Source organism: Lactuca sativa, chromosome 9 (genome assembly GCF_002870075.4).
Source record: "Lactuca sativa cultivar Salinas chromosome 9, Lsat_Salinas_v11, whole genome shotgun sequence".
Classification (NCBI taxonomy): Eukaryota; Viridiplantae; Streptophyta; class Magnoliopsida; order Asterales; family Asteraceae; genus Lactuca; species Lactuca sativa.
The window spans coordinates 72,057,500-72,129,588 of NC_056631.2; positions in this window are offsets into that span (position 1 = coordinate 72,057,500).

The following is a 72,089-nucleotide window of genomic DNA, read 5'->3' on the forward strand; positions in this document are numbered from 1 at the left end:
AGGAAAATTCGACAAGGGGTAAATGAGTATCCCATGTCTTCCCAAAATCAATCACACAGGCTCGCAACATATCTTCCAATGTTTGGATGGTCCTCTCACTCTGTCCGTCGGTCTGTGGATGGTAGGCTGTGCTCATGTCCAGCCTTGTTCCTAGGGAATGTTGTAGGGATTGCCAAAATCTTGAGGTGAACCTACTATCTCTATCGGAGATAATGGAAATAGGTACACCATGCAACCGTATAATTTCCCTAATGTATGTTCTCGTAAGTTTCTCCATCTTGTCGGTTTCTTTGATAGGCAGGAAGTGTGCAGACTTGGTCAATCTATCAACGATGACCCATATGGTGTCAAGTCCACCCGTTGTCTTGGGCAACTTGGTTATGAAATCCATAGTGATCCGCTCCCACTTCCATTCTGGAATCTCTGGTTGTTGCAGTAAACCAGAGGGCTTCTGGTACTCGACCTTAACCTTCGCGCAAGTAAGGAATTTACTCACGAAGGTAGCAATCTCTGCTTTCATATTAGGCCACCAGTATAGCTTTTTAAGATCCAGATACATCTTATCTGATCCTGGGTGGACGGAATACCGAGTGTTGTGCGCCTCGGTCATGACCAAGTCTCGGAAACCACCGTGTTTCGGTGTCCAGATCCGGTTCATGAAAAATAAAGCTCCGTCACCCTTGGCTTCGAAGTTCTTGTTCATTCCCCTAAGGGATTCACTCGACACATTTTCAGGTTTCATGGCCTCAAGTTGAGCCGCCTGAATTTGCTTAGTTAGGTGTGAATGGATGGTTATTGATAATGACTTGACCTTGCGACCAGAATATTCTTTCCGACTTAGGGCGTCTACTACTACGTTGGCTTTACCCGGATGATAACGAATATCGCATTCGTAGTCACTGAGTAGCTCGACCCACCGTCGTTGTCTCATGTTGAGCTCCTTCTGATCGAAAATGTGTTGTAAACTCTTGTGGTCGGTAAAGATAGTGCTCTTCGTTCCATACAAGTAATGTCTCCAGATCTTCAGAGCAAACACTACTGCTCCTAGTTCAAGATCGTGGGTCGTGTAGTTAACCTCATGTGTCTTCAACTGTCTCGAGGCGTAGGCGATGACCTTACCTCGCTGCATCAGAACACATCCGAGTCCTTGATTGGATGCATCGCAATAGACTACGAAGTCTTCTATTCCTTCTGGAAGGGATAGTATTGGTGCGGTGCACAAGGCTCGTTTGAGTGTTTGGAACGCTCTTTCTTGTTTCTCTTCCCAGTCAAAGGCCACGCCTTTCTAGGTCAGGGTCGTTAGAGGCTTTGCTATTCGTGAGAAGTTCTGAATGAACCTGCGGTAGTAGCCAGCGAGACCTAGAAATTGACGAATTTCTGTAGGCGTCTTTGGTGCTGACCAGTTCTCAATGGCTTTTATTTTGGATGGGTCCACGTGGATTCCCTCTTCGCTTACCACGTGTCCTAAGAATTCAACTCTTCGGATCCAAAATTCACATTTTGAGAACTTCGCATAAAGTTTCTCCTTTCGTAATGTCTCTAGAACTTGTCGCAGATGATCACCATGCTCTTTCTTACTTTGGGAGTAGATCAGGATGTCGTCAATGAAAACGATGACGAACTGATCTAAGTAAGGTCGGCATACTCTATTCATTAGATCCATGAAGACTGCGGGCGCATTGGTCAATCCGAATGGCATCACCACGAACTCGTAGTGTCCGTAACGAGTGCGGAAGGCTGTTTTTGGCACATCCTCCTCGAGCACTCGTAACTGGTGATATCCGGATCTCAGATCAATCTTGGAAAAATAGTTCGCCCCTTGCAGTTGGTCGAATAGATCGTCTATGCGTGGCAGAGGGTAACGATTTTTGATCGTCAATTTGTTGAGTTCTCTGTAGTCAATACACATACGGAATGATCCGTCTTTCTTCTTAACGAACAAGACCGGTGCTCCCCAAGGTGAGAAACTTGGTCTTATAAAGCCCTTGCTGAGCAGTTCGTTAAGTTGACCAGAGAGTTCTTGCATCTCGGCTGGTGCTAAACGGTAGGGCGACTTGGCTACTGGGGTAGCTCCTGGGACTAAGTCGATTCTGAATTCGACTTGTCGTTGCGGAGGTAACCCGGGTAGTTCTTCTGGGAAAATGTCGGGGAAGTCGCTCACTACTGGGAGGTTCTTTAGTTCTTTCGTTTCTAGGTTCGTGTCGACGACGTGAGCAAGGAATGCGTGGTATTCTTTGCGCAGATATTTCTGTGCTTGAATACTAGATATAATGAGAAGACTCGCACCAGGTTTGTCGTCGTAGACTATAAGGGTTTCGTTAGACGGGAGGTTTAGACGGACTGCTTTCTCGTAGCACATGATGTCGGCGCGATGAAGACTTAACCAATCCATGCCGATAATAACGTCGAAACTTTTTATTGAGACCGGCATAAGGTCGATTGGGAATGAATGGTTATCTAAGGTTAGAAGACAACCTAAGTATATGCTATTAGTACTTTCAGTTTTCCCATTGGCCATTTCTACTATGAATTGTTCATTAAGTGCGTGTGGTTGTTGCTTAAGCATGCGAGCAAATTTGTGGTTTACGAAGCTTCGCTCCGCTCCACTATCGAACATAATGCATGCATAGGAGTTATCAAGGAGGAACGTACCAGTCACCACTGTCGGGTCAGCGACTGCTTCCCCGTGGCCTATTGCTAGTACCCTCCCTGCTCCTCCAGTATTCCTCGCCTTAGGGCAGTCCCTTTTAAAGTGGCCTGCTTCGCCACATCCATAGCAAGTTGGGCTCACGCCAGAGCCAGGAACTTGGGAGATCGGTTGCGCCGGGAACTTACAGAATCGGACGGTGTGTCCTTTTCTGTGGCAGTTAGTACACTGCATTTCACGGCAGGCGCCGTTGTGGTGGAAGTTGCATTTGTTGCACTTCGGCAAACTTCCAGAATACTGCTTCCCCGGAGCAGTAACAGCAGTAGGGGTTACCGCAGCATGTACTGCTACGATTTGTTGTTTCTTTGAAGCTCGCTGCTTCTTCTTCTCATCCCAGAACTTCCGCTTGTTGCTAGCGGGTTTGGAGGGTTCTGGGATGGCTTGGGTGGTTGTGGTTGCAGGGGTCTTGACTCCATGGTCAATGAGTCTTTGTGCCAATCGCTTGGCACTGTCGAAGGTAGCGGGGTTGGATGCTAAGACATTCCCCTGGTACGGAGGCATTAGCCCCCATACATACCGTTCAATCTTTTTCCCTTCAGTGGGAACCATATTGGGGCATAGGGCCACCAGTTCGCTAAAGCGGGCAGTGTAAGCGATCACATCGGTGCCCTTCATGGTCAGATTCCAGAGTTCATGCTCTAACTTCTGGACTTCGCCCCTCGGGCAGTATTCCTCAGTCATGAGGTCCTTCATCGTTGCCCAGCCCATGTCGTTAGCCACGGCGAGAGTTAGGGCTTTGACGTGGCCGTTCCACCACGTTAGGGCTTTACCCTCAAAGGTGCATGCGGCATATTTCACTTTGCACGCAGCAGGGCACGAACAGATTTCGAAGACTGATTCAGTCTTCTCGAACCATTGCGAGAGAGCAATGACTTCGCCGGTGCCATAGAAAGGCTTCGACTTGCAATTTGTGAAATCCTTGTAAGAGCACTCTCTCGAGCGCACAAGGATTTCAACTGGGATAGATTCAACAGGGGTTCCACCTCTGCTTGCATCGGATGAGTGATACTGAGCCATGGCAGTTGCCACTGCTGCAGCTACGGCAGCATTCAGAGCTGCAGTATCGATGACTGCAGGTGGTGGAGGCGGTGGAGGTGCAGGATTATTCCTAGTCCTGGGAGATTTGCGAGGAGGCATCCTTCAGCTATAAGTTTATAAAGACAAGAAGGATGATAAGAATCAATTTGTAAGCAACGTGAGAGTGACCCATGGACTAACTAACCATAGCCCAACAGTTTGAATGAGTGCTTGAAATCACAATAAGAAATATTAGTAGGAATACACAAGTGTACAAATTTTTCCCACAGATTAGATAGATTTCAATAGTACGGGTATTACTGATGTAATAAGTTCAAGGAAAATCGACCTAACAGTAGGTCTTACATCATACCATAAGGATAAGACTGACAGTCCTAGATTCCTAATTAGAGTATCGAAAGTTAGGAATATTTTACAGACAAGTGCTACTTAGAGCACATAAGTTCAAGGCTATCCCTAAATCAAAAGACAGAGATGTACTAGACATCATCTAATGGCGATGGGAGTTCCTCGGCCGAGCCCTGAGGTCGGACACTTGGCGAACCACCTCTTGAAGGTGTCGTTCCTGAGTTCTCTGACGAGCTTGAAGTTCTAAGACCTCAGCACGGGAGACAGCCAGTTGTTGCTGCAGAGTTTCGTTGGTTCTCCGGGTCCGTTCCATGTCTTCTTCAAGACGGCGGATGCGGACTGTATTGACACCTGAATTGGCATCAATCTCCATGACCCGGTCGATGGCTGTTCGACCTTGCTCGACATTACGAGCTATTCTGCGGATGATTACCGGCAGAACTCTGTCAGCAGAGCCACCATCGCTGATGTTGTAGAAGGTTCGGTCCCCAAAGTATGGTAAGGGCTGACCCTGCTCATCACTCCAGCAATTCAGGTTGTTTGCCCACATGGGTGTAGGACCTGGAAATGCTGGTCGAGGGTTGTTGTTCGGGGCTTGACCTACAAGCGGTAGGTTGTTGACTTCAGGCTCGGAGTCAGATCCATCTGAAAAGCCTTCTGCGAGGTGATCATCCAAAGGGATTGGATGATCATCTTCGGGCTCTTCATCGATCCACCCGGCATTGCCTTCATTGGGAAAGTACGGGTCGCCATGATGGAATCCAGCCATTTAGATCTACGTGAGAAGAGAGGTATAAGAATATAGTATACGTGTAACTAGTAACACAAAGTACACCTATAGTATTTTAAGTTTAAGTTCTACTGATCTTCTTGTGGTATTGTTGGTAAGTTTTTAGACTTGTTAACATATCACAACCATTCTAGGGCATATGCTAATCACTCCTAGGACCAGCATAGTTGATCAGGCTGTGCCATTCCCAGGACTGACCATACATCCCCGAGCTCACTTGTGATATTCAACAATCGTAATACTTTTGTTCTTGTCATCGTGACACTGATTTTAGTATGAATGCAGACTAGTATACTTAATTAAATATTTTATTATTTAAAGTATAGACTCTTGGTCAGAGTGTTTTAATCCCATTTGGGTTTATAGTTTAGTATATCTTTTATGGGTTGATATACTTGATTCACTATAAACAATGCTCTGATACCAATCTGTCACACCCCAAAACCAAGAACGGCGGAAACATTCTGGGGCGGAGGACGTCATGTATAGTATCACAACACAGTAAATGTAAATAAGTAAACAACATCATCCATTGCATTAAATATATAATTTTAATACAAGTGTGTTCTGTATAGTTATAGACACCAAAAATAATGTAACACAAAATAATATGTGATGAGTCTTGAATGCACTCCATCTTCTCAAAAGCTGGCCTCGGTACCTGTCTACTGATGACCTGAGAATACAAGTTATTTTGAAAGAGTTTATCAGCATTAAGCTGGTGAGTTCATAAGTATTTTAGTGTCAATGTTTCTTGTCAAAAGTGTTTGAACCTGTCTCAATGTATAAGTTTGTAAAAATGTAAGCAAATATTTGAAAGTGTTTGTAAAAGTTTGAATCTCTCAGAAAATCCTACATTTTCTATAAAAGTAACCTTCTACCAAGGCTAAACTGTTTTGTAAACTTGTCTGTTGTAAAAGTGTGTGATTTCCCAAGTATAACTATCATTTGTTAAAAATATAGTTTGTACATTAATGCTTAAGTGAGGTTATCACTAAAATATGTAATGGGTAAATCATTGTAGTACTGTAGCTTTGTATAATAAGACTACTGCTGTACTAAATACTACTACCTTAAACCGGATTTATATTAAGGTATAATGTGATAAATTGCACCATGCTATCGACTGGTAACAACGACATAATGAATGGTCGTAATAAAAGAAATGACGTTTGGCACCCGCAGACCTGCAGGTCCGGCTGTAGCTAGCAACAAGGTGTAGGATAGTCAATCCAGTATAGATCTATACGCAAACTCACGCTCTCCCTCCAAGAGAATCTGGCTACAACTCGGGCCATGACATTTAAGGCATGCTCCGACACAGTGGATCACAATTATTACGTATTTATGTATATGTAATGTTTCTCGTTCTAGTATGGCTGTATATGTACTTGTTTCTAGTATATCTGTATATGTACTTGTTTCTAGTATATCTGTATATGTACTTGTTTCTAGTATATCTGTATATGTATGATCCTGTGTTACCCCGATGGTAACTAACTAATGATGTACTGATGAGTATGAATATGGAAGTACTTTTATGTCTATACATGTATATATGATATATAAGTAATATGGAAACGACCTTCGGATGGTCACCCGAAATCCTACCAGACCACATCCAAATCGAGAAAAAGGAAATAGGGCGGATGGCCTTCCTAAGCCCTTTAAACATTATTTATATATCAATACATATATGGGCATGCAATTGAATATATAAAAGCATAAATAAGTTTTCATAAAACATTTGAAGCATAAATATAATTTCAAGAGAAGATCGACTTGATGTCGATCTATAAAACATTTTGAAGGCATAAGTTGATAAAACAATTTAAGTATAAGAAGCATTTGTTTGAATCACAGTCTATAAGTAAGTTTGGATAGTAAAACAGTTTGTAAAACATTTCAAAGTAAAGCAGTTTGATAAACAGTTTGAACAGTGGTAAAAATCGTTGTTTTCCTAGTTATTAATCACATGTGATTAAATGCAATCACATGTGATTGAAGCAATAACTTATAAGTATTTGACTTGTATTCCCCCCATAAAGTGTTTTAAAACATTTAAAAATCATTTCAAAGGTTGATTCAAGGGGTATGAACTCACTTGTGGTGAGTCGTTTGAATTGCAGTGTCGGCTACCGTGCTAGGTGGCAAACGGAGACTTGTTTACACGCACGAGCCTAGTTATCATATAATAAGCATATATATAACTAATTAGACAAATAATAACTTAAATAAATAAGTTAAGACACTTAGGAAACATGTAAACACTTTTATAAGTGTTTAAGGTCCAAATGGTTGCATCTAAGTTGCTACGGGACAAGGCAAAAGGGTTTGAAACATCAAATGGCCTTGCATAGGAGTTCACCACCCAACAAACCCCACACCTTGGAGTTTACGGCCGTATACTAATGGGTTTATGGCCGTGAACTCCTCAAAGGGTGGTCTTGGGTGTTTTATGGTGCTATCTTGATCCTAGAACACTCCTAGCTTTGTTGGAATAACACATGAAGTAGTTTAAGGCTCTACAATACTCCATAGGGGAGTTTACGGCCTAAAGTCCATTCACCCTAGAGTTTACGGCCGTAAACTCCTATGGGGTGATGGCTTTTAATTGTTTTGAGGCTCTTAAACATCAAGGATGGCTTCGATGAATTTATCTAAGGCTAATGGGGACAAGAGGCACACTTTTGTGCCTTCACTTGGAGTTTACGGCCCAAGATATGTTCCTTGGCCGTAAACTCCTTTCAAGGAGTGATTTTGATGTGCTTTACTCTCCATTCAAGTCCCAAGTGTTCAAGGTAAATTGTCTTAAGGCTTAAGGTGAGTTTGGAATGCATTTTACCCTAGAAAAAGGGGTTTACGGCCCAAGAGGGGTTCTTGGCCGTAAACTCCTACAAACTTATGATTTTGATGGGTTTAGATGTCTTAAATAATCACAAGCATTTGAGGATTAAAGTCTTTAAGCATAAGGGGAAGTTTAGGGCACTAATTGCCCTTTAAAAGGGGTTTACGGCCCAAGGAAGTTCCTTGGCCGTAAACTCCAATAACTTATGATCCTGGGATGATTTCTAGTCTATAAAGATCATACACAATGTCCTTGATAAGTTGTCTAACATGGGGATGGGTCTAGAAAGCATTAAAGTTCCATTTTGGAGTTTACTCCCCAAGAACGTCTTGGGCGGTAAACTCCCGGATCTTGTAATCTGAACATGTAATTTATGTTAATAAGCACCTAACAAGTATTGAATCACATATAGAAAAGTAAACTCACAATATGGGATGAAAACCCGAAGATCCGTCAGAGAGAATATGGCTTTTCTCTATTTGGAATTGTAAATAATGAATTTATTTAATTCAGAAAACTATTTATAGTCCTGGAATATTTTGGCAGAAAATATTTTTATTCCTGATATTGGACTGTAACATTATGAAACTTGAAATGCCCAAATTTCACAAAACCAGGAGCATCCACTCTCCTGATATCACCTAAAACATGAACCCTAATGTACACAAACTTGTTCGGAAAAGCTTGAAAATCACTGAAACTGAACTAGCTTCTATTGAATAGATGAGGTTCGTACAAATGGAAATTTCGGGTTGTCACATCGTCCCCCTGTTAGAGGGAATTTCGTCCCGAAATTAGAATTTAAGCAAATAAAAGTTACAAACAATTAAGCGAAAAGATGAGGGTATTTCAACTTCATCTGATCCTCGCGTTCCCAAGTGAATTCTGGTCCTTGCTTGGCATTCCAGCGAACCTTCACGATAGGGATACGGCTTTGTTTCGTCTGCTTGACCTCACGGTCCATGATCTCTACAGGTTCTTCCACGAAGTTGAGGCTCTCGTTGATCTCGATCTCGTCGAGTGGGATTACGAGAGTCTCGTCGGACAGACACTTTTTCAAGTTAGATACGTGGAATGTAGAATGTACGTTACGAAGTGTGTCGGGTAGATCAAGTTTGTAAGCTACGGGGCCGACTCTGGCAAGAATCTCGAAAGGCCCTATGTACCTCGGATTAAGCTTCCCACGCTTGCCGAAGCGTATCAAGCCTTTCCAGGGTGAGACTTTGAGAAGGACTCGGTCTCCCACCTGAAATTCCAAAGGTTTTCTTTGTTTATCGGCGTAGCTCTTCTGTCGGTCTCTAGAGGCTTTCAATCGTTCACGGATTTGAACGATTTTCTCTGTCGTTTCCCGAATGATTTCTGGACCAGTGAGAGTACTGTCAGAAGCTTGCCCTCTTGCTAATTGGGTATCACCAACCTCAACCCAGCACAGAGGGGATCTGCACTTGCGGCCGTAGAGAGCTTCGAATGGAGCAGCCTTGATGCTTGTGTGATAACTGTTATTATAGGAAAATTCGACAAGGGGTAAATGAGTATCCCATGTCTTCCCAAAATCAATCACACAGGCTCGCAACATATCTTCCAATGTTTGGATGGTCCTCTCACTCTGTCCGTCGGTCTGTGGATGGTAGGCTGTGCTCATGTCCAGCCTTGTTCCTAGGGAATGTTGTAGGGATTGCCAAAATCTTGAGGTGAACCTACTATCTCTATCGGAGATAATGGAAATAGGTACACCATGCAACCGTATAATTTCCCTAATGTATGTTCTCGTAAGTTTCTCCATCTTGTCGGTTTCTTTGATAGGCAGGAAGTGTGCAGACTTGGTCAATCTATCAACGATGACCCATATGGTGTCAAGTCCACCCGTTGTCTTGGGCAACTTGGTTATGAAATCCATAGTGATCCGCTCCCACTTCCATTCTGGAATCTCTGGTTGTTGCAGTAAACCAGAGGGCTTCTGGTACTCGACCTTAACCTTCGCGCAAGTAAGGAATTTACTCACGAAGGTAGCAATCTCTGCTTTCATATTAGGCCACCAGTATAGCTTTTTAAGATCCAGATACATCTTATCTGATCCTGGGTGGACGGAATACCGAGTGTTGTGCGCCTCGGTCATGACCAAGTCTCGGAAACCACCGTGTTTCGGTGTCCAGATCCGGTTCATGAAAAATAAAGCTCCGTCACCCTTGGCTTCGAAGTTCTTGTCCATTCCCCTAAGGGATTCACTCGACACATTTTCAGGTTTCATGGCCTCAAGTTGAGCCGCCTGAATTTGCTTAGTTAGGTGTGAATGGATGGTTATTGATAATGACTTGACCTTGCGACCAGAATATTCTTTCCGACTTAGGGTGTCTGCTACTACGTTGGCTTTACCCGGATGATAACGAATATCGCATTCGTAGTCACTGAGTAGCTCGACCCACCGTCGTTGTCTCATGTTGAGCTCCTTCTGATCGAAAATGTGTTGTAAACTCTTGTGGTCGGTAAAGATAGTGCTCTTCGTTCCATACAAGTAATGTCTCCAGATCTTCAGAGCAAACACTACTGCTCCTAGTTCAAGATCGTGGGTCGTGTAGTTAACCTCATGTGTCTTCAACTGTCTCGAGGCGTAGGCGATGACCTTACCTCGCTGCATCAGAACACATCCGAGTCCTTGATTGGATGCATCGCAATAGACTACGAAGTCTTCTATTCCTTCTGGAAGGGATAGTATTGGTGCGGTGCACAAGGCTCGTTTGAGTGTTTGGAACGCTCTTTCTTGTTTCTCTTCCCAGTCAAAGGCCACGCCTTTCTGGGTCAGGGTCGTTAGAGGCTTTGCTATTCGTGAGAAGTTCTGAATGAACCTGCGGTAGTAGCCAGCGAGACCTAGAAATTGACGAATTTCTGTAGGCGTCTTTGGTGCTGACCAGTTCTCAATGGCTTTTATTTTGGATGGGTCCACGTGGATTCCCTCTTCGCTTACCACGTGTCCTAAGAATTCAACTCTTCGGATCCAAAATTCACATTTTGAGAACTTCGCATAAAGTTTCTCCTTTCGTAATGTCTCTAGAACTTGTCGCAGATGATCACCATGCTTTTTCTTACTTCGGGAGTAGATCAGGATGTCGTCAATGAAAACGATGACGAACTGATCTAAGTAAGGTCGGCATACTCTATTCATTAGATCCATGAAGACTGCGGGCGCATTGGTCAATCTGAATGGCATCACCACGAACTCGTAGTGTCCGTAACGAGTGCGGAAGGCTGTCTTTGGCACATCCTCCTCGAGCACTCGTAACTGGTGATATCCGGATCTCAGATCAATCTTGAAAAAATAGTTCGCCCCTTGCAGTTGGTCGAATAGATCGTCTATGCGTGGCAGAGGGTAACGATTTTTGATCGTCAATTTGTTGAGTTCTCTGTAGTCAATACACATACGGAATGATCCGTCTTTCTTCTTAACGAACAAGACCGGTGCTCCCCAAGGTGAGAAACTTGGTCTTATAAAGCCCTTGCTGAGCAGTTCGTTAAGTTGACCAGAGAGTTCTTGCATCTCGGCTGGTGCTAAACGGTAGGGCGACTTGGCTACTGGGGTAGCTCCTGGGACTAAGTCGATTCTGAATTCGACTTGTCGTTGCGGAGGTAACCCGGGTAGTTCTTCTGGGAAAATGTCGGGGAAGTCGCTCACTACTGGGAGGTTCTTTAGTTCTTTCGTTTCTAGGTTCGTGTCGACGACGTGAGCAAGGAATGCGTGGTATTCTTTGCGCAGATATTTCTGTGCTTGAATACTAGATATAATGAGAAGACTCGCACCAGGTTTGTCGTCGTAGACTATAAGGGTTTCGTTAGACGGGAGGTTTAGACAGACTGCTTTCTCGTAGCACATGATGTCGGCGCGATGAAGACTTAACCAATCCATGCCGATAATAACGTCGAAACTTTTTATTGAGACCGGCATAAGGTCGATTGGGAATGAATGGTTATCTAAGGTTAGAAGACAACCTAAGTATATGCTATTAGTACTTTCAGTTTTCCCATTGGCCATTTCTACTGTGAATTGTTCATTAAGTGCGTGTGGTTGTTGCTTAAGCATGCGAGCAAATTTGTGGTTTACGAAGCTTCGCTCCGCTCCACTATCGAACATAATGCATGCATAGGAGTTATCAAGGAGGAACGTACCAGTCACCACTGTCGGGTCAGCGACTGCTTCCCCGTGGCCTATTGCTAGTACCCTCCCTGCTCCTCCAGTATTCCTCGCCTTAGGGCAGTCCCTTTTAAAGTGGCCTGCTTCGCCACATCCATAGCAAGTTGGGCTCACGCCAGAGCCAGGAACTTGGGAGATCGGTTGCGCCGGGAACTTACAGAATCGGACGGTGTGTCCTTTTCTGTGGCAGTTAGTACACTGCATTTCACGGCAGGCGCCGTTGTGGTGGAAGTTGCATTTGTTGCACTTCGGCAAACTTCCAGAATACTGCTTCCCCGGAGCAGTAACAGCAGTAGGGGTTACCGCAGCATGTACTGCTACGATTTGTTGTTTCTTTGAAGCTCGCTGCTTCTTCTTCTCATCCCAGAACTTCCGCTTGTTGCTAGCGGGTTTGGAGGGTTCTGGGATGGCTTGGGTGGTTGTGGTTGCAGGGGTCTTGACTCCATGGTCAATGAGTCTTTGTGCCAATCGCTTGGCACTGTCGAAGGTAGCAGGGTTGGATGCTAAGACATTCCCCTGGTACGGAGGCATTAGCCCCCATACATACCGTTCAATCTTTTTCCCTTCAGTGGGAACCATATTGGGGCATAGGGCCACCAGTTCGCTAAAGCGGGCAGTGTAAGCGATCACATCGGTGCCCTTCATGGTCAGATTCCAGAGTTCATGCTCTAACTTCTGGACTTCGCCCCTCGGGCAGTATTCCTCACTCATGAGGTCCTTCATCGTTGCCCAGCCCATGTCGTTAGCCACGACGAGAGTTAGGGCTTTGACGTGGCCGTTCCACCACGTTAGGGCTTTACCCTCAAAGGTGCATGCGGCATATTTCACTTTGCACGCAGCAGGGCACGAACAGATTTCGAAGACTGATTCAGTCTTCTCGAACCATTGCGAGAGAGCAATGACTTCGCCGGTGCCATAGAAAGGCTTCGACTTGCAATTTGTGAAATCCTTGTAAGAGCACTCTCTCGAGCGCACAGGGATTTCAACTGGGATAGATTCAACAGGGGTTCCACCTCTGCTTGCATCGGATGTGTGATACTGAGCCATGGCAGTTGCCACTGCTGCAGCTACGGCAGCATTCAGAGCTGCAGTATCGATGACTGCAGGTGGTGGAGGCGGTGGAGGTGCAGGATTATTCCTAGTCCTGGGAGATTTGCGAGGAGGCATCCTTCAGCTATAAGTTTATAAAGACAAGAAGGATGATAAGAATCAATTTGTAAGCAACGTGAGAGTGACCCATGGACTAACTAACCATAGCCCAACAGTTTGAATGAGTGCTTGAAATCACAATAAGAAATATTAGTAGGAATACACAAGTGTACAAATTTTTCCCACAGATTAGATAGATTTCAATAGTACGGGTATTACTGATGTAATAAGTTCAAGGAAAATCGACCTAACAGTAGGTCTTACATCATACCATAAGGATAAGACTGACAGTCCTAGATTCCTAATTAGAGTATCGAAAGTTAGGAATATTTTACAGACAAGTGCTACTTAGAGCACATAAGTTCAAGGCTATCCCTAAATCAAAAGACAGAGATGTACTAGACATCATCTAATGGCGATGGGAGTTCCTCGGCCGAGCCCTGAGGTCGGACACTTGGCGAACCACCTCTTGAAGGTGTCGGTCCTGAGTTCTCTGACGAGCTTGAAGTTCTAAGACCTCAGCACGGGAGACAGCCAGTTGTTGCTGCAGAGTTTCGTTGGTTCTCCGGGTCCGTTCCATGTCTTCTTCAAGACGGCGGATGCGGACTGTATTGACACCTGAATTGGCATCAATCTCCATGACCCGGTCGATGGCTGCTCGACCTTGCTCGACATTACGAGCTATTCTGCGGATGATTACCGGCAGAACTCTGTCAGCAGAGCCACCATCGCTGATGTTGTAGAAGGTTCGGTCCCCAAAGTATGGTAAGGGCTGACCCTGCTCATCACTCCAGCAATTCAGGTTGTTTGCCCACATGGGTGTAGGACCTGGAAATGCTGGTCGAGGGTTGTTGTTCGGGGCTTGACCTACAAGCGGTAGGTTGTTGACTTCAGGCTCGGAGTCAGATCCATCTGAAAAGCCTTCTGCGAGGTGATCATCCAAAGGGATTGGATGATCATCTTCGGACTCTTCATCGATCCACCCGGCATTGCCTTCATTGGGAAAGTACGGGTCGCCATGATGGAATCCAGCCATTTAGATCTACGTGAGAAGAGAGGTATAAGAATATAGTATACGTGTAACTAGTAACACAAAGTACACCTATAGTATTTTAAGTTTAAGTTCTACTGATCTTCTTGTGGTATTGTTGGTAAGTTTTTAGACTTGTTAAGATATCACAACCATTCTAGGGCATATGCTAATCACTCCTAGGACCAGCATAGTTGATCAGGCTATGCCATTCCCAGGACTGACCATACATCCCCGAGCTCACTTGTGATATTCAACAATCGTAATACTTTTGTTCTTGTCATCGTGACACTGATTTTAGTATGAATGCAGACTAGTATACTTAATTAAATATTTTATTATTTAAAGTATAGACTCTTGGTCAGAGTGTTTTAATCCCATTTGGGTTTATAGTTTAGTATATCTTTTATGGGTTGATATACTTGATTCACTATAAACAATGCTCTGATACCAATCTGTCACACCCCAAAACCAAGAACGGCGGAAACATTCTGGGGCGGAGGACGTCATGTATAGTATCACGACACAGTAAATGTAAATAAGTAAACAACATCATCCATTGCATTAAATATATAATTTTAATACAAGTGTGTTCTGTATAGTTATAGACACCAAAAATAATGTAACACAAAATAATATGTGATGAGTCTTGAATGCACTCCATCTTCTCAAAAGCTGGCCTCGGTACCTGTCTACTGATGACCTGAGAATACAAGTTATTTTGAAAGAGTTTATCAGCATTAAGCTGGTGAGTTCATAAGTATTTTAGTGTCAATGTTTCTTGTCAAAAGTGTTTGAACCTGTCTCAATGTATAAGTTTGTAAAAATGTAAGCAAATATTTGAAAGTGTTTGTAAAAGTTTGAATCTCTCAGAAAATCCTACATTTTCTATAAAAGTAACCTTCTACCAAGGCTAAACTGTTTTGTAAACTTGTCTGTTGTAAAAGTGTGTGATTTCCCAAGTATAACTATCATTTGTTAAAAATATAGTTTGTACATTAATGCTTAAGTGAGGTTATCACTAAAATATGTAATGGGTAAATCATTGTAGTACTGTAGCTTTGTATAATAAGACTACTGCTGTACTAAATACTACTACCTTAAACCGGATTTATATTAAGGTATAATGTGATAAATTGCACCATGCTATCGACTGGTAACAACGACATAATGAATGGTCGTAATAAAAGAAATGACGTTTGGCACCCGCAGACCTGCAGGTCCGGCTGTAGCTAGCAACAAGGTGTAGGATAGTCAATCCAGTATAGATCTATACGCAAACTCACGCTCTCCCTCCAAGAGAATCTGGCTACAACTCGGGCCATGACATTTAAGGCATGCTCCGACACAGTGGATCACAATTATTACGTATTTATGTATATGTAATGTTTCTCGTTCTAGTATGGCTGTATATGTACTTGTTTCTAGTATATCTGTATATGTACTTGTTTCTAGTATATCTGTATATGTATGATCCTGTGTTACCCCGATGGTAACTAACTAATGATGTACTGATGAGTATGAATATGGAAGTACTTTTATGTCTATACATGTATATATGATATATAAGTAATATGGAAACGACCTTCGGATGGTCACCCGAAATCCTACCAGACCACATCCAAATCGAGAAAAAGGAAATAGGGCGGATGGCCTTCCTAAGCCCTTTAAACATTATTTATATATCAATACATATATGGGCATGCAATTGAATATATAAAAGCATAAATAAGTTTTCATAAAACATTTGAAGCATAAATATAATTTCAAGAGAAGATCGACTTGATGTCGATCTATAAAACATTTTGAAGGCATAAGTTGATAAAACAATTTAAGTATAAGAAGCATTTGTTTGAATCACAGTCTATAAGTAAGTTTGGATAGTAAAACAGTTTGTAAAACATTTCAAAGTAAAGCAGTTTGATAAACAGTTTGAACAGTGGTAAAAATCGTTGTTTTCCTAGTTATTAATCACATGTGATTAAATGCAATCACATGTGATTGAAGCAATAACTTATAAGTATTTGACTTGTATTCCCCCCATAAAGTGTTTTAAAACATTTAAAAATCATTTCAAAGGTTGATTCAAGGGGTATGAACTCACTTGTGGTGAGTCGTTTGAATTGCAGTGTCGGCTACCGTGCTAGGTGGCAAACGGAGACTTGTTTACACGCACGAGCCTAGTTATCATATAATAAGCATATATATAACTAATTAGACAAATAATAACTTAAATAAATAAGTTAAGACACTTAGGAAACATGTAAACACTTTTATAAGTGTTTAAGGTCCAAATGGTTGCATCTAAGTTGCTACGGGACAAGGCAAAAGGGTTTGAAACATCAAATGGCCTTGCATAGGAGTTCACCACCCAACAAACCCCACACCTTGGAGTTTACGGCCGTATACTAATGGGTTTATGGCCGTGAACTCCTCAAAGGGTGGTCTTGGGTGTTTTATGGTGCTATCTTGATCCTAGAACACTCCTAGCTTTGTTGGAATAACACATGAAGTAGTTTAAGGCTCTACAATACTCCATAGGGGAGTTTACGGCCTAAAGTCCATTCACCCTAGAGTTTACGGCCGTAAACTCCTATGGGGTGATGGCTTTTAATTGTTTTGAGGCTCTTAAACATCAAGGATGGCTTCGATGAATTTATCTAAGGCTAATGGGGACAAGAGGCACACTTTTGTGCCTTCACTTGGAGTTTACGGCCCAAGATATGTTCCTTGGCCGTAAACTCCTTTCAAGGAGTGATTTTGATGTGCTTTACTCTCCATTCAAGTCCCAAGTGTTCAAGGTAAATTGTCTTAAGGCTTAAGGTGAGTTTGGAATGCATTTTACCCTAGAAAAAGGGGTTTACGGCCCAAGAGGGGTTCTTGGCCGTAAACTCCTACAAACTTATGATTTTGATGGGTTTAGATGTCTTAAATAATCACAAGCATTTGAGGATTAAAGTCTTTAAGCATAAGGGGAAGTTTAGGGCACTAATTGCCCTTTAAAAGGGGTTTACGGCCCAAGGAAGTTCCTTGGCCGTAAACTCCAATAACTTATGATCCTTGGATGATTTCTAGTCTATAAAGATCATACACAATGTCCTTGATAAGTTGTCTAACATGGGGATGGGTCTAGAAAGCATTAAAGTTCCATTTTGGAGTTTACTCCCCAAGAACGTTCTTGGGCGGTAAACTCCCGGATCTTGTAATCTGAACATGTAATTTATGTTAATAAGCACCTAACAAGTATTGAATCACATATAGAAAAGTAAACTCACAATATGGGATGAAAACCCGAAGATCCGTCAGAGAGAATATGGCTTTTCTCTATTTGGAATTGTAAATAATGAATTTATTTAATTTAGAAAACTATTTATAGTCCTGGAATATTTTGGCAGAAAATATTTTTATTCCTGATATTGGACTGTAACATTATGAAACTTGAAATGCCCAAATTTCACAAAACCAGGAGCATCCACTCTCCTGATATCACCTAAAACATGAACCCTAATGTACACAAACTTGTTCGGAAAAGCTTGAAAATCACTGAAACTGAACTAGCTTCTATTGAATAGATGAGGTTCGTACAAATGGAAATTTCGGGTTGTCACAGATCAGGAGGAGTTTGACCTCAGAATGGAAAAAGGCAATGAAGGACCCTACTATGGTATAGGTTCACTTCTAATCGTCTGTATTAAGTATGCTTTTAAACTATTTTAAAGCTAGCGCAACTCAAGTATTATCTTTTGCTAGATCCCGTCAGTAAAGGGACCCTCGTGCTGCGTATACTTGCCTTTTGTAGTATACCTTGTTCGCAGCAATAGTCTTGTAGTAAATTTCAAGCACTGTAACTCTGTTAAAAGTTGCACTGTTGTGTTTTGTCTGTAACGCCTTTATGTTTAAATCTAATGTCTTTACTTCCAAGTAAGTCCGATATTATCATACAACTTGAGTCAATTCGATCCGCACAATACCAGTTTCGTGCGCACACCTCTTTCTCCGAAATCGCTTTTCTAGCGAAGCTGTCATTTCAGAACTCCGAAGTACTCATGCGTAGAGTACCTCATGTTTCTTATCCTTTCCAAAGAAACCTCAGCAAACCTCCCAGGAGTACCACTCGTACAGTACGTCAAGTTCAAACCAAGGACCTTTACGGTGGATCTATCGCTGAAGAATGTATACACATGGGTGGTATATAATCAAGGTTCTACAGGTTTAGAATTGATGATTCCACTTTAACTTACTTTCCTCGTTGGGATGTGAGCTTAAAGAAGAATCATTTATTCGACTACCTTTTCAATCTTAATTATATACGACTCGTATACACGAGACGGTAATTGATGAACTATGTATGACTTCTAATATGAACTTCAGGACGGAGACTGTCCAAGACTACGAGTAATTGCATCGTCATGCAAACAAACTTAGAACCCGATATTGCTCCTGTAACCCGATCTCCCTATGGTCTAACGCCCACGGAGATACAAGAACCATCCAGACCACTTAGCGAACTATGCATCAATGGAATGGAAAGACCAAGCTTCTCACCCAAGAGAGCTGCGGTCTTGTTCTTCAAGAAGAAAGACAAATTGTTTTGTAGGTCCGTCGACTTCAGAGACTTCAACAAGATTTCCATTAGAAATCATTACCCTGTTCCTCGCATAGAAGAATTGGTTGACCAACCGCAAGGAACTATTTACCTTTCAGAAATAGACCTGAGATCCGAATATCACCAGTTACGAGTGTTAGTGAAGGATGTTCCAAGGACAATCTTCCAAACTCGATACGGACACTACGAGTCCATACTGATACCCCTCGGATAGGACCAATATTCCAGTAGTATTCATGAACTTAATGAATAGGGTACGCCAATCTTACTTGGATCAGTTCGTCATTGTCCTTGTAAATAACTTACTTACCTACTCATGTAGTAAGAAAGAGCAAAGAAGCATCCCCGACTTAACTTACCCCGCGAACTCAGTAACATACATTTTACCCTCCACGTCTCGAACTTGAAAAGGTACCTTTCCTTCAGGACTCTTGTAATCCCACTCGACGAGATCGAGATCGTCAAGAACCTCACCTTCGTGAAAGAACTGTAGTGACCATGGACCGAGAGGTTAGACGAACGAAGCAAAGCCACTTCCCATTAGTGAAGGTTCGCTGGAATGCCAATCGAGGACCTGAATTCACTTGGGAGCATGAGAATCAATCGAGTAGGAAGTATCCCCACCTTTTTGCTCGATTATTCATTCCTATTTCTTTACCTAAATTCAAATTTCGGGACAAAATACCCTCTAACGGGGGGATGATGTGACAACCCGAAATTTTCTATCTTGTACAGTCAAACACTTCATTGAAATTCAAATGCATTGCTCTTATTGTTTCGCACAATTAGGAGTTTATTTGAGCGTTCTGAGCCTTCTACACTTAAGGGATAAGTGCCAGGGTTTATCTGCTAAAGTTATAGCACAACGAACAAGTTTGAAACCCTTTGAAAAGGAGTTCACGTCCACCACAATGGAGTTTATGGCCGTAAACTCCATGTGGGCCGTAAACTCCCCCTTATATGATGATATGTTAGTCATTAGTTCATTCCTTTCCTTCCCTTAGTTGAAATCCTCTCAAGTATCATCCCGATCTTCGTCCCCGATCTTCAAATCTCGTAAGTTCCTTGTCCTAACAAGTTGATATCTTACATGAACTAGTGATCTTACATGATTTCATCCATGAAATCATTCCATTTGTGTAGATCTTCAAGTTTCACCAAGAACACACTAGTGTTCTTGGCCAAAAACGACCATTTAAGCTCCTAGATCGTAAGTACTCTTGTTCTAACTTGTTGTACACTAGTTTTAACATGTTTAGAGCCTAGAAATCATAAAGAAACACATGATCCAAGGACTTTACGGCCAAGACATATTCTTGGGCCGTAAACCCCTATAAGTTGTGCAAATGGCACCATAACACCTTACCAAGCCTTGGAACTTAGTATAGAACCATAAACTATTGAACTAGGGACTTCAAGAATCGAAATGGTACTTCATACCATGAGTTTACGGCTGTAAACTCATGGGGAAGTGGTCCCCAGGTTGTAAAAATATATAAGGGCCATTCTTGGACCTTAAACTCACCTAGCCTCTTGTTTAAGCCTTGGAACACTTAACCACATAAGACACCTTACCTTTAAGCCTCATTTGGTGACCCATTTGAGAGTTTACGGCCAGGAGTAAACTCCCCTGGGCCGTAAACTCCAACAAGTATGGTCTATGGACCATAAACTCACTTACAAAGCCTTATACTCCTTTGTTGCAACCCAATGGCCTCCTAATAATTTGACCAAAGTGTTTTCCACGCCTTAGAATGTTTACAATTGTCTAATTAGTGTTATAATAACTAATTGTATATATATATATATATATATATATATATATATATATATATGTATATATATACATATGTCTTTATATGTTATTAGGATCATTGTGCGTGTTTAATTCTTCACTTGAAACCAAGCACTTGTCCGACACTTCCATCCGATCCACTCACTGCAAGTGAGTTCATACCCCTTAATTAACCTTTTAAATGTTTATAAATGCTTTATGGGGGGAATACAAGTTGAATCATCCTAGTTATTATATCAATCAGATGTGATTAATAACTAGCATACAAATGGATTTACTATACTTTTAACTGTTTTACCAAACAGATTACTTCAAATGACTTTCTCAAACATTTTTACAAGTTAAAAATCTTTACCAAACTGCTTTACATACTGTATGTTTCCTTTCAAACTCTGTTACACTTGTGTTTCAAACAAAGGTTTTCCTTATACTTAAAATTGTCTTATCAAACAAAATACCTTTCAAATCGTTTTATAAACTGACATCAAGTCATCATTTCTTAGTATTAAACTTTTCGAAGGTTTTACAAAACTTCTTTTATACTTTTATATTGTCAAATGCATGCCTATATATGTATAGTTACATAAGTAATGTTTAAATGACTTGAGACAACTAGCTTGCTTTATTTCCTTTTCCTCGTTGGGATGTGACCTTAGAGCACCGATTATTCGTCCGAAGGTCGTCTAAATGTTAGTTATATATCATCTATACATATATAGACATAAAAGTTCCATCAGTCAGTTCAGTACCTTTGGGTAGCAAAGGCATACTTTCGGTTATACGCGTACATTAATAGTAACTATAATAGGTATAGTTAGGAAATACTACTTACTCTTCCAAGTACAAGGAATCACACAAGAGTCAGTTCATTCATGAGTCCATACTAATACATTACATACTATATGAAGAAATACACTTACATGAATACGTTTACATAGATACGTTTACATAAGTATGTTTACATAGATACGCTTACATGAATACGTTTATATAAGTACGTTTACATAGATACGCGCACATGAATACGTTTACATAGATACGCTTACATGAACACGTTTAATAGATACTGTTACATAGAATCTGTTACAAACGTTTCGGGACTTACCATTCCACCCCCAAGGTTGTTAGCTACTGTAGGGAAAATGATCATCGACAGGTGTCTACGGTTGTACTGTTCGGCGAGTTTCCACGCCGTGAATATCCTAGTACAAAAGGATACAATTTTTAGTTATTACATTATTTTCCTTCATTTACTTTGTGACACATTCACATAAACGACGAGGTAAGATATATTTGATATAGATAGACTATTTTCCTTATTACCTTTATATTGTGACTCATACGCATAAACGATGAGACATACTATAGTTTTATAATAATAGTTAAACAGGGAAAAATCGTCACATTTATAGTGATGCTTACTTACAAAACAGTCGGGTCTTGGTAGAAAACTACTTACAAAACAATCGGGTCTTGGTAAAAGACTACTTTTATACTAGTAGGAAATATGAGATTTTCTAGGGTTTTCAAATGTTTACAATTACTTTCAAACATTTTCATACTTATACAAACTTTTCTTCAACCATTTACAAGTATTTCTTTAAAGTTTTACAAATCAAAGGCACATTAATACTTATGAATTCACCAGCTTTATAGCTGATACTCGCATTCAAAATAGCTTGTATTCTCAGGTCACAAATAGATAGGTACGACGACCAGGTTTTGTGAAGACAGAGCAGTCAAGACTCGTCTTTTATTTTGATTATTCATTATGTTGTTTTATACTATGAAAGAACACACATGTATTTAAAATTATACTATTAATGCAATGGATGATGTTGTTGCTTGTTTACTACTTTGCATTGTTGTGATACATTACATGACGTCCTCTACCCTAGAACGTTTCCGCCATTCTCGGTTTTGGGGCGTGACAGATTTTGTTATGTAGATGTTCAATTGGGTATTTTAGTTATCAAGTGAGGAAACGACATCAAATATTGTGAGGGAACCTGAACCCTTTACTTGTGCCTATAAGTAAATGAGATGATCTTATCTTAGATCTTATTATCAGGTGTCTCAATATTAGATAAAAACCAAGATGTGTTATGAGTTATAGTTGACCAATTGATAAATTCAAGTGTCAATTGGACTATAGAATATTTTCATAGACTGATAAGTAACAATTTTTGGTTTCTAAGTGTCACATACATTGATAATTGGTCTATAGAGAACGTTTTTATAGACTCATATGTAACGATTTTTGGGTTAAGGTTATCCTCTAATTTTCTTGAGAATACTTATGTTAGTGAAAATGTGAAAATTATTGTAATCCGAAAAAGTCAAGACCCGAAAGGGATAAGAAACAATAGATATGTGAAATTTGTCATTTAATCCTTGGTGATAAGGGAGTGGTTGTGTGGGGAAATTCGGTGAAAAAGGGTCCTTTGGTTATAGAGAAATTTTAAATAAACAAAGTCGATGTTTTAATAATGAAACTAGGTCAACGGGCTAATAAGCTATCATAAAAGAACCTAGAATATTATGTTGAGTTTAATAGTATGTTGAGTATAAGACATTAGAGTGAGTTGATTTAGTAATATGGGGGCACAATAGAGACAATTCTTACTTGGGAAAAACTGAAAGCAATTAGCGGGGATCACACTTATTCGTTGAGTTTGTGATTTTGGGGATGAAGTCATCGTAATTAGGGGAGAATTGTAAAGCCTATAAATTAGAGCTAAACGTTTAAGTGATTTTAGTTATTATTATTAATTTTTATTGAACAATTAAAATCACCGAATAAGATAATTATGTGGACAAATATTATAAGTATATATAATATTTGTAGAAAATCTTGTTTTTATCTTATCGTCGAGTAATAAAATAATGTTTGTAAATAAAATATTACTTAGTATAAATAATCTTGACGAAATTTGTAATGGCCGTGATTACAAACCAATGAGTATAAAGGACGCCCAAATCTAACTTCATATGAAGAAGTTGTGATATTTAAAGTTTCGAGTTCAACCTGATACACTAATGCGTCTCATAAAAAATGAAACGAAGATCGGTTGCTTCTTAGCCAAAAAATCTAAATGAAAGTTGATGTCCTCGTAAATACGAATACTTCGATATAGAGAACGTCGAGAACGAAGCTTGTATTAAGGAGTTATGATTTTCAGAAAGCCTTTTTACAATGTATTCCTTATAGACTGTACAATGAAAAATAGAATGTGAATTAGTTGACGGAGTCTAAATGAAAGTTGTAGTACTTGCCAATACAAAATCGGGGATATAAAGAACGCTGAAAACGGAGCTCGTATGCGAATGATATGATTTTTCGAATATTCAAGAAATTTACCAAATAAAGTGATGCTGCTTCACTCAACGACTGCCACATGTTACGACCATGAGGCACCCTTGCTACCTACACAAGGGTCCAACGCGTCCCTGACAAATGGGTTGCGCGCCTCCCACTTGTATAGGCAATAAATAGATGCTAAATCGTGTTCATTTCTCACAATTCAACTCCTTTTCTCTCTAGACTCTTCTATTACCCCAAATCCCGATTTTTTGAGCTACTAGTCACTTTAGCGAAGCGCTCTAGCCTCAAAAATCACAACGAAAAGAATTATTCGGAGTCGAACTTTTTCCCGCGACTTTCTGAACTTTTGCCAGAAACTCTTGTAAGTTGAGCTACACTTACTACGTTTTAAGTGTAACTTATATTGATATTTATAGTCGTTATTATGAACCTATAAATAAGATTTATCTGTATAGGCTAGATGCATGAGATGTTTAAAGTGGATTTTCCAAACAGTATACTCTATATACCAAATGGATCCTACCACAAAAGTGATATTACCTGGTCATTCCTTATTTGATATAACTCGATATTCTTTGGGATTATTAAAGAATTTGGGAAATGATTAATATAACCTTATAAATACGAACGAATACTAAAGTAAAGTAATATTCGTATTTAGGTCATATAAAATGGAAAGGCTGAAGTGTTAGTCGATGGGCTAACTTTCCCGTGGATCTTCCACCTCAATCAATTGAGTGCATAGTTACTTTGAAGAGAATGATTTAATATAAATATCAAATACTTAAATGATTAAATGTATACTAAAATTTTGTTATTTGTATTCTATGTTGATAATATACTTTATATTGGAATGAAATACCTATTATCTGGAATATGTGTTAAATGTATTTTTGATAATACTACATAATACTCCAAGCGAGGCATATATGATTACAGAAGTGGTAAAAGTATTATACCACGTGACAATCTTAATACAAGTTTTATTACTTAAAAGGATTTAAGGTATAGGGTATGCTTACCAATTGAATTCTATGATGAATATATATACATGTAGGATGGAAAGTATTTCCTAAAACAGGAAGAAGATTTTGGAAGTTAATTACATGCATGATTGTCTTGTCTAGTGGTAAAGTAAGACTTATAAAGGATGCTTTGTAAGAAGTAGGTGGAATAAGTGTTTAGATATATCCTGTGTCACAATGATATCAAATTTACATGAAATTCATTTTGAGAGTTGGCTATTTATATTATACTCAAGGCGAACTATAAACTAAGACTTACAGGGGACGTTGGATTCAAAGTAAGTTGAATAAATGGGTAGTAATCACACAAGGGATGTATGTGAGATTGGATTAGATAGCAGAGCTTTGTTCTATAGCATTGCCACATGCCGGATTACAGGTTATGTACTAGAGTTATTTGATAAGTTGGATATTAGGTAGGTTTAATTATGGGGTGTGTGTGAGATTGGAACAAAAAGGGGAGTTATGTTTCCGTGCCACTATCGCGAGCCCTGGTGCGAGTTCCGTACAAGTCATCTGCTGGAGTACATTGATGACCACCGACCATTTTATACAATCTTCTGGGAACACAAGCAGACTGATTACATGTAGGTGTTAATGAATCATACTATCCAGGAGAAAGGATTGTGTGTTCATTTGATTACTCCATCCCCCTCATGGTTGCCTTTTATTATTTACACTTGCTAATGAATCCCTATTTGTATAGTCAAACCATTGTTTTAAACAATGCATCAAGTAATGTGATTTTTCCTGATAATCGTTGATTAGGATTCATGAGAATTGACTTGGCAGAGTATGGAAGGGTGTATATATATATATATATATATATATATATATATATATATATATATATATATATATATATATATATATATTGTTTGGTAACATTTGGTTTTATTGATTATGGATTATTATCATAATAACAATTTTAGATTGAAAACCATATGTATCTCACCACGTTTATCAACCTTACCCACTCAATTTATATGCATCACAAGTAGCAGTGTTAAGGCTATTCGAGCTTGAATATGATGCTAAGTGATTAAAGAAAAGACATGTAATAGTGTTCAGGACCGTTAGGTCTTTACGTTGTAACTTATGTTGTGTATTGATTATGACATTGTTAGAGTTTTATTATTTTGAAACAATCATTTGTACTAAAAATGCTTTAATATACCGAGATTTTCCACAAACAAAGATAACATGGTTTTTCAAAGCGTAAAGAATTTTTATTTATTTATTTATTTTTTGTTCTGGAATCTAGAACATAGAAAAGAAGGATGTCCATAACGTGTATGTGTCGGATGAACCAAATCCTCGTTAGAAAATAGAGGATGTCACATTAACCTCATTTAATTAATTAAAACTATTTTATTAAAACCAAAATAATTTCTGATTAATTTTTATTTCCTTATAAATTAAAATTTTATTTTATCTATTTTTTAATTGTTATTTGTGTCATGAGGTCATCCTAAAAAAAACTTGGTTATTATAAATATTACCGACCACTTAGGAAAAAAAGTAAAGGACCAAAACGGGACATGATCAACAGTTATGGGACAATTTCAATTTTTTCTAATAACATTTTTTAGTAGTTATTAAGAAAAGTGGGGCCAACATATTTCAACAATGGTAAGGCTTTGGTGTTATCTGTTAAAGCTCTTTATGTGTTGTTGAGTGTTATGAATACTGTTTTAAAAAAGTTAAAACGTAACAACATGATTAATGTTGAAGATGGTATATGTGAATACCGAAAGGTCCATATTTGGCATAAAGATATGACACTTAACAAATTAAACCAGACGATGTCTTAAATATGGCTTGATAGTTAAAGAAAAATGTATTTTGGATTTCAATTGTAACGTTTGGAATCATTGGACTGCACTTGCAAATTAAATAATACTACATCCACCAACTTTGTAGCTTATTCTATTTAAATATCTTTCACTCATTAGCATAATTGCATAGTACCTACCATATTTGGCTAAAATAGATCATACTAGCTTTTCTCTCATGCCATTTATGAAATGATCGCTTATAGCACAGTTCCATAGTACCTGTCATATTTGGCAAAAAAAGTTCATGATACTCGCTTCTCATGCCATTTATGAAGTGAATCACTTTTGGCATGAAGTTTGCAAAAGGTTTGGTGCACATAAAATATAATAAACGATAAAATGGAAAATTCATTTAGGATGCACATTCACTTTCATAAAGCAATTTCGTGTTTTGTAATGAAGTTTAAAAAAGGTTTGTTGTAATGAAGTTTGAAAAAGGATTGTGGTAGAAAGCATCTATAATTTAGTATAATATTCTAGTATTCGTAAAATTTAAATTGCAAAATAGATACATTTTTTTTATCATAAAAACAAAATATTTGATGAATGTGTTAAAAACATTGTCACTTTAATATTCTTGGAAATAATCCAATATTAAAACGATTTAATAATAACATCTTTCGATGATAACTTTTTTTTTTTTAATAGCAAATTGCTATTGATTTTTTTTTTTTAATTAAACATTCAATCCCATTGGACCACATATCTTTTTTGTTTTATTAACCACTAAATACAAATTGAATTATCAGTATACGTTTATTTATTATGTATGTATGTATTGTACATCTAATTCATTCTATTTTAATCATATTTTATTTTACCTTAGTTTTGATATATTTTTATTTTTTATGAGTTAACTGTTTCTATTAAATATTTAATAAAATTTTATTTAAACTCTATAATTTTTTTTAACATTTATATAATAACTTTTTTAACTATAACGTAATAATTTTTTAAAATTTATGTACATAAATAAAGACATGAAATGTTTTTTCTTTTATTTTGGTATTAAAATATGATTTATGCTTAAAATTGACTAATTAAATACTGACGTTTTTTAGAATATTTACGAGAATAAATTAGTTAAATTTGTAAAATAAAATTATTGAAAAAATACTAAGGTTGTGTTTGGCACGTCACAGTTAGCTGAAAAAGTAGCTTATTTTTCTAGTTTTTTTTAACTTGTCATGTTTGACAAACCAAAAAGTAGCTTATAAACTAGTTTTTTAAAAACCTACTTAGACTAGCTTTTTAAGAGTTTTTTTAAAATTTTCCAAGTATACCACTTAATTAATTATAAAAACCACATTTTTTTTAAATGTCTTTTTATGTTATTTCACATTTTTTAGCAAGCTTTTCAGTTAGTTTTATCAAACGCCATTTTTTATCAACTAGCTTTTCAGCTATCAGCTAACTTTTTATTTAACAGCTAACTTTTCAGCTATCAATTAGCTTTTTAGCTAACAACTAGCTTTTCAGCTAGTACACCAAACATAGTCTAATTATTGAAGATGTTTATTAATTAAAGATACAAATTAATTGAATAATAATATAACATTAATTTTTAGTCTTTTGTTAAGGGAAATTGAGTAAAGTGACGAAATGTTTATAGGGTAATTTGAAAAAAATACCATTTTTTTTTGCAAAATGACTACCTTCTTCCAAATGGGACGTTCTGGAGTATAGGACATCGGGTCCAACCCATTCCACATCATGTTTCAAAGGAGTGACAAATACTTAAGGTATTCTAGAATCTATACAAAAAGGTTGCATTTTGGATAAATTTTGCAAAGAAAAAATGGCATCCGAGTCCGATGAGTTGAATGTTTTACGTGTAAGTTCCTAGTTTATTTACTTGTATTTGGATATTTTTATTACTAAGTGAATGTCACTACTCCGAAATGCGAAGATCATGTCTGAAATGTATTGTTAGTTCATATCCAATACCTTAGATAACTACTCCCTCCGTCCCAAATTGATAGTCCACTTTTGACTTTTTAAGTCTTTTTTTTTTTAACTTTGACCTTAAATATTTTTATTTGTGTTATATATTACTTGATAAAATTTATAACAATGAAAAAACATTTAAAATACAATCCATTCATATATTTTGCATCAAGTATTATCTATCAAAAACAAAAATATTTAAGGTCAAAGTTGAAGAAAAAAGACTTCAAAATTCAAAAGTGGACTATCAATTTGGGACGGAGGTAGTAGTTATTTAGCTTTAGTAACACCCAATACATTAGACAACTAGTTAGGTTAATAATAACATTGTACATATAATTCTCATATGAATTATTTATTTTGGAATACCAAGAACAAGTATACAATTAGAAGATATGTCTGAAACATGGAGAGCAATCCAGTCTGGATTACCATACACAGTCTGGAATGATGTTCAATGTCATTTTGAAACTAGTTTTATTATTTTTTTAGCCAATGTCATTTTGAAACTAATTTCTTTTCGTTTTTTACCATGATCACATTTTCCATGAATTTATGCAAACTTGTCATTATTGCGAAATATTGTAGTAGATCGAAGAACCGACCCACATGTGCGGCTATATTTTGGAAAACATGCGTTGAAAAGTAGTTATATATTCTTACAGGGAAGAAGGGGGCCCTTTGCTCATGTATTATATTTTATGCAAGGAAGTTGTCACAACTCCTGAAAATAATGTAAAGAAAAATGTTTTTTGAGATCAGGGAGTTTGATTTGACCTTTAGGAGGAAGGAATTTTGCGTTCTTACTAGTTTCCATTTTGGTAATTTTTTTGAAGCCTCGAATTTCAGCCACAACTTCTCACTTATGTGTATTTCCTGCTGTTGTTTCAAGTGACTTGGTAAAACTAGAACATGTAAAATATGTTTTTGATAGATCTCTTAATGATATCCCAGACGCGGACACATTGCATGTGTGTCTGCTACATTTGTTAGAGAGGATGTTTAACGGCCGGTTGGGCCATCATCTTGTGAAAATGATTTTTTAGGTTTGGTATCCAAGTTTGAGGACTACAACAGACATCATGTCATTTACCATTTGTGTAACGCCTGTAGATCAGAGCTAGTTAATTTAGAGACGATAAGCATCAAAAATGACTTTTTAATAGAAGATTATTTAGAATGAATAATCTTAAATAAGTTATAGTATATGTTACAAGGATTTTGTACATATAAAGAATGCCGAAATCCGAGTTATAACGAAGAAGTTATGACCTGTTGAAGTTTCGCGACAGAACCTGCACGACGTTGAATGACGTAAAAAGTGAATTTACGTTAGAGCGATATTTAGCCTTAGTGATCTAAATGAATGTCGTAGAATACGTTAAACCAAGAGCGGGCATAAAAAGAATGTCCAAATCTGACTTCGTATAAGGAAGTTATGATTTTTCGAAGTTTCGGCTTAACAGTGTACAGCCCGAAATTCGAATATTAGATCGAACGGTTTTTAGCCGACACAACCTAAACGAGAATCAAAGATCTCATTAATAGTAGCGTAACGATAAAAAGACAGACGAAAACGGAGTTCAGATGAAGGAGTTATGAATTTCGAACGGAGTTTTCCTGTCCCAGCCTACTAAAAAAATATATTGATAATATATTAAAAATAAAGTCAGAATTAGACAATGGAGTCTAAACGAGAATTGTAGAGCATATTCTCACCTACACGTTGATATAAAGAACGTCGAAAACGGAGTTCGTATGCAAAAGTTATGAATTTCTGAAGTTTGGGGCGTGAAACCCCAAAACTGTCAGTGGCCACGACGTGGAAACAGTGCCCACGATGTGGCATGTTCTCTGATGCTTCCTGGAGTCTGCCAGATCCAACTTGCGATGATGCATGCAGTGAAGACCAAGCCCACGACATGGAAACAGTGCCTACGACGTGGAAAATGAAAATTTTGCCCTATAAATAGTTTTGAAGGGCCAGGCAGCAAAGGTTGCTAATTCACCATTCTCTCACCCATATTACCTCGATTTACGTGCAAAGAAGTGCCCCCAAAGCCCTGGTATCATCCTGAGACCCGAAGCAAGTCCCGAAGCCCGAAGATCCCAAGAAGAAAAGAGTTTCCGAGCCGAAGCTCTATCCGCGAGAAACCTGGTGTGTGAAGATATCCCGGTTTCACCGAAGAATTACTACTTGAATAGCCATAGTGTTGTCCGATAATCGTCTTATCATGTGAGTGTATATTCTCTTTCATAAACACGATTTTAATACAAGTATTGTTTGAATATATTATGTATATGTTTGGAGTGAGTGTATAGTTACTTTCTTCTAACACATAAATATTAAGTATTTGCTATGAAATATGTGTTATGTGTTGATAAGTTGTTTGTTTATCTGAAATGACTGTTAAATATGAAGTATTGACTATAAAATACGTGATATGTGTAAACAAGTTGTTTGTTTATTTGAGATTGGTGTTGAATGCAATGTTTGGTACATGTTTTAAATAAGTGAAACTGTATATGTGTTTTATATCTACTATTATGTTGGGGAAAACTGCTGGATTAATGTCTAAGTCCATAACTATAATTGGTAAGACTTGACCCGACCCGTCATGGTCCATTTGGGTTGCATGGCATCATGCATTTGGATAGACTATAATGAGAGAAATAACACTTAAGGTTTGTTAATATAGTATAAGTGCTAATATATTAATAAGATTATTTAATTAGTATTGACCAAGAATTAATCTATGATTAATTATGTGATCAAAAGAAGACTAATTAAATACATGGGTTGATTGTGTAAATCATCCATACTTGTATAGTGGGCTAATGCTACGTGGATTGTCAAGTTGGGCGAAAACCAATAAGATGCTCCATGGTATATTTGAACCCATGGATCCAAGGAAATGGAAAGCCATGACAATTAGGGTTTACCCTAATTGTCACTAACTATATAAGCATCTTATTGTTGACAAAATCGGCGACTAGATCATATGTAAAAGGGCTTGCCGATTTTTATGAAGTGTGGATTTCTCTCTAATCTATTCCAAGTGTATTTGGTGTTGTGTGAACCATTTGAGGTGTCACACTTGGGGCACTAGGCACTCAAGCTTCATGAAGACATTCTACATCAAAGAGGTATGTAATTCTAACTTGATATATTCATATGATTCTATGTTATTATGCTAGTTAGGATGAATACCTTGGAAAGTTCATATTTGCATGTATAATAGAGAAAACATAGATCCAAGGTATTTAGGATTGCATGTACACTTAGGAGTGTTAGAATGCTCAAAATCCAACAGTGGTATCAGAGCCTAGGCTTGTTTTCAATTATACTTGATGCAAATTGCTGAAAAAAACGATTTTCTGGCTTTCTGGGCACTGGACTCGCCGAGTCCAAGGCAAAACTCATCCTACTCGTTGAGTAGGTTGATACATTCGATGAGTAGGAGCCCCAGACAGCATATTTTCGAGTTTTTTTGGCTAGAAATGGACTATGGACATTACCCTAAGCTGTTTTTGGACTTATAAATTTGTTTTTGTATGTGGTAGTGTTCATGCTAATCCAATTTCAAAGATAATTGTCAATAGATTCATGTTTTTTGTTAGTTTAAAAGTTATGCTAATTACATGAAAAACATTGATGTGAATTATCTTTGTTCATATGAGTTGCTTAGATTAATAGATAAGTTAATTGATTATGTGTTTTCAATCCATTTTAATCTAAGAGATGATTCTAAAATGTGTTTGTGTAACTTGTCTTCAAGTTAAATGAAAGGTCACATTCAAGTTTCTTAAAACTTATAAAAGTTGGCAAAGGTTACAAAATGAAGAGTCTTGCTCTCATTAAATGGTTTTATGACTCCATAACTTGTCCTCTAGTTATGGAGGTTCAATAGTCACTTCATTAAGTAATAAAATGTGTAACCTTAATTAATTGCATAAGTTACAAAATAAAGCAAATGTACATTCTTTTTAATAGTTTAAAGTCTTCCATAACTTGTCCTCAAGTTATGGAACTTGAAGAGTCTTTTAATTAAAACTACTTTAAACACACAAGTTATGGAATTAATTAGTTTTGAATAGTTTCAAAACTTGCCCTCAAGTTTTGGAATCTGAAAAAGTTTTCACTTATGAATACTTTAATTCCAAGTTAGCCCTTAGAATTTTAAAAGTTAAAATTAAACCCTTATACTTTATAATGTTATAAGTTAATATATATATATATATATATATATATATATATATATATATATATATATATATATATATATATAAAAGAGTAAAGTCAGTCTTACCGTTAGTAAGCCTCATTCACGAAGCCGATCTATAAGTGGGGGGGGGGGGGTATAAGGTTACTGCCTATAAAATGGCAGTTTAATGGGTGTCCACTCTCACCCACCGCTTCCTTGACTGGTGGAGCGTTGTTAGCCAAACGGGTAGGACAAGGACTATAATTCTCCCTTCATTAAAAGTATTAATGATAAACACTAAGTAACTAAACCTTTTATAAATACCCAATCTTAGTTACTTAGGAAAATGTGAAGAAGGTGCTAATCCATGAAATTACACTTTGCACTTTGTTTAAGTCGGTTAGTGGAGCGTGTGTGGTTAATCGCCACACTAACTCATATTTAACAAGGTAGGCAAAGGGTAACTTAATGTTTATCATAGTATTGATGGAGCGTGTGTGGTTAATCGGCACATCGATTGAGGGGTAAACATTTAAGAGTACCAAGTAATTTGCATGGTTACTTCACACCTTGTTTTGTGATCCTCGGCATCCCAGTCACAAAACCTGAAGGGCAAACTCGAGATTGAAACATGTCATTGAAAAGTTCAATGAATCTCAAAAGAATCTAGGAGTTTCAAAACCAATTAAAACCTAATAATACATTTCGTTTATCTTGGTGGAAATTGGTGAATCGTCATTCACCTACCTTCAAATATTTTATAGCTTGGATTACGGCATCCCTCTTCCAAGTTATAAAAGTATTGTGTTGGGTCCTAGCCTTAATATTTCATATTGGGTGTTATATTAATGACTTTAAATCAACTATCTTGAATATCTCCCAAAAGATGTCTAGTTTTGACATTTATGATCTTCCCAGATCTCTTTAAACAAGCTTTCCTAAATGTAGATGATGTCCCATGGAAATCATACTTCTTTCACCTCCTCCAATTATTCTCCCTAACCCACAAATTCTTGAAAAGTTTAAGGTCACTCAATCCCTATTGGCAAGAAAAGGTCTATGTGTGATCACATCTTGGATATGAAGTCACATATTGACAATATGGGAGAGTTAGGTGTCAAAGTCCTAAGAAAGTTGGTGGTTCAATCACTTTCTAAGTCACATAGTGAGTTCCTTTGGGACTCTAATGAAACAGACTATGACAAGACCCTTAATGATCTTATCTATTTGCTTGGTACTGCTGAATCAACAATGATTTGGAAGGCTAGTAAAACAAATTTGATTAGAAGACTGATTTCCCAAAACTTTATGGATATTGACATTGATGACACTGGAAATCCAGAAAAAAAAACATTTTCTTCCCAATGGAAAGGGATCGGCCAAAGTCAACTTGGTTCACAAAGAGAAAGGTAAGTTTGTGATAGTCCAATACACCATTCCCAAAGATTCCATATGTTTCTCTTACCAAAGGAAGGGGTACTGGTTACGAAGCTGCCTATTTACCTGAAAGATCATAAGGTTGATCAAGTCAAGAAGTTTGACTCTTCTTCATGTAAAATTCCACTATCTAACTCTATTAAGTTTCTATTCTGAGAATCTTATTACATGATGTGACTAGGTCACATGTTGATGTTTTAAGCATCAAAGAAAAGTGAATAAACTTAAAGGAAGTATATGTTGATTCTGATCGCGAAGATGGATTTCGATCGCATGGTTCAGTGATCAGAAGTTTGCGTTGTTGCTTAGGAGTTATGATATATTGCATAGGAATAGATAACAACAAAGTTTTTCCATATGCTTTTGCACTGTAAGGATAAGTTTTTCAGTAAAGTTTTAAAATTAAAGGATTTTTGATTTTATTTATTCTAAATATCCTTACAATGGCATTTGTGGAAAATTATTGCTTATATGATTCCATTGATAGCAAGATTGAAAAAAAAATGGATTTGTTTCTTTCATTTATGGTAATGTCTAATTTACCAAATAAGGAAAGATTTTCATCATCCAAGGTTTCAGTTCGATAGAAACTTGGAATCATGCAAGTTGTATAGTATGATGAATGAGAACTTCCAAGCATTGGAAAATTAAGACTAACTACTTGCTCTCATGGATGTGTGAGTCAAGTAAAAGGACTAAGGGATCGAGTACACATTCTTGTGCACTGGTTAAGTCCACCACAAAAGATCGATAAGACTATTCGTCATAATTTACTATAGCTTAGTAAATATGGTTATACTTACAAGCTTAAGTGTAATTCTGAGACATTGGAAAAGGTTCCAATGTGTGACAGACCGGATAAGAAGAATCAACTTAGGCAGAAAGATAAAAGGTTCTCAAATCTGAAAACATGGGAGAGTACTTTAGTATCATGTTATATGATTATCTTAATGATTCAGAGACCTTATCACAATTCATCCTCTAAGTGCATTCTGATAGTTAAGAAGAGGAGTTATAAATTGTTGAAGTGGTTAAATCAAGAAGATGATTCATACTTCGTTCCAAAAACAATTCTTAGGGTTATACTCTAAAATTGTAACTTGAGTGACATGTCTTAAAGAAGGTTTAAAACACTTGTCAACTGTAAGAGTAAAAGTTTTCTACTCTTGTACATTTGAAATTAGTAAGTTGTGATGTTTTGGATAAAACAAAGATCAAGTAAGGCCAATTGTGTGAAGTGTTTGTCTTGATAAAGAATTCGCACTATCTCTTGAATATTTGGCAAGATAGTCTTATATGTCAAGATGACATTGGGAGTCTTAAAGATCGTAAAAGAAATTTCAAGATCAAATCAAGAATAAAAAAAACCTGTAGTTTAACACTAGCTCACGATGTGAGGTTTATAACTTATCGTGTTGACATATTTCTATTTCTGTGTCCATTCCAGTTAAAGTTGGCTTTGCATATGAGTTCTTAGAGTTCTCAATTGGTTACATAACAACTTGGAAGCAATGGTAGGCCCTTGAGCTGCTAGGTGGCAATGAATTTAGATTGAGTTCAGTCCATATGTTTGGATTTGTTATTATCTTTGTGTTGTGACTATGGTTTTGACAATTCACATGGATAAGAACACATACACCATAAAATCTAAAGGTCATAACGTTTCTCTCCGATTCATGAAAATGATGGTAAGGAAACACTTCCACCAAGTAGATTTGATGCAGATGGCAAAAGGTCTAAACAATTGAGACTATGATTACGACATCCCTTTTCATAGTTCTTAAAATTGTTTAGACACATCTGTGAGCTATCTAAGATAAGGTGTATGATATTGATAAAGTTTTATCAAAACAATCTAGTATCAGAAATCTGAACTTTGGTAGGAAAGTCAATAAAGTATTGATTTCTAGAAGTCCAGTTGATTTTTGAGTACATGTCAAAGCTAGTGGGAGCATAAGTGTTATGCTAATAATCATCATGCTAGTGGGAGCATGATAATTATGATAAAGGCTGCAACATAGCAATGTTAATTATAGAAAACAAAAGGTTTCAATTGGGAAAGAGTTGTTTTGCTATAATTATGGGAGAGGAAATTATACTTCATCTCAAATCTAAAAGATTAGATTGAGGTTTTAATCGTATTAAGTCAAGTGTGTGTGTGTGTGTATATATATATATATATATATATATATATATATATATATATATATATATATATATATATATATGAATGTTATATTGGAATGGCTCAACATAAGAAAATTCTATATATGGGTCCATTATTTGCGTTCTAAAATTCGATTATGATTACGGCATCCCTTATTCATAATCTGAATTATGTGAACTTGGCAAATTGAAATGGAAATATTGTAGCAAAAGACTGGTTTAGTCTTTATGTAAGACATCATGAATCGTGTCCCATCTTCGAATATAGGATTGATTACATGTGCTATATTCATCCTTTCTAAAATTTTCCAAATACCTGGGGCATTAAGAAGGGAAAAGGTCTAGAACTAGATATGACTAAAAGGATTAAACAATTGTTGAGGACACACTAAGGTTTACCAAAGATTGGTTGCTCAAGGATAGTTAGAAGTATAGTGTTAATTGTTGGAAGGACCATATTGACATATTCTGAAAAAAAGGCAACTCTTGTTCAGAAGTGATAGTTAAAAGAGGATCAATGCATATAAGTTTAGAATCTAACAAATTTCAGTAAATGACATGAATTTGGAATTCTTGCATCTGCAGTAAGGATTTGGGACTATGAAATGAGAATCATTGGAGTTATGTTCAATTGGTCTATTTCGCAAAGTAAAGATCATAGACAAACATAATATGCATACTTGGTGTGTGGCATGACTAGTGTTTAGAAAACATAGTGTACATGCTTGGAGCATGGGAAAACTATTGTTTTAATTCAAGAATAAAGTTGATAGCTGAAACAATATGCAATGAATAATGTGTAAACATATGGTGATAAATAAAAGGTGTTTTGTTTATATTCATAAGTTCTGAGACCATATTGGATTCAATTATTCTTGTGTTTCATTTTCCATGTTTTGACTTCCAGAATAACTAGGTCGTTCTTCCTTATTGACTAAGTTATTCAAACCATCCATAGTCGGTCATATGTTGGAAGCAGATATGAATCAAAACTGTCATGGGTTGGCTTGTAGAGGTCTATGTTGTTGGACAAAGTGGTGCTATAACACTCATGAGTGCTCATAAGTTCTGAGTATTGGATTCAACCCACGCTCATTGGAATCACTTCATGGATTTTATCACGAGTGATCATGAGATGATAATATCTTATTTCTTCAAACCTAGAGATATGAGTTGTTACTATGAGTTGGTTATACATTGATTGCACGAAAACGCATTGGTAACTCGATGTTATAAAACATGCCTTTGTGTATGATTCAACAAGTAGTAGAACAAGCCATATGAGTCGAAGTTTATCCATTCCTTTTACCTTTGGGATAAAAGCGATATTTGTGGGCCCCTCAATGATATGGTGATGACAAATGTAAGTGCTCAGCCGGGCCTGGACTGATTTGATTTGTTCAATTAGCCAGTCGTCATAAATCGGAAATCGGGAAACAAAAAATGGACAGAGAGAATGATTTATAATCCATGTCTCAGTCCATATGATATCTAGAATGGAGAAATATATGATCCTTTATCTAATGGACTAGTCATTGACAAAGGTCAGAGTTCATCGGCAAGGTCAGAGTTTGACAGAAGATTTTGAGAGCTACGATTGCCAGTCGGTTCTTGAAGTCATACTTGCAATAATAGTTTTAGACTTATCCAAGTGGGAGACTGTTGGATTAATGTCTAAGTCCATAACTATAATTGGTAAGACTTGACCCGACCCGGCATGGTCCATTTGGGTTGCATGGCATCATGCATTTGGATAGACTATAATGAGAGAAATAACACTTAAGGTTTGTTAATATATTATAAGTTCTAATATATTAATAAGATTATTTAACTAGTATTGATCAAGAATTAATCTAGGATTAATTATGTGATCAAAAGAAGACTAATTAAATATATGGGTTGATTGTGTAAATCATCCATACTTGTATAGTGGGCTAATGCTTCGTGGATTGTCAAGTTGGGCTAAAACCAATAAGATGCTCCATGGATGCTCCATGGTATATTTGAACCCATGGATCCAAGGAAATGGAAAGCCATGACAATTAGGGTTTACCCTAATTGTCACTAACTATATAAGCATCTTATTGTTGACAAAATCGGTGACTAGATCATATGTAAAAGGGCTAGCCGATTTTTATGAAGTGTGGATTTCTCTCTAATCTATTCCAAGTGTATTTGGTGTTGTGTGAACCATTTGAGGTGTCACACTTGGGGCACTAGGCACTCAAGCTTCATGAAGACATTCTACATCAAAGAGGTATGTAATTCTAACTTGATATATTCATATGAATCTATGTTATTATGCTAGTTAGGATGAATACCTTGGAAAGTTCATATATGTATGTATAATAGAGAAAACATAGATCCAAGGTATTTAGGGTTGCATGTACACTTAGGAGTGTTAGAATGCTCTAAACCCAACAAAAACATGGGTAGATAAGTGATGAGGTGCGAAAGATGATTAAGAATAATATTGGCAGATGCACCAGTAGTGAATGTAATAATACTAGCAGATGCAGTTAGGAATACTTTTGGCAGATGCACCAAATAGAGAATGTTATAATACTAGCAGATGCGCTTAAGGATAATATTGGCAGATGCGCCTAATAGTGAATGTCGTAATCTTGATAGATGCGCTTAAAGGATAATGTCGACAAATGTACCGAAAATAGAATGTCATAATGTCAGCAGATGCGCCTAATAGTGTATGTTGTAATTGTTGGATTAGTGTCTAAGTCCATAACTATTTTGGTATGTACTTGACCCGATGGTGCATGTCCTTTTGGGTTGCCTTCACCAAAGCAACTTGATTGGAGAAATAAATAGAGAGAGAGGTTATTATGATTTATTAATATTTTATAAGAATAATATATTAAAGGAGAAATCATATTTGTTTAATTAATATTGGTCAATAATTAATTAAGAATTAATTTTGTGATCAAGTGTAATTAATTAAACTAGAGGGGCTGAATTGTAATTTTGTGATAGTTACAAAATAAGGTAAGGATTATCTTAAATATAGGGTGAACGAATTTAAGGAGATAATGCCTTAGAATTCGACTAGGATAAGGGTTTCTAAGACTTATCTTATGGTTGCTTGGTGGGCAAGCAACTAGATAAGGATAAGGACTAAAACCCTAATCTTTACACCTATATAAACCCCCTAAAGCTCATGAATTCGTCTAAGCCTTCCCAAGAAGTCCTAAGGACGAATTACTACCTCTCTCCTCTCTCTTTATACCTTCTCCATTTGCTCTTGGTGTTTGTAAGCCATTAGAGGAGTGACACTTGTGACTCTAAGCCTTCCAAAGTCAATTCAAGGAGGAATTAGGATTGTTATTGCTACATAACAATCAAGGTAATATCTTAAACCTAATTATATGTCAATATCGATTTCCATATGCTAGAATTAGGGTTTATAGTCTTGGATTCAAAGCATGTACAATAGAGAAACCTAGATCCAAGCATTAGAGTTTGTATGAGCACATAGGATGTCTTATGACCAAAACCCATCAGTGGTATCAGAGACTAGCTTGGTTTCAATTGTATTGATGCATTGTATTACTGGAAAATTCGATTTTTTGGATTCTGGAAGTTGGACTCGCCGAGTCCTAGGTGACTCGACGAGTCCAGGCTTGACTCGACGAGTCAACTCGTCAGATAGAGCTTATCTCGGGATTTCTTGCTGTTTTTGCTTATGGATAATTACCTTATCATGTTAGATCAATATTAATCCGATTATATGATATATTTGACTATAATTTTGATCTAATTGAAGATATTTATCAATCAATAAGATAATTGTTTCCTTATGTGATAATTGATTAATTATTTTGAGTAAATTGATAAATTGTTTTGCAAGAAATCATTAAATAAATCAAATATAGATAATTATGTGATTATATGTTAATTTGAATTATTTGTTATTTGATCCTTGTTGTTATGAAAAGTTTCATATTTTGCCCTTTAGGTTTTATAGTTTAAATTTGAACCCAAAAGTTTTGTTGTTTTGAAATTTAAATAGTTGAATCCCTAATGTTTTGAAAAAGGTTGCAAAACTTGCCCTCAAGTTTTGGAATTTAAATTTTGATTAAATGGTTTAATTTTGATGTATATTTAAATTCTAAACCCTAATGTATTGAAATGTTTTAAAAGTTGCCCTCAAGTTTTGGAATTTAAAAGTTGATTAAAAGTTTAATTAGGAATGTTAAATTCTAAAACTCTAGTATAGTTTTGAAAAAGTTCAAATCACACCCTTATGGTTTTATTAATTAATTAAGGTATATAATTAAAGGAAGTTTAATAAATCCATAAAAGTTTAGGTTTACAATTTAATTGAATTAAAAGTATATTTGTTAAATTAGACAACCTAGTATTTTGAAAGTATAAAATACACCCTATACTATATATATAACACTAAAAGTCTAACATTATATATATATATGTATGAGTAAAAGTCAATCTTACCGTTAGTAGGCCTCATTCACGAAGCTAGTCTACAAGGGGTGTTTAAGGAAATTGCCTATAAAATGGCGATTGAATGGGTATCCACTCTTACCCACCGCACTTTTGACTAGTGGAGGGTCGTTAGCCGAACGGGTAGGATGGCACAAAACCTTCCATTATAAGTATAATGAAGTATAAAAGTAACTAAATGTTTTCATAAAATTCTCAATCTTAGTTACTTAGGAAAAAATGAATTGATGCAATTCCATGAAATTATACTTTGTGCCCTTGCGAAGACGTTAGTGGAGCGTGTGTGGTTTACCGCCGACACACTAAATGGTTCTAAGCAAAGGTAGCAAAGGGTGACTCAATGTTTGTCATAGTACGGTGGAGCGTGTGTGGTTTACCGGCACATCGAATAGGTGACTGTAACATTTGAGGGCACCATGTAAGTTTGCATGGTTATTCACACCCGCTTTGTGATCCTCGGCATCCTAGTCACAAACTAGAGGGGCATATCGAGATTTAAACATGCCATTGAAAGTTCAATGAATCTCAAAGGATCTAGGAGTTTTCATAGATTTAAAACTTAAATTTCTTTTTCGTTTTTCATGGTGGAAATTAGTGAATCGTCATTCACTTACCTTCAAATATTCTGCAATTTGGGTTACGACATCCCTCTCCCGAGTTGTAGAATATTGTGTTGGGTCCTAGCCTTAGTATTTCATTTGAGTGATTTACTAAGGACTCAATCTATCAACTAACTTGAATTCGTTTTTCTCCCGTTTTGTAGATGTCAAAGTTCGACAACTACGGTCTTCCCAAATCCCATGGAACAAGCATTCCACATGAAGATGATATTCCACGATTCGATCGAGGAACAAGAAATCATGCTTCACTTCCTCCTCCTCCTCCTATTATTCTCCTAACCCACAAGTTCGAAGGATTGAAAAGTTCAAGCTCACTCAAGCCCTTTTGGCAAGTAAACATAAATAAGGAAAGTCCGTGTGTGCACACGTCCTAGGGATGAAGTCACACATTGATAGGTTAAGAATGTTAGGATCCGTTGTCTGTGAGGAAATGGCTGTTTATTGGGTTCTTCAGTCACTTCCCAACTCATATAGTGAGTTCGTAAGAGAGTACTATATTATGAACTACGACGTGACCCTTATAGATCTCACCTATATGCTTATTGCTGCTGAATCAGTAATGCCTTGGCGCAATAGAAAAGCAAAGTTGATTGGTGAATCTGCCTTCAAGACCTCTATGGATATAGACAATGGCAATGAAAGACATGCAATGATCGAAAAGTTTGATCATAAGAGAAAGGCGATGTCTAAAGTAGTTCCATGTCCTGTTCCAAAAGAGTCGATTTGCTTTTATTGCCAAGAGAAGGGGCATTGGAGACGAAGCTGCCCTATATACCTAAGAGATCTAAGAGATGGGAGAGTCGAAACGTATGGCTCTAATATAGGTAAAATCCATTACCTAACTCTTTTAAGCTTCTATTCTAGATTCTTAATACATAATGTGATAAGATTACAATTGATGTTTTGTAGGATCGAAGAAAAGAAAGCTTAAGGGAAGAAGTGAGCAAAATCTAATCGTGAAAGAATGGATTTCGATCGCATTTCTCAAAGATTAGATTCTTGAGCTACTAGTTAGAGTTAGAATTAGATTGCTAAGAAAGATGTATCAGCATAGTTTTTCAATGAATTGCCTTGTAAGGACAAAAATTTTCCGCAATAAAATAAATTTTGATTTTTATTATTTATTTATCCTTGCAATGGCGTATTGATGTTTGAATGTTTCTATTAGCAATAATGGAGTTGATTCTTAATAATGTTGTTTATGGAAATGTCGAGAATTTACCAAATAGGGAGAGTTTCTCATCGCCCAAGTTTCAATTGGACAGAAACTTGGAATCATGCAACGTGGATGCATGATGAATGAGAAATTTCGTATTTGGAAATTAGACTAATTCATTGACAAAGTGTCAAGTGAAGGACTAGGAGATCGAGTACACAAAGTTGCGTATTGATCAAGTCCACCATAAGAGTAACAAAGATATTCGTCATGATTTACTAAAGGCTTAGTAAATATGATTATACTTATAAGATTAAGTGTAATTGATCAATAGTAGAATGAATAACAAGAATCAAGTAGGCAGAGAGATAAAAGTTTCTCCATTCTAAGAAGAAGGGAGAGTACCTTTTATGCTTTATGATAGGTCTTAATGATTAAGAACCATATCTCAATTGATCCTCTAAGTGAGTCTTGGTACAATTGTATGTCCAAGAAGAGGAATCAATGATTGAAGAAATGGTCAAATCAAGAAGTCGATCATACTTCGTTCCAAAACAAGTCTTAGAGTTAAGATTGTGACAATGAGTGACAAGTATTAAGAAGGTTTATAACATTCATCAAATGTAGAAAGTTGTGATGTCTTGGACAAGACAAAGACCAACTAGGACCAAAATTATGAAGTGTTTTGTTTTGATAAAAGCTACACTAACTCTTGAATATTTGTTTGTCAAGAAATGTTTTGACAAGAGAATCGTATATGTCAAGGAGTCAGTGGGAGTCTTAATAGTCTTGAAAAGTTTCAAGAACAAATCAAATAAACCTTATCAATCATCGCTAGCACACGAGTTGAGGTTTACAACCTATCGTGTTGACAAGATTTTGATTCTGTGCTGTTCCAATTGAGTTAATTATGCATGTGAGTCCTATGAGTTCTCATTTTGAATGCATAAAAGGCAAGGCACCTTGATCAATGAAAGGTACATTGATAAGGGAAGGTGAGCTGCTTAACTACTTGGAAGATGTGGTGGGCAGCTGTGCTACCATAAGGCAAGAAATCAAGATTAAGAAAGTTCGATCCATATGAGTTTGAATTTGTCGTAAAATTTGGTTTTAACAAATTCACATGGATAGGAACAAATACACCGCTTTAAATCTAAGTGTCATAAGATTTCCTCCTTCATGAAAATGATTGTGGGGAAATGTTTTCACTAAGAAAAATTTTAAGAAGATAGTGATTGTAAAATTGCATTCTCGAATTCAATTATGGTTACGGTATCCCTTTCCATGATTTGAATTGTAAGGTTTGGCAATTAGTCTTAATCTTTTAGACACACATATGAACTATCTAAGGCAAAGGTGTATAAGTTCAAAAAGCATTGATAAAAGATTATCAAAGCACTAAGTATTAGAAACATGAACTTAAGAAATTCAAGAAGTATTGTTTTTTTTTTCTAGAAGTTAAGATGTTTTGAATACAAGTCGAAGCTAGTGGGAGCATAAGTTTTATGTTTTATAGTAATCATAATGATAGTGGGAGCATAAAAGTTATGATTGTATGATTATTATGGAAAGTATTGCAAGTTGGCAATATTAATTATAGAAAACAAGAGTCATTCTTTGCAAAGTCATAAGGATGGAATAGTTGTTTTGCTATAATTAAGGGAGAGAATATTATGCTTCATTTCAAATCTAAAGGATTAGGTTGTGGAATGTTAATAAATTTAGTCAAAGGTACATAGTGTGTTCTTAAAAATTTCGATTATGATTACGGCATTCCTCTTCACAATTCGAATTTTGAGAACATAGCAAATAAAACATTATGCGTCGTGTCCCATACGCTTCGGGTATATGATCGATTGCAAATGATTTAATGTTTGACCATTCTAAAATTTTCCAAATGTCTAGCGCATTTAAAGGGAAAAAGGACTAGAATCGATTTTTACTAAAATAATTAAACAACTATCAAAGGACAATCCAAAGTTCGACGAGGATTGATCGCTTGTGAGTAGTTGGAAGCATGGTATTGGATGGACCATATCGACATTATTATGAATAGAAAAGATTCTATTAAGAATGAGTTTTCATATGGAAATTATGGAAATGTTTCCATACCGGATGGACCATATTGACATCATTACGAATAGATAAGATTCTATTAAGAATGAGTTGTCATATGGAAAATATGGAAGCGTGTCCATATTGGGAATTGAATATTGAAAATCTATGTCTAGATTAGAAACTTTTATGCAAAAAGGATGTTCAAAGGAATGTACTTTGAGTGAGAGACATCATATCTAAGGAATTGTCTTGTAACAATCTCCGATAGAGGACTTTGTAATATCATTGGCAATAGTCTTTGTGACTTTGGTGCAGTGACATTACGAAAGGATCGTTGCATAAAGTGTTGGAATCTAGCATATTCTCTAAGTAGCAAGAATTTGATATTCTTACACTTATGAAAAAGGATTTGGAGTTGTAAAATGAGAATGATTGGAAACGTGTTTAATTTGTCTATTTCACAAAAGTAAGAACCATAGGTAAACATTGTGTGCATGCTAGGAGCATGGGAAAAGTGTAAAAATTCAAGTAAGAAGTTGATTACCCGAAACGACAAATAATGAGTAATCAATATGGTGATAAATAAAAGGCGTTTTATTTATACTCAAAGGTTTGAGGCCATATGGGATTAGTATTATTCTTGTGTTTCACATCTGCATGTTTTGACTTCCAGAATAATTGAGTTTATTAAGAATAATCGAATTATTCGAACGGGCCACAGTCGTTCATATGTTGGAAGTAGATATGAATGAAGACTGTTATGAATTGGTGTGTGGATTGTCTATAAGGTATTAGACATAAGCAAATGTTTGCTGCAACGTTCATGAGTGCTTATGAATATGATTTGAGCATTGGATTAAACCCACGCTCACTTGGATCACTCCATGAATTGTATCACGAGTGATTGGTGAGACGATAACATCTTATATTCTTGAAACCGAGATGTGTAAGTTGTATCTTGCGAATCGGTTGCACATTGATAATATATAAACGCACTAGTAACTTGGTGTTATAAAACATATTGTTGTGTGTGATTCGGTGAGTGAGTTCAAGCGAACATTGTATCAAAGTTTATCCGTTCCTTTTATCCAAAGTAGGATAAAAGCGATATCTTTGGGCCCCTCGATGGTTTAGTGATGACAAACGTAAATGCTCGGCCGGGCTAGGGCTAATTTGATTTGTTCAATTAGTCAGTCGTCATAAATCAGAAATTGAGATATAGTACAAAGAGAATGATTTGAAATCATGTCTCATATGTTATCTAGAATGGAGGAATATATGATCCCTTATCTAAGGACACGCGTATCTGATATGATCAGAGTTGACAGCGGCTTTGGAAAGCTACGATTGCAGATCGGGATCCGAAGTCATACGCAGAATAGTTGTTAGACTTATCCAAGTGGGAGACTGTTGGATTAGTGTCTAAGTCCATAACTATTTTGGTATGTACTTGACCCGATGGTGCATGGTCCTTTTGGGTTGCCTTCACCAAAGCAACTTGATTGGAGAAATAAATAAAGAGAGATGTTATTATGATTTATTAATATGTTATAAGAATAATATATTAAAGGAGAAATCATATTTGTTTAATTAATATTGGTCAATAATTAATTAAGAATTAATTTTGTGATCAAGTGTAATTAATTAAACTAGAGGGGCTGAATTGTAATTATGTGATAGTTACAAAATAAGGTAAGGATTATCTTAAATATAGGGTGAATGAATTTAAGGAGATAATGCCTTAGAATTCGACTAGGATAAGGGTTTCTAAGACTTATCTTATGGTTTCTTGGTGGGCAAGCAACTAGATAAGGATAAGGACTAAAACCCTAATCTTTACACCTATATAAACCCCCTAAGGCTCATGAATTCGTCTAAGCCTTCCCAAGAAGTCCTAAGGACGAATTCCTACCTCTCTCCTCTCTCTTTACACCTTCTCCATTTGGTCTTGGTGTTTGTAAGCCATTAGAGGAGTGACACTTGTGACTCTAAGCCTTCCAAAGTCAATTCAAGGAGGAGTTAGGATTGTTATTGCTACATAACAGTCAAGGTAATATCTTAAACCTAATTATATGTCAATATCGATTTCCATATGCTAGAATTAGGGTTTATAGTCTTGGAGTCAAAGCATGTACAATAGAGAAACCTAGATCCAAGCATTAGGGTTTGTATGAGCACATAGGATGTCTTATGACCAAAACCCATCAGTAATCCGGGTAGAGGCTCTTAAAGGATAACCTTGTCAGATGCACTTTATGTAGCGATGGATTTTATGCCAATTCCTCAGGTCAATACTTAGGAATGAATGATTGAATGATAGTTGATTGTTAGGGTAAAGCATTAAGAATTTGTAAGTCCCTAAAATTGCTTGTGTATTAATCAGATCCAATTGATGGTGCGAAATCCCAATCAATTGGATGACGTCAGATCAAATAGAAGTGAAGGAGAAGAAGAATTAAGATGAATATAATGATGTATTGATGATATGAAGTATGCTCCTTACAATAGATTCTCTCACACACACTATTCTTCTCTCCAACTTTCTCTCTTCTCTAGCCGTACACTCCCACATGCACACCTCTATTTATAGCACTCCCAACATTACATGAGTGTACAGCTGCACATGTATGTACAGCCGTACACAAGGTGTGCGGCCGCACACATATGTGCAGCCGTACACAAGGTGTGCGGCCGCACACATATGTGCAGCCGTACACAGCCAGAAAATGACATATTACATTATAGAAAAATATATTTTCCTAGAAAAGCAAAGTATAAACCATATTTTTGACCCAACAATCTCCCACTTGGTTTATAGCTTTCTTTTCTAATTGGCCCAACAAACTCCTCCTAAAAAGTAGCTAGCTTTTCTTGTTAATCTTCATTGGGAGCTTGGCTTCAGCATTAATCTTCAAATTTCTTCACAGCATCAAGATGAACATATGAATTTTCAATAAATGACTTCATCTTGAGCAGTTGGGTATTTCTTCAAGATTTAACTATGAACGCATATTGGGTGAGGAGGCTTGATGTACTGATTCTTGAAAGATAGCGCTTTCAGCTTGAGAATCTTCAGAGAGAACAGAGAGAACGAAGCTTCTAGATCACTTCAGCAGGTTTATAGATAGTAGCAGAAAGATTGAGGAGGCTTCATTGTAATCTGTCACACAATCTTCAAGCGCAACTTGACCTTGCTTCTGGAGTAGAAGGATTGAATGTTTAAAGAATAATCTTCATTTCTTGCTCCTTCGAATAAGAATTCTTCGATGCTCACAGATGAAGCCTTGGCTCAGAAAATCTTCAATACAGTCTCCATGAGTCTCATCTACGCATGAAATCACTTTTCAAGACAAAGCAAAACTAAAAGAAAAATTAGCACACAAAAAATATTTTTGGATTTTTGATATTTTCTGAAAAAAATAAAATAGAAGTAACACTATTTTTTTTATTTTTAATTTTCTATTTTTTGTTAGATTTTTAAATTTTTCTGATTTTTGTTTGATTTTTGAATTTTTTTTAATTCTCCCCCTAAATTTGTGCATAGAGGAAAACTATGAACAAATTTAACTAAAACAAAAATATTTGGGATCAAAGTTGTTAGAAAGTCTTAATCCGTTTGTCAGTACCTTCCCCTTCATGAATAGATCTGGTCGATCGCCGGTATTGTGGTCCACTTAAGCACGAAAAATTGTGACAAATTTTAGGAATGCTATCAGTGACAGGACAAATTGAACCTAAGTTACTAGATAAAAATTCCTAAGGAACGTTTGTCTGACGATGACCAAGGATATTGTTGTCTACCTAAATTGAGCAGCGAGATCTACAAACAATCTAGAATTTTTCAATTTTAGATGTACTACTACATGTTTCTCGCTTCCTGATTGTCACACCCCAAACCAGAATGGCGGAAACATTCGGGGGTGGATTACTTCATGTAGTACCATAACAATTGAATATCGTAAAGAATGTAACACAACCATCATATATATAATAAAAACGTCCATTGTTGCATTATACATGTTTCCAAAAGAATATTACAATATGATGATTTAAAATGTTTGATAATAAACGCCTTAGTGTTCCTTCTTCAAAAGCTGGTAGTTACCTGTATTACTGATTCCCTGAGAAATACAAGTAGTTTCGAAAAAGTGTCAACAATAAAGTTAGTGAGTTCATAAGTGTTTTTGTACAAAAAAAGTACGTCTTTTTGGAAGAAAATAGATGAACGTAGTTTTTAGAAAATCCAATATTTTCCACATATAGTTTGAAAAGTTCCCAAAGTTGGAGGGCGTTAGTATCTTTTGTACTTAAATGATAAAGATGAATTTTGTACTCAAAATAATATAAATACTGAATGCATTTATGAGTCACGTAAATCAAGCTTGTTTTTATACTTTCGTGTGAGTCCTATAACCATACTATTGACACAAACTGCCTGTAACAATATTCTTCATGTGTTGTAGTGTTATGATATTTGTCACCCCAGACCTGCCGGTCTAACTATAGCTAACAGTTTAGGTGCGGGGTTGTCAATCCTGTATAGATCTATACAAAAATATCACAATCTCCCTCCAAGAGATTATGGTTTATAATACAGGACTTGAAATGCATACTTGAGAGTATGTTGAAGTTGGATATCTCACAATACTTAGTATAAATAGATTTACGATAAGAAAGTCTTTATTTCACTTCAGATAAAATAAATTCGTTTTTCAAGATGTTTACGTAAGAATGTATGAATAACTCGCAAAATATACCCTTTATAGTTTATCAGAAAAATATGTTCCATTTGGTGATAATAACTCGGTGAAATACTAACTTTTCATGCAAAGTAAAATGTTGATATCGAATAATGATAATATAGAGGTTGTATTTAAATCTATATAAAGCGATACGTTTTTCTTGTATTGTACTTGTATTCCCCCCCCCCCCCCCCCCTAAAACATGAAAGAATTGAAAACTAGGGGTATGAACTCACTTGTTCGGTTTGAAGAGAGTGAGACTAGAGTCGAGCAGAACTTCAACTGCGGAAAGTTGTGTCTTCGAGCTTCTCGGGGATCTCGGAAGCGTAGAACCTTCTTCGGGGGCTCGGGTGTGGAACCGAGGGTGTCGGGATGGCCTCTGGAGCTTACAAGTGTGTGAAAGTGAGTGAGAGTTTGAGAAAAGTGTGCCAAAACCCGGAGTTCATGCCCTTTATTTATAGGGTTGAAAGTGTGAGTACACTGGGCGTACGCGTTACGCTGGGCGTACTTCGGTTACGCTGGGCGTAAATTTGCATCATGGCTTACGACTCGAGTCTAGCTAAGCGTAGAGCCTGCAGCCGATGGGACTCGACCCTGCACCTGAGTACGCTTTGAATTACGCTGGGCATAATTTAGGCTTCAATCTTCTAAATTTCGTAACTTTCGCGTACAGGCTCCGTTTTTCGTGTTCTTTATCTCCACACGTAGGTGAGACTATGCTCTAACACTTTCATTTAGACTCCATTGGCTAGTTTTGACTTTATTTTTAATATTATGTTTTTAATAGGCCGGGACTGCTAAAGTCCGTTAAAAATTCATAACTTATTTATCCGACGTCTATTTTCGTTTGTCTTTTTATCATATTACTCCTGTTGTGGAGACCTTCAACTCTCGTTTAGGTTGCATTAGCTAAATATTGTTCAATCTTTAATTCGAGTTCTTATCTCTCTACTGCTGTTACGAAACTTAGAAAATTCGCAACTTCTTCATGCGAGGTCAAATTTGGGCGATCTTTTTATGTACGTTTACGGTTTAACGAACTCTACGACTTTTGTTTAGATACTTAAGGCTAAAATGCATTTTATTGGAATTCCACTTTTTACGTTTAATAATGTTTTACCGGGTGTGTCGTGAATATTTGAGTAGTCATAATTTCTTCATTATAACTTGGTTTCGAATGTTCTTTATGTTTTTGGAAACCTTGGCATGATATCTAACATTTGATGCATCCCAAATTTAGATTTTTGAACACTTTATTTTTGAGGTTAACTTCGTTGATTCCAAATAGTTTTGTTGTATTTGACTTTTGAGTGTTACATTGCTTTGGAAAAATATAGGGTTGTCACATCATCCTCCTGTTAGAGGGAATGTCGTCCCGAAAGTTGATCTAAGACAGAGTTTACGGGTTAGGAAAAATATGTGGGTACTTTTGTTTAATCTGATCCTCGCGTTCCCAGGTGTATTCAGGTCCTCGCTTGGCGTTCCAGTGGACCTTTACAATAGGTATGCGGCTTTGTTTGGTTCTTTTAATTTCCCGATCCATGATCTCTACTGGTTCTTCTACGAATTAGAGATTCTCATTTATTGCAATTTCGTCCAGAGGGACGACGAGGGTCTCATCGGACAAGCACTTCTTTAGGTTTGATACGTGGAAGGTAGGGTGTACGTTGTGGATTTCCTAAGGCAATGGAAGTTTGTAAGCCACCGGACCGATCCTGGCAAGGATCTTGAATGGTCCGATGTACCTTGGGTTTAGTTTCCCACGCATTCCAAAACGTATTAATCCTTTCTAGGGCGAGACTTTTAGTAGGACACGGTCTCCAACCTGGAATTCCAAGGGTTTCCGTCTTTTATCCGCATAACTCTTTTGTCTCTCCCTTGATGCCTTCAGTCACTCCCGGATCTGGACAATCTTTTCCGTAGTTTCTCTTATGATTTCTGGCCCAGTGAGATTGTTGTCCGTTGCTTGTCCTCTTGCTAGTTGTGTGTCACCCACTTCAGCCCAGCATAGAGGTGATCTGCACTTACGACCGTAGAGGGCTTCGAACGGGGCAACCTTGATGCTAGTGTGGTAGCTATTGTTGTACGAAAACTCGACCAATGGTAAATGGGTGTCCCATGCCTTGCCAAAATCGATTACGCAAGCTCTCAGCATATCTTCTAGGGTTTGTATGGTTCTCTCACTCTGGCCGTCGGTTTGTGGGTGATACGCAGTACTCATGTCTAGTCTCGTTCCTAGAGCTCTTTTCAGCGACTGCCAGAACCTTGAGGTGAGTCTACTGTCTAGGTCCGAGATAATGGATATTGGCACCCCATGCAACCGTACAATCTCCCTAAGGTATGTTCTAGTTAGCTTCTTCAATTTATCCGTTTCTTTGATTGGTAGGAAGTGCGCGGATTTAGTTAACCTGTCGACGATCACCCAGATGGTGTTGAGTCCGCTTTCCGTCTTGGGTAATTTGGTTATGAAATCCATATTATCCGCTCCCACTTCCATTCGGGTATTTCTGGTTGTTGTAACAATCACGAGGGATTTTGGTATTCCACCTTGACTTTGGCGCACGTCAGGCATTTGCTTACGTAGGTAGCAATTTCAGCTTTCATGTTCGGCCACCAGTACAGTTTCTTGAGGTCCAAATACATCTTATCAGAGCCAGGATGTAGCGAGTATCGTGTATTATGGGCTTCGTTCATGATGATTTCTCTGAATCCGCCAAACTTAGGTGTCCAGATTCGATCCATGAAGTAACGAACTCCATCACTCTTGACTTCAAGATTCTTATCCATTCCCCTTAAGGCTTCCCCTGTCACATTTTCGGATTTCAAGGCTTCTATTTGGGCTTCCTTGATTTGCATGGATAGGTGTGAATGGATTATCATAGTTAGAGACTTCACTCGGCGGCCCGAGTATTCCTTTCGGTTGAGTGCGTCAGCCACCACGTTAGCCTTTCCGGGATGATATCGAATTTCGCATTCGTAATCATTTAGTAGTTCTACCCACCATCTTTGTCTCATGTTGAGTTTTTCTGCTTGAGGATATGCTGGAGGCTTTTATGATCGGTGAAGATTGTACATTTTGTGCATAGAGATAGTGCCTCCATATCTTTAGAGAGAAAATGACTGCTCCTAGCTCGAGATCATGTGTTGTTTAGTTTACTTCGTGCGTCTTTAGTTGTCTTGAGGCGTAGGCGATGACTTTCCCTCGTTGCATCAGAACACACCCAAGTCCTTGGTTTGACGCATCACAATAGACCATGAAGTCCTCTATTCCTTCTGGTAAGGTTAGGATGGGCGTACTACATACGGCTCGCTTTAGTGTTTGAAACGCGATGTCTTGTTTTTCTCCCTAGTCGAAGGTCACACTCTTCTAAGTTAGGGTGGTAAGTGGCATAGAAATCTTCGAAAAGTTTTGTATGAACCTTCGGTAATACCCGGAGAGTCCCAAAAATTGTCGGATTTTGGTTGGGGTTCTTGGAGTCGTCCAATTCTCTATTGCTTTGATCTTGGAATGATCCACGTGTATCCCCTCTTTGCTTACTACGTGACCTAGGAAACCTACTTCCTGAATCCAAAACTCGCACATTGAAAATTTTGCATATAGCTTTTCTACCCTTAATGTTTCCAAGACTTGGCGAAGGTGTTGGTTGTGTTCTTCCTTGTTTCTTGAAAAGATGAGTATATCATCTATGAACACGATCACCAATTTATCCAGGAAGGGACGACATACTCGGTTCATCAAGTCCATGAACACCGCTGGTGCATTTGTCAATCCAAAGGGAATCACTACAAACTCATAGTGACCATAGCGTGTTCGGAATGCCGTTTTGGGGATGTCTCCTTCCAGCACCCGCAGTTGGTGATAACCAGATCTTAGATCGATCTTTGAGAAGTAGCTTGCTCCTTATAGTTGGTCGAACAAATCGTCTATGCGCGGCAGGGGATATCGGTTCTTGATCGTGAGTTTGTTCAGCCCCCGGTAATCGATGCACATGCGAAAGGATCTGTCCTTCTTCTTCACGAATAGGACCGGTGCTCCCCATGGTGAAAAAGCTTGGTTTGATGAAGCCTTTGCTCAGCCGCTCGTTTAATTGACTGGACAGTTCCTGCATCTCGGCCGGGGCTAGACGGTACGGCGATTTTGCTACTGGAGTAGCTCCGGGAATTAAGTCGATTCTGAACTCGACTTGGCGTTCTGGTGGGATCCCTAGAAGATCTGCTAGAAAGATGTCTGGGAAGTTGCAGACTTCCGGAATGTCTTTAATGTTCTTCTATTCTCGTTTCTTGTCTACTACGTGGGCTAGAAAGGCATGATATTCCTTGCGAAGATATTTTTGTGCTTTAACACAGGAGATGATTTGTAAATTTGTACTAGGTTTGTCACCATAAATGACAAGAGTTTCGCCGTTTGGCAGATTGAGGCGAACGACCCTTTCATGACAAAGTATATCGGCATGGTGAAGGCTTAACCAGTCCATACCGATGATGACATCAAAAATTCTTATTGAAATGGGCATAAGATCGATTTGAAACAAGTGCTCGTTCAAATTTAATGTGCACCCCATGTACATATCGCTTGCGCTTTTCGTTTTACCGTTTGCCATTTCTATAGTGAATATTTTTTTGAGTGGTTGGGGTTTTTGATTAAGTAGGTGTTTGAATTTATGACTCACAAAACTTCTCTCCGCACCGTAGTCAAAGAGTATGCATGCATAAATGTTTTCGAGGAGAAACGTACCCGTAACCACCGTGGGGTCTGCTATTGCTTCATTTTGTCCTATCGCCAGCACTCTTCCTACACCGCTGATATTCTTTTCCTTGGGTCAATCCCTCTTGAAGTGCCTAGTTTCTCCACACGCATAACATGTCTGGCTTACTCCAGTACCAGGAACTTGAGTTATTGGTCGCGCCGGTGCCTTACAGAAACGGGCAGTGTGCCCTTTCCTGTTGCAGTTTTTACAGTGCATTTCTCGGCAATTACCGTGGTCATGGTAATTGCATTTGTTGCACTTTGGCAAGTTCCCAACATATTGTTTCGTTGGCCCAGGGGTAGTAGGAGTTGTAGTGGGGGCAGTAGCGGCATGGACCGCCACCATTTGTTTCTTTGAAGGTTCTTGCGAAGTTTGCCCTTTTCTCTTGTTCCAGAACTTCTTCTTGCTGTTGTTGTTCGCATTGTTGTCATTGTTGTTGCTTCCTTTGGTTGGTTCGGCGACGACGGTCGTGACACTTTGACAGACACCATGATCAACGAGAGATTGCGCTAGTTCCTTGGCACTGTTGAACGTTGTGGGTTTGGAGGCTAACACACTCCCTCGAAGTTGGGGTGATAGTCCCCAGATATAGCTTTCTACCTTTTTGCTTTCCAGGATCATCATTCCTTGGCAAAGTATTATCAAGTCACTGAATCTGTTGGTATAGCCTGTGATGTCTGAGCCTACCATCGTAAGGCCCCACAGCTCCTGTTCGAGCTTCTGAATCTCGCCTCTTGGGCAGTACTCTCGTAGGAGCATTTGTTTCAGGTTTTCCCAACCCATGGAGTTCGCCACTACTAGGGTTAGTGTCTTGATGTGGCCGTTCCACCATGTTAGGGCTCGTCCGGAGAAAGTACAGGCGGCAAATTTTACTTTGCTTTCTTCGGGGCACGCGCATATTTCGAACACAGCTTCCATTTTATCTATCCATTGGGATAGAGCCATCATTCCCCCAGTCCCATTAAAGGGAATAGGTTTGCCGTTGGTGAAGTCTTTGTAAGTACATTCCCCGGAACGGCCTTGGCTTTGGCCATTTGTAAAGCTGTTTATTCCTCCTCCTGACCCATTGTTACTCATTTGTGCCATCGCTGCGGTTATAGCAACTGTTACAGCAGTTGTTACAGCAGCTTGGAACATAGCTGCATCCATAGTTGGAGGTGGTGGTGGAGGTGGTGTTGGAGCTGAGTTTCTGCATGATGATCTACGAGGAGGCATGTTCTGGTAGGGAAATAATAATGAAGACTATAAGTTTCTAATGATTTGACAATCGTGCACTAGAGGGTTAGTTATATCTTGTAATTTGTTTTGAATTTAGTTAATGGTTTCGAAGTAGATATAGCAATTTAGATAATCCGATGAGTTACGAGAGGTATGTAAAGAAATACTTCATATATATATATATATATATATATATATATATATATATATATATATATATATGTCACACATACGGTGCGTTACATTATGCTTCGTGGTTAGGAAAGTTTGACCTATCTAAAGGTCTCTGATTACAAGTTCAAAGAAAGTAAGAAAAACTTTATCCGAGGTCCTATTCTATGTCAAAATTGTTGGAGTTGGGCAAGTCCTACTTGCGGCGTGTTGTGCGTTTCAACCAAAGTAAAATGTTGATATCGAATAATGATAATATAGAGGTTGTATTTAAATCTATATAAAGCGATACGTTTTTCTTGTATTGTACTTGTATTCCCCCCCTAAAACATGAAAAGACTTGAAAAGTAGGGGTATGAACTCACTTGTTCGGTTTGAAGAGAGTGAGACTAGAGTCGAGCAGAACTTCAACTGGGGAAAGCTGCGTCTTCAAGCTTCTCGGGGATCTCGGTAGTGTAGAACCTTCGTCGGGGACCCGAGTGTAGAACCGAGGGTGTCGGGATGGCCACTGGAGCTTACAAGTGTGTGAAAGTGAGTGAGACTTTGAGAAAAGTGTGCCAAAACCCGGAGTTGATGCCCTTTATTTATAGGGTTGAAAGTGTGAGTACGCTGGGCGTACCACCGGAGTATGCTGGGCGTACTTCGGTTACACTGGGTGTAAATTTGCGTCATGGCTTACGACTCGAGTCTAGCTAAGTGTAGAGCCTGCAGCCGATGGGACTCGACCCTGCACCTGAGTACGCTTTGAATTACGCTGGGCGTAATTCAGGCTTCTATCTTCTAAATTCCGTAACTTTCGCGTATGGGCTCCATTGTTCGCGTTCTTTATATCCACGCATAGGTGAGACTATGCTCTAAACCTCTGATTTAGACTCCGTTGGCTAGTTTTGATTTATTTTTAATATTATGTTTTTAATAGGCCGGGACTGCTAAAGTCCGTTTAAAATTCATAACTTCTTTATCCGACGTCTGTTTTCGTTTGTCTTTTTATCATATTACTCCTGTTGTGGAGACCATCAACTCTGGTTTAGGTTGCGTTAGCTAAATATTGTTCGATCTTTAATTCGAGTTCTTAGCTCTCTACTGCTGTTATGAAACTTAGAAAATTCGTAACTTCTTCATACGAGGTCCAATTTGGGCGATCTTTTTATGGATATTTACGGTTTAACGAACTCTACGACTTTTGTTTAGATACTTAAGGCTAAAATGCATTTTATTGGAATTCCACTTTTTACGTATAATAATGTTTTATCGGGTGTGCCGTGAATATTTGAGTGGTCATAATTTCTTCATTATAACCCAGTTTCGAATGTTCTTTATGTTTTTGGAAACCTTGGCATGATATCTAATATTTGATGCATCCCAAATTTAGATTTTTGAACACTTTATTTTTGAGGTTAATTTTGTTGATTCCAAATAGTTTCGTTGTATTTGACTTTTGAGTGTTACATTGCTTTGGAAAAATATAGGGTTGTCACACTGATATACCCCAATAATCTAGAACTTCCGAGATACTCCTTACTTTAGGTGAGCAGACTATTATTCATAGAGAGGATAGATTTAGATTATGATTAATTATTGTTTTAGAGGGATTGAGAAGTAGAAGGTTGCATATGCTGTGTACCTGGTTGGATTGTTAATCACACAAAGGAGACAGCATATGGCTAACAGATAAGAAGAATTTCATAGATATAATATGTATAGAAATAGATTTGCATATGTTGCAGTCCAGGTCGGATCTCTTCCAATCACGTAAAGGAGGCAACATATGACTAGCAGTAAGAAAGAAAGAAAATAATTTTCTACAGACCTACTTTATTGGAATTCCCCAGTACCTCCATCAATACCAGAATTAAGGACAGAATCCGTACATCGAGGACAAGTTAAACCACAGTTCTAGATACAGGTTCTTTAGTGTGACTGGTGGATTCTCATGTATATCTCCCTGCTCAACCTATCCGAGCGTCGTATTGTCAGGCTAAACGGATCTATCTAGGTCAAGATTTGTCAAGTCATTTGATTTATTAGGTTCATCTTTGCCTAGTCAAGCCCATTAAATTCTTCATGTCCACCAGCGCATCGAACACAGAGCCTAGACAATTCAGCTTTGGTACTTTACACAAACTCAGATTACCCGTTATCACTTGTTGATATCACTTCCCAATAATAACTACTAATGAAAAACTATTAAGATAATGAAGAATTGTCATTAAAACGAATCAGATTAAGGTAAACTCAGGAGTATAGAGAAGAAAACTCAAACCGTAAGTCACTGATTGAATTTGCATCCAAAAAGTCTGAGAACAGCACAAATAAACTCAGAATAGATCCGAAAATTCTTCACATCGTTAACCACAATACCCATGAGTGACCCCCTCCTTTCTTCCTTTCCCACAAATGACACATATTCTCAAACAAAATTCCGAGTGTTGTATAATTGAGAGATACCTCCTATCATGTGTCTGTAACAACCACTATCAACAAACCGAAGTCTGATGATATGCTTCCATAGCTGCTCCGACATAGAGCAGGATCAGTTGGTCTTTGGAACCCAGTCCATTTTGAAACTGGGTCGACCTTTGTCATCTTTGCAAGGTACTCTCTCCCATGACATATCCTGCTTATCACAAACAGAAGATGTGGAAACGTTAGAGTCATTAGGTGATTTGGAAGATTGAACCTTTGAAACCCATTTGTAGTTAGGTTTAACCCATTTCTTTTTCGATCTGATGGGTGCCTTGACACTTGATTTTGAACTTGAAGCCGATCGTCGAGATGACTTTGACCTAACCGGTCATGGCTTCAATGGAGCATCTCTTGGATTGGGCTTCTTGGCCGGCATTCCCTTCTTGTCCTTGGGATTTGATTTCTTGGTCTTTGTGGCATTCCAGTCATTATTGTCTGAATGTGGCCTTGAAGGGCTTCTTTTGGGGTATCTCCCTCTTGGCGCATTCTGCCACCCGTGTGCATAGTAGTGAACGTATGCACGATTAGGACAATTTCTGGAAATGTGTCCAGGTGTTCCCCAGTGAAAGCATGTATTTTTCTTCACTGTGGAGTTGTTTCTTCCTGTCCCTGGTGGCGTATCCTTCCCTTGTCTCTGGTTATTCCCACATGCACACTTACAACAAGCCGTCGGCTTCGCTTGTTTTGGAGGCCTGTATTTACTAATAGCAGGTTGATCAGAAGCAAATGAGTTTGAAGCAACAAACTATGAGTTCAAGAAGACATTGGTTTATTCAATAGTGTTCTCCATGTTCTCATCTTCCGCTACTTTACCTGCACAGGAAGTAGAAACATCAGTATGCTTCACCTTAACACCCTCAGTTGCCCTGATTGATCAGTCTTAACTGAAGCTGGAGCAGTGGTTTGGCCATACTGAGCAGGCATTTCCTCATTGGTGTCAAGGGGTGGGTTATAGTTGTGATTAAAAGGAGGTGGCACACTGTGATACCCTAAACCCTTGGTTTGATTATCTTTAAAACTCAATTGTTTTTCAACTAAAGACTCGACTGTCTTACTTGACGTAGTATAATTTTTTAAACTAACATCTATTTTTCCACACTTAATTTTCAAAGCGTCAAGTTCTTCAGTTACAACAACAAGTTTTTTTCTTAATGTGATCGTAATTTTCACACTTGTTGCTGTAATCTTCTTGTAATTTCCTAAAGTCCTTAGTCTTGGCCTCTAATTGTGCTTTTAAGGGTTTTTGACCTTTCCTTAGAGTATAGCCTTCGTATTTTAGGTCCTCATTTTCCCTTTTTAATAAATCGATTTGATCTCGGAGAAATTTAATAGTAGCTTCACAAGATGGAGTACATGAAACTTTATTTACCGGAATTGATGTGAAACTCATTTTTCCTTTATTATTATTATTATTATTATTATTATTATTATTATTATTATTATTATTATTATTATTTTATATTGATTGCCCTTTGACTTAAAAACCGAGAAAGTCAACCTTAAAAGTCAAATTTAAAAAGTCAAACTAGAAAAGTCAAACTTAGAAGTCAAACCAAAAAGCTAAATTTGAAAATTTAAAAGTTAAACGAAAACGTCAAAGATTAAAGTCAAAGGTCAAACTTGAAAGTCAAAAGCAAAATATTAAGGTCAAAAGTTAAAAATAAAGTCTAAAATTTAAAACTAAATTTTTTTGGATGAAAATGGAATTTAAAAATAAAAGGAATTGATTTTTGGGCTGATTTTGTCAAAATTGCGAAACTTGCAAGCGAGAAAGACTGGTTATGTTTTAAAATTCGGAGGAATGACACAAGGAGCTTGCTAGCTCAGATGGTAAGGTGCTTTGTTTCTGAGCTGGAGGTCTCGAGATCGATCCCCGACACCCTCAATTCGTTCCCCTTTTTTTAATGCGAAGGTTTCTGTGCGAGGATGGCTGTTGTGTGAGGACAAAGCCGTGAAGCCGAGAACGATCTGGTAAGCCGTGAAACCAAGCCGCACACTCCAGGTCGCACACACCGAGCCGCACACTCCCTAGCTGCACACCTTTAACCATTTGCTCTAAAACTCGATCAAAAACTCGTTTTTATGAAAAATGCAAAGATGAAACGTCCCTTATTTTTTCAGAGATCTATCCAAAAACATAATTACCTTTTCAAAATAAGTTCAAATAAGCTCCAGATCTGACAAAATTGATTGATACAAGCTTGCTCTGATACCAATTGTATGTCCACAAATTGCTTGTGTATCAATCAGATCCAATTGATGGTGTGGAATCTCAATCAATTGGATGATGTCAGATCAAATAGAAGAGAATGAGAAGAAGAATTAAGATGAATCTAATGATTTATTGATGATATGAATTATACTCCATATAATAGATTCTCACACACACTATTCTTTTCTCTAACTTTCTCTCTCTTCTCTAGCTGTACACTCCCACATGCACTCCTCTATTTATAGCACTCCCAGCAGTACACGAGTGTACAGCTGCACACGCGTGTACAGCCGTACACAGGGTGTGCGGCCGCATACACATGTGCAGCCGTACACAGCCACAAAATTACATATTACATTATAGAAAAATATATTTTCCTAGAAAAGTAAAGTATAAACCATATTTTTGACCCAACAGAATTAAAGAAGATAATGGGGATGGGTAATTGGGTTGATTGTTTGTTAATTAAATATTATAATTATATTAGTATGGTTGAAAACCCTATATGCTCACCAGGCTCCCCAGCCTGACCCTCTCAGTTTTCTTTGTATCACCTGATCAATACGAAGACTTATTTCACTAAGAGATTAAAGGAAATGAAAATCATTAGTGTAATTAAATGAAAGTTCTATTTACGCTTATGTGTCTGTATCGGAACATGACATCCCGAATCTTTTTACTAACATACATTTTTACGGAAATGCTTTGATAAATCTTTATCATATTCTGGGAACAAATTCCAGAACACTTTTATGTAAAATGTTACTCTGATTTTCGAACAAGCATAAACAAATCGGTCTTTTCTGGCCGTAAATTTGGGGATGTCACAATTTGTAGTTAACTTTTCAATATCAATAGTAATGTTTATGTAGGTAATTGTTTTTTGGTGACACAAATATCCTTGGGTAGGATAATATGGGAACAATTATAGAGTCGATTGAAAACCATATTTGAAAAGCTTATGAACTTATTAATCCTGTCAAAGTTAAAAAAACCTAAAAAATTCACTTATAGCCTAAGTGTGTATCTATTTGCTTTTAAGGTAAAATACAATTTATAATTGTTGGGCTGAAGTTCTGTTTTGTATTGCGTCTTTTGGGCTCGTAGATTAGCCTTGTATTCTCCGGTTTGGGCCTGTCCAACCGAGAGCCTTTTATGTATTGTATATAAGTTATCGCTTGAATGCATATTAGGTTAAGATTCAAGATTTTTGTTTTAGCATTCCAGAGTTTACGATATTGCTCTCTTGTAATCTTCCAATCCTTTACAGTTGATGTTCTTAATCGAGCTCTTCTAAGGATTTTATTTAATCATTCAACACGTTTGATTCAAGCTGTTTGTTCTTATTATTGCGTTCTGCCTTGTTATTTATATTGTGTTCTTGCAGTTTCATATTTATATACTTGTTCACGATCTAATCGATCTTTATAGATTAAAAGTTATTGTTTTAATCTCATCAATTGGTATCAGAGCAGGAGGCTGTGTAATCGATACACTTCTTTTCTGTGAAAAAGATTTTCATTAGGGTTTTCCGCAATCATCGATATTTATTGAGCCGTCATCTTAATTGACGTATCTTAGTATTTATTGTTTTGCCCTAATCTGCTTTATTACAAGTCTGATCTTTGAACAGGTTATTACGATCATTATGGACGCAACGCAATCAAACCCTATTAATATTTCCAACAGCATTGGTTCGACGACAAAGATTCCAATCTTATACACCCATGACTATGAAGTATGGGCACATCATTTTGAAGATTACGTGATTGGATCGGAGGACAATGGTTTTCTCATATGGGAAGCCATTATCAATGGACCATTTTCTCATTCCGCGACATCCAGAGTTATTAAGACGCAAAAAGAATACAACGATTTGCTCAAGGACGTGACGAATATTGCGCAGGATGAGAAAGATAAATTCCAGTGCAATATTAAGGCACTAAGGTTGATCAGATTCGCCCTTCAGTCCGACACATTCAGACTAGTCAGCTCATGCACTACGGCGAAGGAAGTGTGGGATAGACTTCGCGAACTGTATTCAACAGACGAAGATCTTGAACACTCCATCCAAACCTTGCTTCTATCTGAGTTTGGAGAATTCAGGCAAGGGGCCGAAGAAACCGTAACCCAGACGTTTGATCGCTTCAATCATCTTCTCAGCAAGATGATCAAACACGACATTGAAAGGAAGCTCATCGAACAAAAGGTTACTTTCTTGAACGGACTGAGATCGGAATGGAGAGCAGTAGTTTCCACAGTCAAAGCCCATGAACAGTTTAAATCATACTCTTTGGCGAAACTGGTGGGTATTCTAAAGTCCCAAGAGAAGATTGTTGTTCAAGAGAAGAACGTTGTGTCTAGTCTTGGTTCGTTGGCCCTCCTATCTAAAAGTAAAGCCGTGATGGAGGATGAAGAGCTCAACTTGGAAGAATATGACCTCACAACTGAGGATTATGCCATGATGGTATCCAATCCTAAGAGGTTCATAAAGAAAAGATTCCCCAGCAACAAAAACCGAAACTGGCAGGGGAGTTATAGCTCTGAAAAGGCAAACAATGAACCGAAGGCTGAGGAGTCCAAGAAGGAACCGAAGGCAGATGGCGATTCCGGAGTAAGCTGTTTTTACTGTGGTGGCAAGAACCACTATGCTAAGGACTGTGTTCTTAAAAAGATGGCTGAAAAGGATGACGGAAAGGATGAGGAAGCCGTACTGCAGAAGAGGTTGGATGAGTTGAGGAAGAAAAAGTCTACCGCTAACCCTTCTATTAATGCTCTGATTGTGCAGGGTTCGGTTAATAACGATGAGTTCGGTAGCACCGAAGTTTGGTCTACTGACTCAGAAGACGAAGAAGTGAGGAAGCCTACTCATGGAAAGGCTTATATGGCTAAGGAGGAAAGCAGTGGTGGAAAATGCTTCATGGTGTCAAGCGCATCTCAAATGAGGGGATACAATACCGATGGAGGAAGCAATGGACCGAAAGTGCAAGAAGATATGTGCTTCACAGCCAAACCACTCAGCCAACAGTTCAATGAGCTTGATGAACTGATAAAAAAGGTACAATCTGTTTTTATTTCATCTAAAGTACGATCATCCTCATATGAGAAAGAACTAAAAAACGTTAACACAAGAATTTCTCATTTAGATAGTAGCTTAACTCAAACTAGAGTCACCAATTCTAACCTGACTGATCAATTAAGCAGGGTGGCGTCGAAGAGTGAGGAGCGGCGTATGTGGATTGAGTTAAAAGAGTCGGAATTAATTAAAGTCAAAGACGAAAACATTTATTTGCAGAGAGACAATTTGAAATTGTTAAAACAACGAAATGTTTTTTGTTTAATAGCTAAACGTTTATATTCCAATATTACTCAGCTGCACTTGGACTGTGAGATAGGCAAAAAGATCCACCGTATGATTTTACCATTCCTAGAATTTAAGGAGGATGAAATCGATGCCGAAGCTTACAATTGTGAGAGTGTGATTTCGTCTGATGATGTCAACCCAACTTATCAAATTGGACTGGACAAAATTGAGTCCTTCATTAAATCCAAAGACCATAAGGACATGCTCAAAAATCTGTTGGACGAAAATGATAGACTTAAACTGAGAACCGAAACCATACAAAAGTTTGACTCTCTAAATGCCAAAGTAAGCTCAGAAAATAAAATTGATGTTGAAAATGCATCTGAGCTTAACGAGGACGAAAACATGAGTGAAATTTCTGTAGAGGATACGGTTGACTGCTCAGAATTTGTGAAAAGCGAAACTGAAAACCACAAAAATCTTGTTTCTGAAAATTCTGTGGAATTCGCTAGATTGTCCCAACAAAAGTCCCCGAAATTAGTAGAAAAGGCTGTTGTCTATCAAAAGGTCAGAACCACTCCGAATCAGGTATACAAAGTCACTGGAGTAACCGAACATCAGACAGCTGAACTCACGGCTATTGTTAACGAAGACAATGCTGATGGCTGTGATGAGTTCTTCTGGGAAGCTCCTATTGACAATGGAAACGAAACCGTTGGCCTATCTGAAAGAACCTCTTGGATGAAGAAAGGAAGATATATACCTGAACCCTTGAACAAGCCTGATAATTTCAGTGAACCAAGCACAAGTGGTACAAAAGACACTCCTCAAGAGGTTGATCATTCAGTAAAAGAAGACATTCCTTCAACGCCAACAGCTCGAAGTGAAACTTCATCAGATACTCCTTCCACTTCCTCAGGGCAAACTGAATCTTCTTCAGATATTCCCTCTGCTCCCTCGTTTCAAAGAAAAACTCCTAAAGTTCAAAAGGAATCAGCAAAGGTTACATCAAAAGCGAAGGCGAACGTTCATCATCAACCTAAACAGATGAGGGATAAAAAGATAGAAAGGAACCTAAGATACAGGAAAAACCTTTCTGAAAGGAAACAATTCTGGCACTCCCAGAATGCATACTATTCACACAAGGACAAGAATCTGAAGTATGAAAATAATCTCGTAAGAAAGCACGATAATTCCAACAACCGAAAGCCAAGGTTCGGTTCGCAAGAAGATACCAACCGAAAGCCAAGGTTCGGTTCGCAAGAAGATACCAACCGAAAGCCAAGGTTCGGTTCGCAAGAAAATTCTAACCGAATGCATAGGTTCGGTTCTGAAAAGGAGTTCAACCGAAACCAAAGGTTCGATTCCAAGAACAACTCCAACCGAACTCAGAGGTTCAGTTCTGAAGTCAGAAGAGAACAAGACTCAAAAGTTAAACCCACCATCGATCAAAAGCAAAAGGGTCACCTAGAGTCATCAGCAAGGAAGACACCTCCATCCAAATCCAAATCCTCTCTTCCTAATTCTTCTTGTTCATCTCCATCTTGCTCTAACACTAATTCCATGGGTTCTCAAAAACCACGTCCATCTGCTGAACAGAAGGAAAAGCAGAAAGTCGGTGAATTCAAACCTGAGTCTAAAGCGAACAAATCCAATCCTAACAAAATAAAAGTTTTCACCATTAAAAAGAAAGATGAAACAACTTTAATTAAAAGAACATATCTTGTTGATATCTCTCTAACTATTCCTGTTCCCATGAAAACCTCACATGGACCCAAGAAACTTTGGGTTCCTAAATCTGCTTAATTTTTGCAGGTTATAAGTGACGAGCAGTTTGACGAAGAATGGTATATCGACAGTGGCTGCTCGCGTCACATGACAGGAAGGAAGGAGGAACTCAGGGAATACAGATCTCTTGCAAATGGTGGCAACGTTAAGTTTGGAAATAACTCTTACGGCACCATAAAGGGATATGGGATGATAACGAATGGTGATTTTACCATAAGAAAGGTGGCTTATGTGGAAGGACTTCAACACAACCTCATCAGTGTATCTCAGCTTGTTGGAGGTACAGGTCTCAAAGTCTCATTCGATGATGAAGGTTCTGAAATCATAGAGAAAACAACAAAGAAAGTGATTCTGAAGTCAGAGCGAAAGGGTGAAATGTTTCCGCTGAACATGAAACCCATCAAAGGAAACCCAACAATTTGTCTGCTATTAAAAGCTCAATACGACGAAAGCTGGTTGTGGCACAGAAGACTCTCTCATCTCAATTTCAAAGATATCAACCGACTTGTCACTGGAGGTCATGTTAGGGGTCTTCCATTGCTCAAGTTTGACAGAGAGCATTTATGTGCTGCATGTGAAATGGGAAAGCAGAGTCGTCAAAGTCACCCATCCATTGTTAACACAAAAGTTGTTGAACCACTCGAATTGCTTCATATCGATTTATGTGGTCCTTCATCTATTGAAAGCATCGGTGGTAGCAAGTACATTCTTGTTGTCGTTGATGACTTCTCTAGATTTACATGGGTGTTCTTTCTAAAGCTCAAATCTGAAGCGACTCAAAAGCTGAAAGTGTTTATCAAGCAAATTGAAGTCCAGCTCAAGAAGGTCGTTCGCAACATCAGGAGCGACAATGGTCTCGAATTCAAGAACAGGGAGTTTGAAGCGTTTCTTGCAGAAAAGGGAATTAGCCATAATTTCTCAGCTCCCTACACACCACAGCAGAATGGAATAGTCGAAAGACGAAACCGATCTCTGTGTGAAGCTGCCCGAACTATGTTAAGTTTTGCTTCCTTACCTTTATATTTTTGGGCTGATGCTGTTTCTGCTGCTTGTTATACACAAAATAGGTCCTATCTCAACAAGCGATTCACGCTCACACCATATGAGATACTAAACAACAGGAAGCCCAATGTGAAATTTTTCCACGTTTTTGGCTCAAGGTGTTTCATCTTTAACTCTAAAGAACACCGCAACAAGTTTGATGTCAAAGCCGACGAGGGAATCTTTCTGGGTTACTCACTCACTTCAAAGGCGTACAGGGTACTAAACAAACGATCAAGAAGGATTGAAGAAACATACTATGTGACCTTCGACGATAGCTATGTCAAGAAGCTACAGGCCATAGATGACACTGCCAGGGAAATCTTCCCTCAAACTGGTCAAGTCACAATCTCAATCGCCAATATGTACGAGAATTTTCTGGATCTCTTTGATGAACCGGAAAAAGCTTCTCTCTCCGAAGAAGGGGCAGCCGACAACAAAATAGATCATATGAAGAAGATTGTCGAAGATGCTGCAAGAAGAATGCATGAAGGAGAATCGCCTACTGATGAATCTCCAACCAACAATGCTTCAGTCGAGGGGGAGCCAAATTCTCTTGTCGAGGGGGAGCCTAGCTCACAAGTCCAGGGGGAGCCAAGCTCTACTACTTCAACCGAAGGTCCTTCATCAACCGAAGATGCACCTCCTCACGAAGGTCCTTCAATGTCTGAAAATCCAGCACCACAAGAAACCCCTGAACCTCACGTTTGTCAAGACTCATCAATTGAGGGGGAGCATGATGATATGACGCTTGATTTTGATAGCCAATCCGAGCCTGAAGAGATGATCAACGCTGAACTAGATCCATCCTTTGATACGAATTACCCTCCTCTTACAAAATGGACCAGAGATCATCCTATCTCTCAAGTAGTTGGTGATGTATCTGAAAAGGTTCTGACCCGATCTCAACTGAAGGCAAAACAGACATCCTTATTCTCAAAAGTTGAGTTTTGTATGTTTAACTCATTTGTATCAAAAGTCGAACCGAAGACAGTGAACACTGCCCTCGATCACTCTGATTGGGTTCAAGCTATGCAAGACGAACTAAACGAGTTTGAGAGGAATAAAGTCTGGCGCCTCATTCCAACTCCTCCGGATGCTTCAGTTGTTGGTCTCAAATGGGTTTTTAGAAACAAAATGGACAAGGAAGGTAATGTCATAAGAAACAAGGCTCGCCTGGTTGTCAAAGGATACTGTCAGGAGGAAGGGATAGATTACGAAGAGACGTTCGCTCCAGTAGCAAGGCTAGAATCGGTTAGAATATTTCTGGCCTATGCTGCTCACAAAAACTTTCAGGTTTTCCAAATGGACGTCAAGTGTGCATTTCTCAATGGAGAACTTGAAGAAACTGTGTATGTGGAGCAACCTCCCGGGTTTGTGAACGAAAAGTATCCAAATCATTGCTACATTCTGGATAAAGCTGTGTACGGCCTCAAACAAGCTCCGAGAGCCTGGTATGAAACGCTTACAAAATTTTTGAAGATGTCCAAAATCAAACAAGGTTCGGTTGACCCCACCTTCTTTCGCAAAAAGGAAGGTAACCACCTTATGATAGTTCAAATTTATGTCGATGACATCATCTTTGGCTCTACGAATCCCAGCTTAACAGCTGAATTCAGAAAGTTGATGGAGACTAAGTTTGAAATGAGCTCAATGGGTCCTATTAATTTTTTCCTTGGTTTAAATATAAGACAGGGACCCGAAGGCATCTTTATCAATCAGGAAGCTTACACGAAGACTCTCCTAGCAAAGTTTGGCATGATGGGAGACTCAAAAGTCAAAGTCCCTATGGCATTCGGCACCAAACTTACCCCTTTCACTAGATAAACCGGCCGTCGACATCACGCTCTATCGTCAAATGATAGGCTCACTGATGTATCTAACTGCTAGCAGACCTGATATCATGTTTTCTGTATGTTATTGTGCTCGATTTCAGGCTAACCCACGCGAACCTCACCTACTGGCGGTGAAGAACATCCTACGCTATCTCAAGCGAACCGCCTCCTTGGGTCTATGGTATCCATCCAACTCTGGCTTCTTCGTTCAAGCCTATTCTGATGCAGACCTTGGAGGATGTGGACTCGACCGCAAAAGCACAACTGGTGGCTGTCAATTTCTTGATGGGAAGTTGGTCAGCTGGCAATCCAAGAAACAAACATGTGTGTCGCTGTCTCCTGCTGAAGCGGAATACATTGCCGCTGCATCCTGCACATCACAAGTGATTTGGATCCAGAGTCAACTTCGAGACTATGGACTCAATATGAAGAAGATCCCTCTATATTGTGACTCTGAAAGTGCAATTAGGATCTGTCATAACCCGGTGCAACACTCCAAAACCAAACACATAGCACTGAGGTATCACTTCATCAAAGATCATGTGGAAGATGGAAATGTCGAAGTTCACTTCGTAAGAACCACTGATCAGCTGGCTGATGTCTTTACCAAAGCTCTTCCTGAAGCATCATTCAATAAAATATTGCAAGGGCTCGGTATGATGGAATCAGAATCAGTTCCTCACACTACCACTCAATCTCAACCGTAAGAAGCGAAACCAACCGAACGTTCGGGTTCGGTTCAACTATCTGACTCGCTCATTACTTCAAAGGTAGTTTTTCTGTGTTGTATATTTCTTGTGCAAAATTTATTTTTCTTTACGTAACAAGTTTTTTTTTATTATCTATAAACTTCTTGGTTTCTTAAAAATTTTCTTGAACCGAAACCAACCGAAGGTTCGGGTTCGGTTTTTCAAAATTTTCCTGAACCGAAACCAACCGAAGGTTCGGGTTCGGTTTTTCAAAATTTTCCTGAACCGAAACCAACCGAAGGTTCGGATTCGGTTTTTCAAAATTTTCCTGAACCGAAACCAACCGAAGGTTCGGGTTCGGTTTTTCAACTTTTCCCAACCGAAACCAACCGAACGCTCGGGTTCGGTTTTTCAACTTTTTCCAACCGAAACCAACCGAACGCTCGGGTTCGGTTTTTCAATCTTTTTCCAAGTTTTTTTTAATTGTGTTTTTTTTTTACTCTTCTATAATTTTTTTATTATTTTTAATTTTTTTTTATATATAAATTTCAAAAACTACAAAAATATTTTCTTTTATTTTTCTTTGTGTGCTCATTTGTTTATGGGAATATATTCCATGCCTTACCTAAGTGTCCCTAAAAGCATGCTGCTGTATGTGTCCCAAGCCTCATAAGATTTTGAATAATAGCCTTCATGACCTGGTAAACACAAACCTTGTCTTCCCAATAAGGCTAACTTATTTATTCTAATCGTGAGCTACCTCACTCTATTCTCACATGAGTTAAGAGTCTCCTGCTTGGTCCTTTCTTTCGCAACAGAGGTACTATGTCTTCTTTCACCATCCCCATTACACTTCTCCATAACATTCGTTTCATCACTGTAACCCTTGAGACTCTCAGAAACTACCACTGAGGTTTATGGTTACACAACCTCTGTGTTTATGATCCTAGTTTCGTGCCACTACGAACTGAGTGAAACCCAAAATTCAACACCAACGAATTGACGGTGACCAATTAACTTGATCAAGTTTTCACCAATGAATTGACGAATGTACCTTCATGAAATCTCAATTTTTTTTTCCGATTCCAATGAAATTGTTACACACCATAACATTTCTTCCCATGGGATCCAGTTATAATTTTTATCTGAGATTTTATACTTATCCAAGTCACTTAAAAATCAACTCCAAACCTACTTGTTCAACAGACTACACTGGTCTCACAAGTACTTTGTTCACATTCGTTCTTATATCAAGAATTGAATTGATGAATCAAAGCGAAACCACCCTTAATTTGCCTTATTAAAAGAAGCCTTTCAACATTTATTAATAAATGTTTGATCGTAATTCAACGGGATTCCACACTAACACTTTGCGGTCTCTCTTGACCATGAAGGAAGAGATTCGTGCCCGGGATCATCAGTTTTGTGTCATCATTGACATCACAGATCATCCTAAAAAGAGTTGCTTTATTTCTTTATTCCTTTTACACTCTTTGCACGAAAATCCTAGATTTTCAAAAATTCTGTTACTAATTATTTTACAGGCTGAAAAATTAATGGATGGTTCATAATGAAGCTGTGGTTACCAATAATCCACGTGGGCGTTTTATTCAAAAGACAGCAGATTAAAATGGGGAAGAGACAAAAGATGCTGACGCGGCGGAAGTTCAAAGGATAGAAATTCAAACGACGGTAAAAAGACGGGCGCGTGAATTTGAAGAGGCCGCGCTTTTTTCTGACACTATTGGACGCGTGTGCAAGTATTGAAGCGTCATCCATCAGGCATTAATGGCACGTGTGGAAATAGAAACAGTTCCTCTCTCTGAACCGGCGCTTATTGGGCGGCGTGATCCTAGGAATCTGACACTCTCTCTCCTACGTGATCATCGCACGTCCCAACTGTCACCAATCAGTCACTCAAAAACCCTTCCATATTTCCATAAGAGATTTGAATCGATCTTTCTCTCTCCTATCACCTACTATAAAAACCCATCCAGACCACCTTTTACCTCTTTACTGCCCCATAATTTCCAAAGCAAAAATACTTCCAAACTCTCTCCCGGTTATCTTCTTCTCCAACCTGCAACAATGGCTGAATCCTCTTCCGTCCATGCTACTTCTCAGATTCTTCCAATCCGTCCTCAGCAATGCCTCGTGATTGATCTGAACCCACTGGCCTATGATCCCTACATGTCGCCGGTCATCGAGTGTCTCAAATACTCCCAGCTTGCTCCGGCACTGTCACGGATTGAAACGGTGCCAATGGTGGCCCTATCTCAGGTCTACGCAACGGCTTATTACGACAAGGCCGTTGACAGAGTCTTTTTTGAAGTGGCGGAACACAAGACGTCGATTTCTCGTTCCCGCTTCTGCTCTATGCTTGGGTTTGCTGCTGACCCATCGCGTGTTCACCCGGAGACAATTCCGGTTGGTATGCTCTACAGCATGTTCTACAACATGGGCTACACGGAAGTTCTCACCTCCGTCGCCAGATTCAAAAAGTCATGCCTACCGCCCCAATGGAATGGGTTATTTACAGTTCTCTTCAAGGGACTGTCAGAACGCAGCTCAGGATCGGACGGGGCCAGTCGTCTTTTCCTGTCGATTATGTATGCGGTGTACAACGGGATCAATCTGGACTACGGATTTGTCCTTTGGCAACAACTGATTCAGAGCCTCTCTTCCGCTTCCCGACACTCCGAGGTGTCACTAGCCCGGTTCTGGATCTTGATCACAAGATGGGCTATGGACAAGTTCGATGTCCAAACTGCTGACGGTGCACCGATGTCTTCGATTGGTACGTTCCACACCACGAAGATCATCGTATCCGCTGCATCGAAATTCTCCTTCATTGGCTCTATCCCGGAGTCGATGTATGGTAGTGTGCCATCAGACAGCAGTATGATCAAGGCGATCAAGGAGTTAGGGCCATCTGGTCCGAGGGAACTGACACCGGACATGTTGAGATCGATCCATGAAGCCGACAAACCGGTGGCCAGGGGTAAGAAGGCAGACAAGGGGAAGAAACCATCCAAAGCCCCAAAACCTACTCCCAAGAAGCGCAAACAACCGAAGGCTGCCTCGTCACCACAACCGAAAAGGAGGAAGACCCAACAAAAACGAAAGCT